We start from the raw sequence: 62,578 nt of genomic DNA on the forward strand, positions 1-62,578 counted from the left end.
GGACACCTGACTTGGCTGATCAAGGCCTACCTATAGCCTCAACCGGGGGTAAAGCCTCCGCTCCTGCCCCGGGGACAAGTGAGGCTATGACGGCTTCAGGGGTATCAGTGATGGCTGCCTCAGTCTTAAAGCCTGCTGTTTTAGATTTCTCTGCAGACCTGGGTCCAGCTGCCTCACCCTCCACCCCCTCTTCCACCTCCACAGAGGTTAAACTAGCAGCTGCCTCAGAACCACTGGTGCCTTCCTCCCTCTCCCAGGCTGTGAATGGAGTAGGGCTCACCAGGCTGACTTCAGGCCCAATTTTAGAGTTGTCCCCTGTTAGACATGATCAATCCACAGTCACTGCTGCTCCCAGTGCAGCACCAAGTGGTCCCCACCTTAGTAGATAACCAGGCAGCAGTAATGTTAGTTCCGCCCACATTTACATATGGTGCCTGTAGAGGCGACACCAGCGCCTACAATAGTGGCTCTTATGGTTACACAGAGATCAGCCCTAACCCCAGGCCCAGCCCTAACCCCAGACCCAGCCCTAACCCCAGCCCTAACCCCAGACCCAACCCTAACCCTAGACCCAGCCCTAACCCCAGACCCAACCCTAACCCCAGACCCAGCCCTAACCCCAGACCCTAACCCCAGGCCCAGCCCTTACCCCAGGCCCTTACCCCAGGCTCTAACCCCAGGCCCAGCCCTTACCCCAGGCTGTAACCTCAGGCCCAGCCCTTACCTCAGGCCCTAACCTCAGGCCCAGCCCTTACCCCAGCCCTAACCCCAGGCCCAGCCTTAACCCCGGCCCTAACCCCAGCCCTAACCCCAGCTAGCCCTTACCCCGGCCCTAACCCCAGCTTGCCCTTACCCCAGGCCCTAACCCCAGGTCCAGCCCTTACCCCGGCCCTAACCCCAGGCCCTAACCCCAGGCCCAGCCCTAACCCCAGACCCTGCCCTAACCCCAGTTCCATAACTAGCTCCAGTACAGCTTCAGTCACAGTCCCAGCTCCTACCAGTGATGTCCCTCTCTCCCCCAACCATCCACCCTGACCACACAGGACTCTCAGCTGCCATCTTGAGTGTATGTGATCTATAGAATTGAACCAAGGATCCTGGAGAACTACTGGAAGTGCAGGGTTTCAATACAACCCTGCCGAAACATTGTAATAATCAAGGTCTTCAGTCAGCTATTATTGTCTGAATCAAGGGTGTCACCTTACTGACCTACAGGGTAAGTGCTTGGTCATCAGCAATACAGAGTAGATATGTTGATGATGATTTTACCTTGGTGTTACAACACTGTATAGGCACCATGATGGAAAAATACCTTTCTGTCAAATATTAAACGATTCTGGAGAGGAAGTCGTCATTGTGATTCTTAGATTTCTTGTCAAACTTCTTTCCTATGATGTTTGTCTGTGTGATCTTGAGGAGGAGGGAAATTGTTCGTCCCCTGAAGGAGTTAAAAGCAGTGGAATGGACAAGATCATATTGTTTCTCCTGGTCTGAGTGTCTTTAGGTGCCTTTTGGCAAACTTCAAGCAGGCTGTCATGTGCCTTTAACTGAGGAGTGGCTTCCGTCTGACCACTCTAACATAAAGGCCTGATTGGTGGAGTTCTGCAGAGATGGTTGTCCTTCTGAAAGGTTCTCCCATCTCCACAGAGGAACTCTGGAGATCTGTCAGATTGACCATTGGGTTATTCTCCCCCGATTGCTCAGTTTGGTCAGGCGGTCAGCTCTAGGAAGAGTCTTGGTGTTTCCAAACTGCTTCCATTTAAGAATGATGGAGGCCACTGTCTTCTTGGGGACCTTCAATGCAGCAGACATTTTTTGGTACCCTTCCCCAGATCTGTACCTCGACACAATCCTGTTTCAGAGCTCTACAGACAATTCCTTCGACATGGCTTGGTTTTTGCTCTGACATGCACTGTCAACTGTGGGACCAAACCATGTCCAATTAATTGAGTTTACTACAGGTGGACTCCAATTAAGTTGTGGAAACATCTCCAGGATGATCAATGGAAACAGGAAGCACCTGAGATCAATTACGAGTCTCATAGCAAAGGGTCTGAATACTTCTGTAAATAAGGTATTTCAGTTTTTAAATTTATAATAATTTTTCAAACATTTCTAAAAACCTGTTTTCGCTTTGTCATTATGGGTTATTGTGTGTAGATTGTTGAGGAAAATGTTTAATCTATTTTAGAATAAGATTGTAACGTAACAAAAATGTGGAAAAATTAAATGTTTGAATACTTTCCAAATGCTCTATATGTACTGGCCCATACAATATTACAGTAAATTAGATATGGGTATATTAAGCTGTAGTATAGAGCTAGGAAGCACGCCTGATGAACCAAAACACTCATCTTTCTGATAATAGATTTCATCACTTTGCTACAGAAAAATGTAGTGATATTTCCTGGTATAAATCATCAATTAGAGCTCTGAGGAATCTAGTCGATGTGACTTGGTCCGTTTCATTCACACCAATTGAGATTCTGGCTCTCATTTTGGGGGGGTAATATTTCTTATTCTTACTAGTGAAAATAATAAAGTTGGATTTTTAACATTTTTAAAGATAGACATTATCTGGGACCATTCAGAACATTTTCCTGAGTTGGCTTCATTTATTACTGAGTCAAAATTCTTGTATGATAAAATCAAATTGGTATCATTAGCAAAGAGAATGGGAAGCGCGGTAGAAGACCCAGCAGTCAGGTTATTGATATAGATTAGTATGGTAGAAGACCCAGCAGTCAGGTTATTGATGTAGATTAGTATAGTAGAAGACCCAGCAGTCAGGTTATTGATATAGATTAGTATGGTAGAAGACCCAGCAGTCAGGTTATTGATATAGATTAGTATGGTAGAAGACCCAGCAGTAAGGTTATTGATATAAATTAGTATGGTAGAAGACCAAGCAGTAAGGTTATTGATATAGATTAGTATGGTAGAAGACCCAGCAGTCAGGTTATTAATGTAGATTAGTATAGTAGAAGACCCAGCAGTCAGGTTATTGATATAGATTAGTATGGTAGAAGACCCAGCAGTCAGGTTATTGATATAGATTAGTAGGGTAGAAGACCCAGCAGGTTATTGATATAGATTAGTATGGTAGAAGACCCAGCAGTCAGGTTATTGATATAGATTAGTATGGTAGAAGACCCAGCAGTAAGGTTATTGATATAAATTAGTATGGTAGAAGACCAAGCAGTAAGGTTATTGATATAGATTAGTATGGTAGAAGACCCAGCAGTCAGGTTATTGATATAGATGAGGAATAACAAAGGTCCAATTATCCAACCCTGTGGCTTACCCTGTATCACAGATGTTGTTGCAGGTGTAGCGAAATGCACACCAAAGGATAACTTTGCACTGGTAGTTGCACAGCCGCTTGTATCAACACACTGTTCTCTCACATAAACACCGATATGTGTATAATCATGAGAACCTTAGTAATGCAATTTAGAAAGTAGTATTTCATGATCAAACGCTTTGGATAAATCTGAAAATATATACTCTCTGTATTCTTTGTTAAGGGCTGTAAAGATTTTATCCACAAGTTGCAAAAGAGCCACATCTGTGGAGTAGTTTTTACCAAAACCATATTGGTGCTCATAGAATACAGTGTGGATTTCAAACGTTTCTCTAGGATTGTAGAAGAATTATGACCGTACAGATATTGGTCAATAATATGTAAAAGGTCTTGGATCCCCAGATTTATAGATGGAATAACTTTGGCAATTTTCAAGTCCTTAGGAACAATGCTGGTGTGCATATATTTGGTGAAGACATATGTTAGAGGCTCAGTCATCGAGGAAGACACTGATTTCACCAAAGAGGCACAAATCTCAACGTGACCTGCTGCTGATATCTTTAAGTTACCAATTACCTCCATTATATCATCACCTCCATTACATCAGCAGGATCAAACTGAACCAGAGAAGGGAAATGTCACTTAATTTAATCCAGGGGATTTACATCAGTGTTCTCTCTTTTCTTTGACAGAGAGGAACCTACAATCACAAAAAAATATGACATTCCCCGAATACAACAGGTGTAGGCAATGCAGTGAAATTCTTACTTACAAACCCCTTAACCAATAATACTTTAAGAAGTTAAGAAAAAAATAAGTGTTAGGTAAAAAAGTAACAAATTATTCAACGGCAGCAGTAAAATAACAAGCGAGGTTATATACAGGGTATTACGGTACAGAGTCAATATGGAGGCTATATACAGGGTGTTACGGTACAGAGTCAATGTGGAGGCTATATACAGGGTATTACGGTACAGAGTCAATATGGAGGCTATATACAGGGTGTTACGGTATTAGCTGTTAAGGATCTGTTTGGGCGCTATGCAAATTGTAGTGGGTCTAGGGTTTCTGGAATAAAGGTGTTGATGTGAGCCATTATCAGCCTTTCAAAGCACTTCATGGCTACAGGCGTGAGTGCTACAGGTCGGTAGTCATTTAGGCAGGTTGCCTTTGTGTTCTTGGGCACAGGGACTATGGTGGTCTGATTGAAACATGTTAGATTACAGACTCAGTCAGGGACAGATTGAAAATGTCAGTAAAGGCTATTTTTCAGATGTTGCCCTACCGGAGTTACACAGTAATAGCGTCACTGCTATTAGTTTCACGACTGACATTTGGACAAGCGATATCAGCCCCATGCGCCTGCTGAGTCTGACAGCACAGTGGGTCGTCGAGGAAGTCGTACTGAGGAAAGCCGTATTGCTCCAGAATATGCTGGTTGTCGTACCGCTGCTGCCATTTCAATGGCATTTGAGAACATGTTTGAAACTAGGAAACATGAACACTCACTCCTAGCTCTATTCAAACAACTGACTGGAGAAATCAGCTCGTCAACAGCGCCTGCAGCAGACGCCCTCGGTCATGGCGTTGAAATATGGAACGCCGTTTGGGTCTTTGAAAAAAAAAAGATGCACGTAAAATAACACTATTTGACGTATCAAATAAGCTTGTCGACCAATCAGGACCTGCATATGACTGCACGTCACATAATAATTTAATGCATTCATACATTTCTTTTAACATAGTTATTACACATTGGTTACACTATCACTCGTATTTCGTATGTCACAGGGATTAATCGATACGTATGCTATGATGCTGGTAAAGTTGTCTCACTCAGCTACAGTGCTGCTCATTAAAAAAGCAGGCTAGCTCATTGGATGCAAACAATATTCTTCCCCAAAAAACAAGGACATCTGTTTCAGTAGCTATAGCTAGCTAACTATATACAGTGGGGCAAAAAAGTATATCTGTACTGTATCTGCTCTGTATCTGCTCTGTACTGTATCTGCACTGTACTGTATCTGCACTGTATCTCCTCTGTACTGTATCTGCACTGTATCTTCTCTGTATCTGCTCTGTATCTGTACTGTATCTGCTCTGTACTGTATCTGTACTGTATCTGCTCTGTATCTGCTCTGTACTGTATCTCCTCTGTATCTGCTCTGTATCTGCATCTCCTCTGTACTGTATCTGCTCTGTACTGTATCTCCTCTACTGTATCTGCTCTGTACTGTATCTGTACTGTATCTGCTCTGTATCTGCTCTGTACTGTATCTCCTCTGTACTGTATCTGCTCTGTACTGTATCTGCTCTGTATCTGTACTGTATCTGCTCTGTATCTGCTCTGTATCTGTATCTGCTCTGTACTGTGTCTGCTCTGTATCTGCTCTGTACTGTATCTGCTCTGTATCTGCACTGTATCTGTACTGTATCTGCTCTGTATCTGTATCTGCTCTGTACTGTATCTGCATTGTATCTGTATCTGCTCTGTATCTGTACTGTATCTGCTCTGTATCTGTATCTGCTCTGTACTGTATCTTCTCTGTATCTGCTCTGTACTGTATCTGCTCTATCTGCATTGTATCTGCTCTGTACTGTATCTGCTCTGTGTTGTATCTGTACTGTACCTGCTCTGTACTGTATCTGCTCTGTACTGTATCTGTACTGTACCTGCTCTGTACTGTATCTGCTCTGTATCTGCTCTGTACTGTGTCTGCACTGAATCTGCTCTGTACTGTATCTACACTGTATCTGCACTGTATCTGTACTGTATCTGCACTGTACTGTATCTGCTCTGTATCTGCACTGTACTGTATCTGCACTGTACTGTACTGTATCTGCACTGTACTGTACTGTATCTGCACTGTATCTGTACTGTATCTGCTCTGTATCTGCACTGTACTGTATCTGTACTGTATCTGCTCTGTGCTGTATCTGCTCTGTATCTGCACTGTACTGTATCTGCACTGTACTGTATCTTCACTGTATCTGTACTGTATCTGCACTGTATTGTATCTTCACTGTATCTGTACTGTATCTGTATCTGCACTGTACTGTATCTGCACTGTACTGTATCTGTACTGTATCTGTACTGTATATGTGCTGTATCTGCTCTGTATCTGCTCTGTATCTGCACTGTACTGTATCTGCACTGTACTGTATCTTCACTGTATCTGTACTGTATCTGCACTGTATTGTATCTTCACTGTATCTGTACTGTATCTGTATCTGCACTGTACTGTATCTGCACTGTACTGTATCTGTACTGTATCTGTACTGTATATGTGCTGTATATGTTCTGTATCTGCACTGTACTGTATCTGCACTGTATCTGTACTGTATCTGCATTGTACTGTATCTGCACTGTATTTGCTCTGTATCTGTACTGTATCTGCTTTGTATCTGTACTGTATCTGTACTGTATCTTCTCTGTACTGTATCTGCACTGTATCTGTACTGTATCTGTGTCTGCACTGTATCTGCTCTGTATCTGTACTGTATCAGCACTGTATATGCACTGTATCTGCACTGTATCTGTACTGTATCTGTACTGTATCTGCTCTGTACTGTATCTGCAGAAACAGAATAGAGCTAAGCATGTTTGGGGCAAATCAGTGAGTACCACTCTTCATATTTTCAAGCATGGTGGTGGCTACATCATGTTATGAACATGCTTGTCATCGGCAAAGGAGGGTTTTTTTGTATAAAAAGAAATGGAATAGAGTTAAGCTCAGGCAAAATTTTAAGAGGATTCAATCTGCTGTCCAACAGAAACTGGGAGACAAATTCACCTTTCAGCAGGAAAATAACCTAAAACACAAGGCCAAATAAACACTGATGTAGCTTACCAATATGACATTGAATGTTCCAGAGTGACCCCGTTTAGACTGAAATTGGCTTGGAAAACTATGGCAAGACTTTAAAATAGCTGTCTAACAATGATCAACAACCAATTTGACAGAGCTTGAAGAATTTTCCAAACAAATAATGTGAAAATATTGTACAATACTGGTGTGCAAAGTCTTTAGAGAATTACCCTGACAGCTGTAATCGCTGCCAAAGGTGTTGGTGACATCATACGGTGTAGTTTTATCCGTTAGCACATCCTTAGCTTTTAACTTATACATAAATGCTTCCTAAATGTTAGATGTTAGTCGATGAAGATTATCTCATAGAACAAAACGTGTCAGATCTCCTAAGCCTGTGTTTACCACAGAACTTATTTTTCGTCATTTATCCAAAAACCCTTTTCATTTCCACACGAGTCATTTCACACACTGGGTTGCCTGCTCCGATCAGCCTTGTGACTGTTAAAGACAGTTCAAAGGAGCTTACCCACTGGGCAAAAACTGGTTAAATCAACATTGTTTCCATGTCAATTTAAACAAAAATAATCTATGGGATGACGTTGAATCAAAGTGGAAATTTAATTGGATTTGCAAAAAGTAATCAATGTAAAGGCATTTCGTCTTTTTTTTCACCCAACTTTGACAACTCAACCAAGTGTAAATCGAAACTAGACGTTGATCTGTGCCCAGTCGGTGGGTCTAGTCACTGTTGGAGAAGTTATTGGTTTTCAGTCTGCTCCTCTCCGCCCTGTTCCTCTGGTTGGTCTCACCTAGTAGTCCCCCTGCACTGCGCTTCACCTCAAATGGGCTCCATTTCACATGGAATGTTGTTAAATTAGAAACGCAGACTCCCTTTAATACAGTGAATATGCCAATAAAAATGTGATGTATCTTTTCACGTAACAAAAACACTATTTTTTTCCTCAGTTGCAGCTGGTAAGGATTCTGAGAAAACATCTGGTATCAATAACTGGAATGACTGGTTCTGTTGATGGAAAAAAACACAGAAAACTCCCTGATACGAAAACTAAAGGAACACTTCCATTTCAAATGTAGGATGATGCCTCATGTTGTTCCCAGGACCAGACAGAGTGGTAGGATGATGCATCATGTGTTTCCCAGGACCAGACAGAGTGGTAGTATGATGCGTCATGTGTTTCCAGGACCAGACTGAGTGGTAGGATGATGCATCATGTTGTTCCCAGGACCAGACAGAGTGGTAGGATGATGCCTCATGTGTTTCCAGGACCAGACAGAGTGGTAGGATGATGCCTCATGTGTTTCCAGGACCAGACTGAGTGGTAGGATGATGCATCATGTGTTTCCAGGACCAGACAGAATGGTAGGATGATGCCTCATGTGTTTCCAGGACCAGACAGAGTGGTAGGATGATTCATCATGTGTTTCCAGGACCAGACAGAGTGGTAGGATGATGCCTCATGTGTTTCCAGGACCAGACAGAGTGGTAGGATGATGCCTCATGTGTTTCCAGGACCAGACAGAGTGGTAGGATGATGCCTCATGTGTTTCCAGGACCAGACTGAGTGGTAGGATGATGCCTCATGTGTTTCCAGGACCAGACTGAGTGGTAGGATGATGCCTCATGTGTTTCCAGGACCAGACTGAGTGGTCGGATGATGCCTCATGTGTTTCCAGGACCAGACAGAGTGGTCGGATGATGCCTCATGTGTTTCCAGGACCAGACAGAGTGGTAGGATGATGCCTCATGTGTTTCCAGGACCAGACAGAGTGGTAGGATGATGCCTCATGTGTTTCCAGGACCAGACAGAGTGGTAGGATGATGCCTCATGTGTTTCCAGGACCAGACAGAGGAGAGTGGTAGGATGATGCATCATGTGTTTCCAGGACCAGACAGAGTGGTAGGATGATGCCTCATGTGTTTCCAGGACCAGACAGAGTGGTAGGATGATGCCTCATGTGTTTCCAGGACCAGACAGAGGGGTAGGATGATGCCTCATGTGTTTCCAGGACCAGACAGAGTGGTAGGATGATGCCTCATGTGTTTCTAGGACCAGACAGAGGAGAGTGGTAGGATGATGCCTCATGTGTTTCCAGGACCAGACAGAGTGGTAGGATGATGCCTCATGTGTTTCTAGGACCAGACAGAGGAGAGTGGTAGGATGATGCCTCATGTGTTTCCAGGACCAGACTGAGTGGTAGGATGATGCCTCATGTGTTTCCAGGACCAGACTGAGTGGTAGGATGATGCATCATGTGTTTCCAGGACCAGACAGAGTGGTAGGATGATGCCTCATGTGTTTCCAGGACCAGACAGAGTGGTAGGATGATTCATCATGTGTTTCCAGGACCAGACAGAGTGGTAGGATGATGCCTCATGTGTTTCCAGGACCAGACTGAGTGGTATGATGATGCCTCATGTGTTTCCAGGACCAGACTGAGTGGTAGGATGATGCCTCATGTGTTTCCAGGACCAGACTGAGTGGTCGGATGATGCCTCATGTGTTTCCAGGACCAGACAGAGTGGTAGGATGATGCCTCATGTGTTTCCAGGACCAGACAGAGTGGTAGGATGATGCCTCATGTGTTTCCAGGACCAGACAGAGTGGTAGGATGATGCCTCATGTGTTTCCAGGACCAGACAGAGGAGAGTGGTAGGATGATGCATCATGTGTTTCCAGGACCAGACAGAGTGGTAGGATGATGCCTCATGTGTTTCCAGGACCAGACAGAGTGGTAGGATGATGCCTCATGTGTTTCCAGGACCAGACAGAGTGGTAGGATGATGCCTCATGTGTTTCCAGGACCAGACTGAGTGGTAGGATGATGCCTCATGTGTTTCCAGGACCAGACTGAGTGGTAGGATGATGCCTCATGTGTTTCCAGGACCAGACAGAGTGGTAGGATGATGCCTCATGTGTTTCCAGGACCAGACAGAGGGGTAGGATGATGCCTCATGTGTTTCCAGGACCAGACAGAGTGGTAGGATGATGCCTCATGTGTTTCCAGGACCAGACAGAGTGGTAGGATGATGCCTCATGTGTTTCTAGGACCAGACAGAGGAGAGTGGTAGGATGATGCCTCATGTGTTTCCAGGACCAGACAGAGTGGTAGGATGATGCCTCATGTGTTTCCAGGACTAGACAGTGTGGTAGGATGATGCCTCATGTGTTTCCAGGACCAGACTGAGTGGTAGGATGATGCATCATGTGTTTCCAGGACCAGACAGAGTGGTAGGATGATTCATCATGTGTTTCCAGGACCAGACAGAGTGGTAGGATGATGCCTCATGTGTTTCCAGGACCAGACAGAGTGGTAGGATGATGCCTCATGTGTTTCCAGGACCAGACAGAGTGGTAGGATGATGCCTCATGTGTTTCTAGGACCAGACTGAGTGGTAGGATGATGCCTCATGTGTTTCCAGGACCAGACTGAGTGGTAGGATGATGCCTCATGTGTTTCCAGGACCAGACAGAGTGGTAGGATGATGCCTCGTGTGTTTCCAGGACCAGACAGAGAGGTAGGATGATGCCTCATGTGTTTCCAGGACCAGACAGAGTGGTAGGATGATGCCTCATGTGTTTCTAGGACCAGACAGAGTGGTAGGATGATGCATCATGTGTTTCCAGGACCAGACAGAGTGGTAGGATGATGCATCATGTGTTTCCAGGACCAGACAGAGTGGTAGGATGATGCCTCATGTGTTTCCAGGACCAGACAGAGTGGTAGGATGATGCCTCATGTGTTTCTAGGACCAGACAGAGGAGAGTGGTAGGATGATGCCTCATGTGTTTCTAGGACCAGACAGAGTGGTAGGATGATGCCTCATGTGTTTCCAGGACCAGACAGAGTGGTAGGATGATGCCTCGTGTGTTTCCAGGACCAGACAGAGTGGTAGGATGATGCCTCATGTGTTTCCAGGACCAGACAGAGTGGTAGGATGATGCCTCATGTGTTTCCAGGACCAGACAGAGTGGTAGGATGATGCATCATGTGTTTCCAGGACCAGACAGAGTGGTAGGATGATGCATCATGTTGTTTCCAGGACCAGACAGAGTGGAAGGATGATGCCTCATGTGTTTCCAGGACCAGACAGAGTGGTAGGATGATGCCTCATGTGTTTCTAGGACCAGACAGAGGAGAGTGGTAGGATGATGCCTCATGTGTTTCCAGGACCAGACAGAGTGGTAGGATGATGCCTCATGTGTTTCCAGGACCAGACAGAGTGGTAGGATGATGCCTCATGTGTTTCCAGGACCAGACAGAGTGATAGGATGATGCCTCATGTGTTTCCAGGACTAGACAGAGTGGTAGGATGATGCATCATGTGTTTCCAGGACCAGACAGAGTGGTAGGATGATGCATCATGTGTTTCCAGGACCAGACAGAGTGGTAGGATGATGCATCATGTGTTTCCAGGACCAGACAGAGTGGTAGGATGATGCATCATGTGTTTCCAGGAACAGACAGAGTGGTAGGATGATGCCTCATGTGTTTCCAGGACCAGACAGAGTGGTAGGATGATGCATCATGTGTTTCCAGGACCAGACAGAGGAGAGTGGTAGGATGATGCCTCATGTGTTTCCAGGACCAGACAGAGTGGTAGGATGATGCCTCATGTGTTTCCAGGACCAGACAGAGTGGTAGGATGATGCATCATGTGTTTCCAGGACCAGACTGAGTGGTAGGATGATGCCTCATGTGTTTCCAGGACCAGACAGAGTGGTAGGATGATGCCTCATGTGTTTCCAGGACCAGACAGAGTGGTAGGATGATGCCTCATGTGTTTCCAGGACCAGACAGAGTGGTAGGATGATGCCTCATGTGTTTCCAGGACCAGACTGAGTGGTAGGATGATGCCTCATGTGTTTCCAGGACCAGACTGAGTGGTAGGATGATGCCTCATGTGTTTCCAGGACCAGACAGAGTGGTAGGATGATGCCTCATGTGTTTCCAGGACCAGACAGAGGGGTAGGATGATGCCTCATGTGTTTCCAGGACCAGACAGAGTGGTAGGATGATGCCTCATGTGTTTCCAGGACCAGACAGAGTGGTAGGATGATGCCTCATGTGTTTCTAGGACCAGACAGAGGAGAGTGGTAGGATGATGCCTCATGTGTTTCCAGGACCAGACAGAGTGGTAGGATGATGCCTCATGTGTTTCCAGGACTAGACAGAGTGGTAGGATGATGCCTCATGTGTTTCCAGGACCAGACTGAGTGGTAGGATGATGCATCATGTGTTTCCAGGACCAGACAGAGTGGTAGGATGATTCATCATGTGTTTCCAGGACCAGACAGAGTGGTAGGATGATGCCTCATGTGTTTCCAGGACCAGACTGAGTGGTAGGATGATGCCTCATGTGTTTCCAGGACCAGACTGAGTGGTAGGATGATGCCTCATGTGTTTCCAGGACCAGACAGAGTGGTAGGATGATGCCTCGTGTGTTTCCAGGACCAGACAGAGAGGTAGGATGATGCCTCATGTGTTTCCAGGACCAGACAGAGTGGTAGGATGATGCCTCATGTGTTTCCAGGACCAGACAGAGTGGTAGGATGATGCATCATGTGTTTCCAGGACCAGACAGAGTGGTAGGATGATGCATCATGTGTTTCCAGGACCAGACAGAGTGGTAGGATGATGCCTCATGTGTTTCCAGGACCAGACAGAGTGGTAGGATGATGCCTCATGTGTTTCTAGGACCAGACAGAGGAGAGTGGTAGGATGATGCCTCATGTGTTTCTAGGACCAGACAGAGTGGTAGGATGATGCCTCATGTGTTTCCAGGACCAGACAGAGTGATAGGATGATGCCTCATGTGTTTCCAGGACTAGACAGAGTGGTAGGATGATGCATCATGTGTTTCCAGGACCAGACAGAGTGGTAGGATGATGCATCATGTGTTTCCAGGACCAGACAGAGTGGTAGGATGATGCATCATGTGTTTCCAGGACCAGACAGAGTGGTAGGATGATGCATCATGTGTTTCCAGGAACAGACAGAGTGGTAGGATGATGCCTCATGTGTTTCCAGGACCAGACAGAGTGGTAGGATGATGCATCATGTGTTTCCAGGACCAGACAGAGGAGAGTGGTAGGATGATGCCTCATGTGTTTCCAGGACCAGACAGAGTGGTAGGATGATGCCTCATGTGTTTCCAGGACCAGACAGAGTGGTAGGATGATGCATCATGTGTTTCCAGGACCAGACTGAGTGGTAGGATGATGCCTCATGTGTTTCCAGGACCAGACAGAGTGGTAGGATGATGCCTCATGTGTTTCCAGGACCAGACAGAGTGGTAGGATGATGCCTCATGTGTTTCCAGGACCAGACAGAGTGGTAGGATGATGCCTCATGTGTTTCCAGGACCAGACTGAGTGGTAGGATGATGCCTCATGTGTTTCCAGGACCAGACTGAGTGGTAGGATGATGCCTCATGTGTTTCCAGGACCAGACAGAGTGGTAGGATGATGCCTCATGTGTTTCCAGGACCAGACAGAGGGGTAGGATGATGCCTCATGTGTTTCCAGGACCAGACAGAGTGGTAGGATGATGCCTCATGTGTTTCCAGGACCAGACAGAGTGGTAGGATGATGCCTCATGTGTTTCTAGGACCAGACAGAGGAGAGTGGTAGGATGATGCCTCATGTGTTTCCAGGACCAGACAGAGTGGTAGGATGATGCCTCATGTGTTTCCAGGACTAGACAGAGTGGTAGGATGATGCCTCATGTGTTTCCAGGACCAGACTGAGTGGTAGGATGATGCATCATGTGTTTCCAGGACCAGACAGAGTGGTAGGATGATTCATCATGTGTTTCCAGGACCAGACAGAGTGGTAGGATGATGCCTCATGTGTTTCCAGGACCAGACTGAGTGGTAGGATGATGCCTCATGTGTTTCCAGGACCAGACTGAGTGGTAGGATGATGCCTCATGTGTTTCCAGGACCAGACAGAGTGGTAGGATGATGCCTCGTGTGTTTCCAGGACCAGACAGAGAGGTAGGATGATGCCTCATGTGTTTCCAGGACCAGACAGAGTGGTAGGATGATGCCTCATGTGTTTCCAGGACCAGACAGAGTGGTAGGATGATGCATCATGTGTTTCCAGGACCAGACAGAGTGGTAGGATGATGCATCATGTGTTTCCAGGACCAGACAGAGTGGTAGGATGATGCCTCATGTGTTTCCAGGACCAGACAGAGTGGTAGGATGATGCCTCATGTGTTTCTAGGACCAGACAGAGGAGAGTGGTAGGATGATGCCTCATGTGTTTCTAGGACCAGACAGAGTGGTAGGATGATGCCTCATGTGTTTCCAGGACCAGACAGAGTGGTAGGATGATGCATCATGTGTTTCCAGGACCAGACAGAGTGGTAGGATGATGCATCATGTGTTTCCAGGACCAGACAGAGTGGTAGGATGATGCCTCATGTGTTTTCAGGACCAGACAGAGTGGTAGGATGATGCCTCATGTGTTTCTAGGACCAGACAGAGGAGAGTGGTAGGATGATGCCTCATGTGTTTCCAGGACCGGACAGAGTGGTAGGATGATGCCTCATGTGTTTCCAGGACCAGACAGAGTGGTAGGATGATGCCTCATGTGTTTCCAGGACCAGACAGAGTGGTAGGATGATGCCTCATGTGTTTCCAGGACTAGACAGAGTGGTAGGATGATGCATCATGTGTTTCCAGGACCAGACAGAGTGGTAGGATGATGCATCATGTGTTTCCAGGACCAGACAGAGTGGTAGGATGATGCATCATGTGTTTCCAGGACCAGACAGAGTGGTAGGATGATGCATCATGTGTTTCCAGGAACAGACAGAGTGGTAGGATGATGCCTCATGTGTTTCCAGGACCAGACAGAGTGGTAGGATGATGCATCATGTGTTTCCAGGACCAGACAGAGGAGAGTGGTAGGATGATGCCTCATGTGTTTCCAGGACCAGACAGAGTGGTAGGATGATGCCTCATGTGTTTCCAGGACCAGACAGAGTGGTAGGATGATGCATCATGTGTTTCCAGGACCAGACTGAGTGGTAGGATGATGCCTCATGTGTTTCCAGGACCAGACAGAGTGGTAGGATGATGCCTCATGTGTTTCCAGGACCAGACTGAGTGGTAGGATGATGCCTCATGTGTTTCCAGGACCAGACTGTGTGGTAGGATGATGCCTCATGTGTTTCCAGGACCAGACAGAGTGGTAGGATGATGCCTCGTGTGTTTCCAGGACCAGACAGAGTGGTAGGATGATGCCTCATGTGTTTCCAGGACCAGACAGAGTGGTAGGATGATGCCTCATGTGTTTCCAGGACCAGACAGAGGAGAGTGGTAGGGTGATGCCTCATGTGTTTCCAGGACCAGACAGAGTGGTAGGATGATGCCTCATGTGTTTCTAGGACCAGACAGAGGAGAGTGGTAGGATGATGCCTCATGTGTTTCCAGGACCAGACTGAGTGGTAGGATGATGCATCATGTGTTTCCAGGACCAGACAGAGTGGTAGGATGATGCCTCATGTGTTTCCAGGACCAGACAGAGTGGTAGGATGATTCATCATGTGTTTCCAGGACCAGACAGAGTGGTAGGATGATGCCTCATGTGTTTCCAGGACCAGACTGAGTGGTAGGATGATGCCTCATGTGTTTCCAGGACCAGACTGAGTGGTAGGATGATGCCTCATGTGTTTCCAGGACCAGACTGAGTGGTCGGATGATGCCTCATGTGTTTCCAGGACCAGACAGAGTGGTAGGATGATGCCTCATGTGTTTCCAGGACCAGACAGAGTGGTAGGATGATGCCTCATGCGTTTCCAGGACCAGACAGAGTGGTAGGATGATGCCTCATGTGTTTCCAGGACCAGACAGAGGAGAGTGGTAGGATGATGCATCATGTGTTTCCAGGACCAGACAGTGGTAGGATGATGCCTCATGTGTTTCCAGGACCAGACAGAGGGGTAGGATGATGCCTCATGCGTTTCCAGGACCAGACAGAGTGTTGGATGATGCCTCATGTGTTTCCAGGACCAGACAGAGTGGTAGGATGATGCCTCATGTGTTTCTAGGACCAGACAGAGGAGAGTGGTAGGATGATGCCTCATGTGTTTCCAGGACCAGACAGAGTGGTAGGATGATGCCTCATGTGTTTCCAGGACCAGACAGAGTTGTAGGATGATGCCTCATGTGTTTCCAGGACCAGACAGAGGAGAGTGGTACGATGATGCCTCATGTGTTTCCAGGACCACACAGAGTGGTAGGATGATGCCTCATGTGTTTCCAGGACCAGACAGAGTGGTAGGATGATGCCTCATGTGTTTCCAGGACCAGACAGAGTGGTAGGATGATGCATCATGTGTTTCCAGGACCAGACAGAGTGGTAGGATGATGCATCATGTGTTTCCAGGACCAGACAGAGTGGTAGGATGATGCCTCATGTGTTTCCAGGACCAGACAGAGTGGTAGGATGATGCCTCATGTGTTTCCAGGACCAGACAGAGGAGAGTGGTAGGATGATGCATCATGTTGTTTCCAGGACCAGACTGAGGAGAGTGGTAGGATGATGCCTCATGTGTTTCCATGACCAGACAGAGTGGTAGGATGATGCCTCATGTGTTTCCAGGACCAGACAGAGGAGAGTGGTAGGATGATTCATCGTGTTGTTTCCAGGACCAGACTGAGTTGTAGGATGATGCCTCATGTGTTTCCAGGACCAGACTGAGGAGAGTGGTAGGATGATGCCTCATGTGTTTCCAGGACCAGACAGAGTGGTAGGATGATGCCTCATGTGTTTCCAGGACCAGACAGAGTGGTAGGATGATGCCTCATGTGTTTCCAGGACCAGACAGAGTGGTAGGATGATGCCTCATGTGTTTCCAGGACCAGACAGAGTGGTAGGATGATGCCTCATGTGTTTCCAGGACCAGACAGAGTGGTAGGAGGATGCATCATGTCTTTCCAGGACCAGACAGAGTGGTAGGATGATGCCTCATGTGTTTCCAGGACCATACAGAGTGGTATGATGATGCCTCATGTGTTTCCAGGACCAGACAGAGTGGTAGGATGATGCCTCATGTGTTTCCAGGACCAGACAGAGTGGTAGGATGATGCCTCATGTGTTTCCAGGACCAGACAGAGTGGTAGGATGATGTCTCATGTGTTTCCAGGACCAGACAGAGTGGTAGGATGATGCCTCATGTGTTTCCAGGACCAGACAGAGTGGTAGGATGATGCCTCATGTGTTTCCAGGACCAGACAGAGTTGTAGGATGATGCATCATGTGTTTCCAGGACCAGACTGAGGAGAGTGGTAGGATGATGCCTCATGTGTTTCCAGGACCAGACAGAAGAGAGTGGTAGGATGATGCATCATGTTGTTTCCAGGACCAGACTGAGTTGTAGGATGATGCCTCATGTGTTTCCAGGACCAGACTGAGGAGAGTGGTAGGATGATGCCTCATGTGTTTCCAGGACCAGACAGAGTGGTAGGATGATGCCTCATGTGTTTCCAGGACCAGACAGAGGAGAGTGGTAGGATAAGGCATCATGTTGTTTCCAGGACCAGACTGAGGAGAGTGGTAGGATGATGCCTCATGTGTTTCCAGGACCAGACAGAGTGGTAGGATGATGCCTCATGTGTTTCCAGGACCAGACAGAGTGGTAGGATGATGCCTCATGTGTTTCCAGGACCAGACAGAGGAGAGTGGTAGGATGATGCATCATGTTGTTTCCAGGACCAGACAGAGGAGAGTGGTAGGATGATGCATCATGTTGTTTCCAGGACCAGACTGAGGAGAGTGGTAGGATGATGCCTCATGTGTTTCCAGGACCAGACAGAGGACAGTGGTAGGATGATTCATCATGTTGTTTCCAGGACCAGACTGAGTTGTAGGATGATGCCTCATGTGTTTCCAGGACCAGACTGAGGAGAGTGGTAGGATGATGCCTCATGTGTTTCCAGGACCAGACAGAGTGGTAGGATGATGCCTCATGTGTTTCCAGGACCAGACAGAGTGGTAGGATGATGCCTCATGTGTTTCCAGGACCAGACAGAGTGGTAGGATGATGCCTCATGTGTTTCCAGGACCAGACAGAGTGGTAGGAGGATGCATCATGTCTTTCCAGGACCAGACAGAGTGGTAGGATGATGCCTCATGTGTTTCCAGGAGCAGACAGAGTGGTAGGATGATGCATCATGTTGTTTCCAGGACCAGACTGAGGAGAGTGGTAGGATGATGCCTCATGTTTTTCCAGGACCAGACAGAGGAGAGTGGTAGGATGATGCATCATGTTGTTTCCCAGGACCAGACTGAGTGGTAGGATGATGCATCATGTTTTTCCAGGACCAGACAGAGGAGAGTGGTAGGATGATGCATCATGTTGTTTCCAGGACCAGACTGAGGAGAGTGGTAGGATGATGCATAATGTTGTTTCCAGGACCAGACTGAGTTGTAGGATGATGCATCATGTGTTTCCAGGACCAGACTGAGGAGAGTGGTAGGATGATGCCTCATGTTATCCCAGGACCAGACAGAGTGGTAGGATGATGCATCATGTTTTTCCAGGACCAGACTGAGTGGTAGGATGATGCATCATGTTGTTTCCCAGGACCAGACAGAGTGGTAGGATGATGCATCATGTTGTTTCCAGGACCAAACAGAGTGGTAGGATGATGCATCATGTCTTGCCAGGACCAGACTGAGGAGAGTGGTAGGATGATAGATCATGTGTTTCCCAGGACCAGACAGAGTGGTAGGATGATGCATCATGTTGTTTCCAGGACCAAACAGAGTGGTAGGATGATGCATCAAGTCTTTCCAGGACCAGACTGAGGAGATTGGTAGGATGATAGATCATGTGTTTCCCAGGACTAGACTGAGGAGAGTGGTAGGATGATGCATCATGTTGTTTCCAGGACCAGACTGAGGAGAGTGGTAGGATGATGCCTCATGTGTTTCCAGGACCAGACAGAGTGGTAGGATGATGCCTCATGTGTTTCCAGGACCAGACAGAGGAGAGTGGTAGGATGATGCATCATGTGTTTCCAGGACCAGACAGAGGACAGTGGTAGGATGATTCATCATGTTGTTTCCAGGACCAGACTGAGTTGTAGGATGATGCCTCATGTGTTTCCAGGACCAGACTGAGGAGAGTGGTAGGATGATGCCTCATGTGTTTCCAGGACCAGACAGAGTGGTAGGATGATGCCTCATGTGTTTCCAGGACCAGACAGAGTGGTAGGATGATGCCTCATGTGTTTCCAGGACCAGACAGAGTGGTAGGATGATGCCTCATGTGTTTCCAGGACCAGACAGAGTGGTAGGATGATGCCTCATGTGTTTCCAGGACCAGACAGAGTGGTAGGAGGATGCATCATGTCTTTCCAGGACCAGACAGAGTGGTAGGATGATGCCTCATGTGTTTCCAGGAGCAGACAGAGTGGTAGGATGATGCATCATGTTGTTTCCAGGACCAGACTGAGGAGAGTGGTAGGATGATGCCTCATGTTTTTCCAGGACCAGACAGAGGAGAGTGGTAGGATGATGCATCATGTTGTTTCCCAGGACCAGACTGAGTGGTAGGATGATGCATCATGTTTTTCCAGGACCAGACAGAGGAGAGTGGTAGGATGATGCATCATGTTGTTTCCAGGACCAGACTGAGGAGAGTGGTAGGATGATGCATCATGTTGTTTCCAGGACCAGACTGAGTTGTAGGATGATGCATCATGTGTTTCCAGGACCAGACTGAGGAGAGTGGTAGGATGATGCCTCATGTTATCCCAGGACCAGACAGAGTGGTAGGATGATGCATCATGTTTTTCCAGGACCAGACTGAGTGGTAGGATGATGCATCATGTTGTTTCCCAGGACCACACAGAGTGGTAGGATGATGCATCATGTTGTTTCCAGGACCAAACAGAGTGGTAGGATGATGCATCATGTCTTGCCAGGACCAGACTGAGGAGAGTGGTAGGATGATAGATCATGTGTTTCCCAGGACCAGACAGAGTGGTAGGATGATGCATCATGTTGTTTCCAGGACCAAACAGAGTGGTAGGATGATGCATCAAGTCTTTCCAGGACCAGACTGAGGAGATTGGTAGGATGATAGATCATGTGTTTCCCAGGACTAGACTGAGGAGAGTGGTAGGATGATGCATCATGTTGTTTCCAGGACCAGACTGAGGAGAGTGGTAGGATGATGCCTCATGTGTTTCCAGGACCAGACAGAGTGGTAGGATGATGCCTCATGTGTTTCCAGGACCAGACAGAGGAGAGTGGTAGGATGATGCATCATGTTGTTTCCAGGACCAGACAGAGGAGAGTGGTAGGATGATGCATCATGTTGTTTCCAGGACCAGACTGAGGAGAGTGGTAGGATGATGCCTCATGTGTTTCCAGGACCAGACAGAGGAGAGTGGTAGGATGATTCATCATGTTGTTTCCAGGACCAGACTGAGTTGTAGGATGATGCCTCATGTGTTTCCAGGACCAGACTGAGGAGAGTGGTAGGATGATGCCTCATGTGTTTCCAGGACCAGACAGAGTGGTAGGATGATGCCTCATGTGTTTCCAGGACCAGACAGAGTGGTAGGATGATGCCTCATGTGTTTCCAGGACCAGACAGAGTGGTAGGAGGATGCATCATGTCTTTCCAGGACCAGACAGAGTGGTAGGATGATGCCTCATGTGTTTCCAGGACCAGACTGAGGAGAGTGGTAGGATGATGCCTCATGTTTTTCCAGGACCAGACAGAGGAGAGTGGTAGGATGATGCATCATGTTGTTTCCAAGGACCAGACTGAGGAGAGTGGTAGGATGATGCATCATGTTGTTTCCAGGACCAGACTGAGTTGTAGGATGATGCATCATGTGTTTCCAGGACCAGACTGAGGAGAGTGGTAGGATGATGCCTCATGTTTTCCCAGGACCAGACAGAGTGGTAGGATGATGCATCATGTTTTTCCAGGACCAGACTGAGTGGTAGGATGATGCATCATGTTGTTTTCCAGGACCAGACAGAGTGGTAGGATGATGCATCATGTTGTTTCCAGGACCAGACAGAGGAGAGTGGTAGGATGATGCATCATGTTGTTTCCAGGACCAGACTGAGGAGAGTGGTAGGATGATACATCATGTTGTTTCCAGGACCAGACAGAGGAGAGTGGTAGGATGATGCATCATGTTGTTTCCAGGACCAGACTGAGGAGAGTGGTAGGATGATGCATCATGTTGTTTCCAGGACCAGACTGAGTTGTAGGATGATGCATCATGTGTTTCCAGGACCAGACTGAGGAGAGTGGTAGGATGATGCCTCATGTTTTCCCAGGACCATACAGAGTGGTAGGATGATGCATCATGTTTTTCCAGGACCAGACTGAGTGGTAGGATGATGCATCTTGTTGTTTCCCAGGACCAGACAGAGTGGTAGGATGATGCATCATGTTGTTTCCAGGACCAGACTGAGGAGAGTGGTAGGATGATACATCATGTTGTTTCCAGGACCGGACAGAGGAGAGTGGTAGGATGATGCATCATGTTGTTTCCAGGACCAGACTGAGGAGAGTGGTAGGATGATGCCTCATGTGTTTCCATGACCAGACAGAGTGGTAGGATGATGCCTCATGTGTTTCCAGGACCAGACAGAGGAGAGTGGTAGGATGATTCATCATGTTGTTTCCAGGACCAGACTGAGTTGTAGGATGATGCCTCATGTGTTTCCAGGACCAGACTGAGGCGAGTGGTAGGATGATGCCTCATGTGTTTCCAGGACCAGACAGAGTGGTAGGATGATGCCTCATGTGTTTCCAGGACCAGACAGAGTGGTAGGATGATGCCTCATGTGTTTCCAGGACCAGACAGAGTGGTAGGATGATGCCTCATGTGTTTCCAGGACCAGACAGAGTGGTAGGATGATGCCTCATGTGTTTCCAGGACCAGACAGAGTGGTAGGAGGATGCATCATGTCTTTCCAGGACCAGACAGAGTGGTAGGATGATGCCTCATGTGTTTCCAGGACCAGACAGAGTGGTAGGATGATGCATCATGTTGTTTCCAGGACCAGACTGAGGAGAGTGGTAGGATGATGCCTCATGTTTTTCCAGGACCAGACAGAGGAGAGTGGTAGGATGATGCATCATGTTGTTTCCCAGGACCAGACTGAGTGGTAGGATGATGAATCATGTTTTTCCAGGACCAGACAGAGGAGAGTGGTAGGATGATGCATCATGTTGTTTCCAGGACCAGACTGAGGAGAGTGGTAGGATGATGCATCATGTTGTTTCCAGGACCAGACTGAGTTGTAGGATGATGCATCATGTGTTTCCAGGACCAGACTGAGGAGAGTGGTAGGATGATGCCTCATGTTTTCCCAGGACCAGACAGAGTTGTAGGATGATGCATCATGTTTTTCCAGGACCAGACTGAGTGGTAGGATGATGCATCATGTTGTTTCCCAGGACCAGACAGAGTGGTAGGATGATGCATCATGTTGTAACCAGGACCTGACAGAGGAGCGTGTTAGGATGATGCATCATGTTGTTTCCAGGACCAGACAGAGGAGAGTGGTAGGATGACGCATCATGTTGTTTTCAGGACCAGACTGAGTGGTAGGATGACGCATCATGTTGTTTCCCAGGACCAGACTGAGGAGAGTGGTAGGATGATGCATCATGTTGTTTCCAGGACCAGACTGAGGAGAGTGGTAGGATGATACATCATGTTGTTTCCAGGACCAGTCAGAGGAGAGTGGTAGGATGACGCATCATGTTGTTTCCCAGGACTAGACTGAGGAGAGTGGTAGGATGATGCATCATGTTGTTTCCAGGACCAGACAGAGGAGAGTGGTAGGATGATGCATCATGTGTTTCCAGGACCAGACAGAGTGGTAGGATGATGCCTCATGTGTTTCCAGGACCAGACTGAGGAGAGTGGTATGTGAAAAATGTTGTTTCATGCACCTGAGTGTCCCAAATGGAACTCTATTCCCTACTTAGTGCACTCCGTTTGATCAAAGCGCTATGGGCCCTGGTCAAACGTACTACACCACATAAAAAACTGGGACAATCCTCAAATCTTCCCCACAGAGGAGGGACCGTAGCCTCGACACAGGTGGTCGGTGGGGTCACTGATCTGAGATCAGCGTATCCACACCAACTCCCTACCTTGACCACCAGTGGGAAAAGGCAAACTGATCTTCCATCAGATTTCTTGTGTAACTCTTCTCTTTCTCTTAACATGAACCATGCGGAACCAAGCAGACCGCGTCTGGGCTGATAAATCACCGATATAACGGGCACGGTATCTGAACACACTGCACGTAGACGACAGACCTTCTTTAACTCACCAACGGAAGAAACGCTGAAGAAGTTAAGGTAGGCTCTAGATATCCATGTTTCTGTTTTTATAAACTTTATGTTAAATGAGAAATATTCAACTATTTCATGTATTCCATTCTATGTAATGTAGCCTAATATCAGTGTTACTTTTTAGCCTAGATACAGAGCATTCGGAAAGTATACAGACCCCTTGGCTTTTTCCACAGTTTGTTACCTCACAGCCTTATTTAAAATTATTTTAAAATTGATTAAATTGTTTTTTTTCAATCTACACACCCCATAATGATAAAGCAAAAACTGAAATATCCCATTTACGTAAATATTCAGACCCTTTACTCAGTACTTTGTTGAAGCACCTTTGGCAGTGATTACAGCATCGATTCTTCTTGGGTCTGACACTACAAGCTTGGCTTCCTGTATTTGGGGAGTTTCTCCCATTCTTCTGTCAGGCTGGAAGGGGAGCGTCGTTGCACAGCTGTTTTCAGGTCTCCCCAGAGATGCTCCATCGGGTTCAAGTCCGGGCTCTGGCTGGGCCACTCAAGAACATTCAGAGACTTGTCCCGAAGCCAGTCCTGCGTTGTCTTGGCTGTGTGCTTATTGCCATTGTCCTGTTGGAAGGTGAACCTTCGCCCCAGTCTGAGGTCCTGAGCACTCTGGGGCAGGTTTTCATCAAAGATCTCTCTGTACTTTGCTCCGTTCGTCTTTCCCTCAATTCTGACTAGTCTCCCAGATCCTGCCGCTGAAAAACATCCCCACAGCATGACGCTGAACCACCATGCTTCACCTTAGGGATGGTGCCAGGTTTCCTCCACACTTAGAATTCAGGCCAAAGAGTTCAGTAATGGTTTCGTCAGACCAGAGAATCTTGTATCTCTTGGTATTAGAGTCTTCAGGTTCCTTTTGGCAAACTCCAAGCGGGCTGCCATGTGCCTTTTTACTAAGGAGTGGCTTTCGTCTGGGCACTTTACCATAAAGGCCTGATTGGTGTAGTACTGCAGAGATGTTTTTCCTTCTGGAAATTTCTCGCATCTCCACAGAGGAACTCTAGAGCTCTGTTAGAGTGACCACCGGGTTCTTGGTCACCTCCCTGACCAAGACCCTTCTCCCTGAATGCTCAGTTTGGCCAGGCAGCCAGCTCTAGGAAGTCTTGGTGGTTCCAAACTTCTTCCATTTAAGCATGATGGAGGCCACTGTGTTCTTGAGGACCTTCAATGCTGCAGAAATGTTTTGGTACCCTTCCCCAGATCTGTGCCTCGACACAATCCTGTCTCGGAGCTCTACGGACAATTAGTTCGACCTCATGGCTTGGTTTTTGCTCTGATTTACACTGTCAACTGTGGGACCTTATATTGACAGGTGTGTGCCTTTCCAAATCATGTCCAATCAATTGAATTTACCACAGGTGGACTCCAAGTTGTAAAAACATCTCTATGATGATCAATGGAAACAGGATGCACCTGAGCTCAATGTAGAGTCTAATAGCAAAGGATCTGAATACTGATGTAAGAAAGGTATTTCAGTTGTTTACTTTTTATACATTTGTATAAATGTCTAAAAACCTGTTTTCGCTTATTCATTATGTGGTATTGTGTGTAGAGTGATGAGGAAAAACATTTATTTAATACATTTTAGATTAAGGCTGTAACGTAACACAATGTGGAGAAAGTCGAGGGGTCTGAATACTTCCTGAATGCCCTGTACCTGCTACGTAGCCCTGTTGATAGATGAAATACACTTGGATTAGTTATTGGACGTGTCAATGTCCTTTTGCCTGCATATATTGAGTGAGTTTAGCCTTTCATATTCGTTATTATTTTATCTTGTTATAGACTTCTAACTGAAGATCATGTCTCTGATGCTACTGCTGGTGTTGGTGTGCCAAACCATGGCGTCGCCTCGACTCTCAGTATGTACCAATCACTGTGGGGAGCATTCTACGCATACCATTCGCTGACTCTGTAGTCGTCCTTAGGCCCTGCTTCCTTTCAACGAGAAAGGGTGCTTTTGGAAAGCTTCTGTTTACTGCATACAAAGCCAATTTCTCTTTGGGGACACCATGAAATTATTTATTGATTGATTGAGTGAGCGAGTGATTGATTTAAATGTCCTGTATCTCCCACGAGGCATCAGACCCCTGTGTTCTAGAACTAGAGGAGTTGAGACGTGATGTCCGTATTCTGGAGAACAAACTGTTGATCGGAGTGTGGCAGCTCAACCATGTCAAGACACACAGCTACATCATCACCCCCCCATTACCCAGGTGTAGCATGACACACTACTTCTCTGTAGCTTGTATTCTGTTGAATCTCCCTGAACATAACATTATGGAGTCTCCCCTTCTAATCAACCCTGCCTCTGACCCTGACCCCAACCCTGACCCCAACCCTGACCCCAACCCTGACCCCAACCCTGACCCCAACCCTGACCCCAACCCTGACCACAACCCTTCCTCTGACCCTGACCCCAACCCTGCCTCTGACCCCAACCCTGACCCCAACCCTTCCTCTGACCCTGACCCCAACCCTGTCTCTGACCCTGACCCCAACCCTGACCCCAACCCTGACCCCAACCCTGACCCCAACCCTGCCTCTGACTCTGACCCCAACCCTGACCCCAACCCTGACCCCAACCCTGACCCCAACCCTGACCCCAACCCTGACCCCAACCCTTCCTCTGACCCTGACCCCGACCCTGACCCCAACCCTGACCCCGACCCTGACCCCAACCCTGACCCCAACCCTGACCCCAACCCTGACCCCAACCCTGACCCCAACCCTGACCCCAACCCTTCCTCTGACCCTGACCCCGACCCTGACCCCAACCCTGTCTCTGACCCCAACCCTGCCTCTGACCCCAACCCTGCCTCTGACCCCAACCCTGACCCTAACCCTGCCTCTGACCTCAACCCTGCCTCTGACCCTGACCCCAACCCTGACCGCAACCCTGCCTCTGACCTCAACCCTGCCTCAGACCCTGACCTCAACCCTGCTTCTGACCCTGACCCCAACCCTGCCTCCGACCCTGACCCCAACCCTGCCTCCGACCCTGACCCCAACCCTGCCTCCGACCCTGACCTCAACCCTGCCTCTGACCCTGACCCCAACCCTGCCTCCGACCCTGACCCCAACCCTGCCTCTGACTCTGACCCCAACCCTGACCCCAACCCTTCCTCCGACCCTGACCCCAACCCTGTCTCTGACCCTGACCCCAACCCTGACCCCAACCCTGACCCCAACCCTGACCCCAACCCTGACCCCAATCCTGACCCCAACCCTGACCCCAACCCTGCCTCTGACCCTGACCCCGACCCTGACCCCAACCCTGACCCCAACCCTGACCCCGACCCTGACCCCAACCCTGACCCCAACCCTGACCCCAACCCTGACCCCAACCCTTCCTCTGACCCTGACCCCGACCCTGACCCTTACCCTGTCTCTGACCCCAACCCTGCCTCTGACCCCAACCCTGCCTCTGACCCCAACCCTGACCCTAACCCTGCCTCTGACCTCAACCCTGCCTCTGACCCTGACCCCAACCCTGACCGCAACCCTGCCTCTGACCTCAACCCTGCCTCAGACCCTGACCTCAACCCTGCTTCTGACCCTGACCCCAACCCTGCCTCCGACCCTGACCCCAACCCTGCCTCCGACCCTGACCCCAACCCTGCCTCCGACCCTGACCTCAACCCTGCCTCTGACCCTGACCCCAACCCTGCCTCCGACCCTGACCCCAACCCTGCCTCCGACCCTGACCCCAACCCTGCCTCCGACCCTGACCCCAACCCTGCCTCCGACCCTGACCCCAACCCTACCTCCGACCCTGACCCCAACCCTGCCTCCGACCCTGACCCCAACCCTACCTCTGACCCTGACCCCAACCCTGCCTCTGACTCTGACCCCAACCCTGACCCCAACCCTTCCTCTGACCCTGACCCCAACCCTGTCTCTGACCCTGACCCCAGCCCTGACCCCAACCCTGACCCCAACCCTGCCTCTGACTCTGACCCCAACCCTGACCCCAACCCTGACCCCAACCCTGACCCCAACCCTTCCTCTGACCCTGACCCCGACCCTGACCCCAACCCTGACCCCAACCCTGACCCCAACCCTGACCCCGACCCTGACCCCAACCCCGACCCTGACCCCGACCCTGACCCCAACCCTGACCCCAACCCTTCCTCTGACCCTGACCCCGACCCTGACCCCAACCCTGTCTCTGACCCCAACCCTGCCTCTGACCCCAACCCTGCCTCTGACCCCAACCCTGACCCTAACCCTGCCTCTGACCTCAACCCTGCCTCTGACCCTGACCCCAACCCTGACCGCAACCCTGCCTCTGACCTCAACCCTGCCTCAGACCCTGACCTCAACCCTGCTTCTGACCCTGATCCCAACCCTGCCTCCGACCCTGACCCCAACCCTGCCTCCGACCCTGACCCCAACCCTGCCTCCGACCCTGACCTCAACCCTGCCTCTGACCCTGACCCCAACCCTGCCTCCGACCCTGACCCCAACCCTGCCTCCGACCCTGACCCCAACCCTGCCTCCGACCCTGACCCCAACCCTACCTCCGACCCTGACCCCAACCCTGCCTCCGACCCTGACCCCAACCCTGCCTCCGACCCTGACCCCAACCCTGCCTCCGACCCTGACCCCAACCCTGCCTCCGACCCTGACCTCAACCCTGCTTCTGACCCTGATCCCAACCCTGCCTCCGACCCTGACCCCAACCCTGCCTCCGACCCTGACCCCAACCCTGCCTCCGACCCTGACCTCAACCCTGCCTCTGACCCTGACCCCAACCCTGCCTCCGACCCTGACCCCAACCCTGCCTCCGACCCTGACCCCAACCCTGCCTCCGACCCTGACCCCAACCCTACCTCCGACCCTGACCCCAACCCTGCCTCCGACCCTGACCCCAACCCTGCCTCCGACCCTGACCCCAACCCTGCCTCCGACCCTGACCCCAACCCTGCCTCCGACCCTGACCTCAACCCTGCCTCCGACCCTGACCCCAACCCTACCTCCGACCCTGACCCCAACCCTGCCTCCGACCCTGACCCCAACCCTACCTCCGACCCTGACCCCAACCCTGCCTCCGACCCTGACCCCAACCCTACCTCCGACCCTGACCCCAACCCTACCTCCGACCCTGACCCCAAACCTGCCTCCGACCCTGACCCCAACTCTGACCCTAACTCTAACCAGTATTTCAATCTTTCGGGGAGAATTGGATATGGGGAAAAAAGCTAATTTCCTTTGCTTTATGCACGGACAATAAAGTAAAATTCTTCTTCTTCCCTGACCAGTAACTCAACCTTCAACCTAACAGAGGAATACAGGACAGGAGCCTCTCTGCCTCCAGCAGGAAGCCTCATCGTACATGACAAAGGTGAGAGATTCATAGCCTTGTTTTGCCAACTCCTACAGTATAGTCATCATTGTCAATGACCAAGACAACACTTAAACTGATTTGGGATCAGGCTAAGAGGCTACATCATCCGTTTGCCAACAGATCTGACCCGCTGGCTTACAGTTGCGCTAGGGTCTGACAATGAGAAATGTGTTGTTCTCCGAATTGTCTAGCAGCCATTCAATATTCTCGGTGTAACGTTTGGGATAATGGGACAATTCGGAGTACAACGCATTTCCCATCCCTGTATTGAGGACCGTTTTCCCGAGCCATATGTTTTGCTAGCTCCCTGGTGTCCTAATCTACACAGGAAGCCTGTCTGACCCTAGTGCAGCTGTAAGCAAGTGGATCTGCTAGCTACATCCTCCGGGAACCTTTCAACATTGTCTACTGTATGGCTGTGTCACCAGTATCTTCTGAGAACACAATATGGACACAAGGAGACGCCACCAGGTGTAGAAAGAGTTTAAATCTACATCAGCTCTGTTCTGTTCTATAACACCTCATGTAGAATCAACAAATCTATTCTTGTGTTTCTCAGTCAAGAAATGTCAGGCTATTTGTGTCTATTTCAACTATTTCAGTTGACTTTATACTAGAAGACCAGCGCTCTGATGCAGTCTGTCAAACAGGGAACTACTATATGAACATAAACAAATACTGTTGTCACAGAGGAACACACTAGTAGAGATGCTCTCCAGGTGCATGAAAAAAAACATTTTACGAAGCAGATACAATCATGACATTTTGTACAAACATTCCTCATCCCATTCCTCATCCCATTCCTCATCCCATTCCTCATCCCATTCCTCATCCCATTCCTCATCCCATTCCTCATCCCATTCCTCATCCCATTCCTCATCCCAGAAGGGATGTTTATTAAATGACATTTTTAGATTTTTTATAATACATCAAATATATTCAATAAGGCACTACAGGCTGGAATACATTTTTTTATCCTCTTATTTATTTTGGTATTTTGGTGCCTTAATATTATTTAGTTATTTCAAAAAGTAAACATAAACATTTTCTAAAACTTCATGTAAATGTTTATTTTATTATTATATTATCATATTACCGTCATCAAAATTTCATGAATTTAACCTCATTCAAATAGACAAAAATCTTTTCATTTCTAAGCTCACAAACTTTAATCATACATAATTTAAAAGCTAATTTCCTAGAGAATGTCCTAGAGAATGTCACAAACTGAAATATGTTGTAACTTACTTTGAAGAGATCATGATTGGGTCTAAATGTTTTGGTGATTGGTACACTAAATGTCTAAATGTTTTGGTGATTGGTATGCTAAATGTCTAAATGTTTTGGTGATTGGTACGCTAAATGTCTAAATGTTTTGGTGATTGGTACGCTAAATGTCTAAATGTTTTGGTGATTGGTACGCTAAATGTCTAAATGTTTTGGTGATTGGTACGCTAAATGTCTAAATGTTTTGGTGATTGGTACGCTAAATGTCTAAATGTTTTGGTGATTGGTACGCTAAATGTCTAAATGTTTTGGTGATTGGTACGCTAAATGTCTAAATGTTTTGGTGATTGGTACGCTAAATGTCTAAATGTTTTGGTGATTGGTACGCTAAATGTCTAAATGTTTTGGTGATTGGTACGCTAAATGTCTAAATGTTTTGGTGATTGGTACGCTAAATGTCTAAATGTTTTGGTGATTGGTACGCTAAATGTCTAAATGTTTTGGTGATTGGTACGCTAAATGTCTAAATGTTTTGGTGATTGGTACGCTAAATGCTTATCTTAACTACCATTTCTTGAAAGTCCCACCCTTCCCACATGCCGAAAACAATGTTTCAGCTTAAAATGAATTACAGTATCTGCAGTTATCCTTCGATAACTCCAGACTTGGGAATTGTTGAAATGTTGTCAAATACAGTGCCTTGCGAAAGTATTCGGCCCCCTTGAACTTTGCGACCTTTTGCCACATTTCAGGCTTCAAACATAAAGATATAAAACTGTATTTTTTTGTGAAGAATCAACAACAAGTGGGACACAATCATGAAGTGGAACGACATTTATTGGATATTTCAAACTTTTTTAACAAATCAAAAACTGAAATATTGGGCGTGCAAAATTATTCAGCCCCTTTACTTTCAGTGCTCAGTGACATTCAATGACCTCCCTTATCTCACCTCATTTGCTCACATCGTATATAGACTTGTTTATACTGTATTATTGACTGTATGTTTGTTTTACTCCATATGTAACTCTGTGTTGTCTGTTCACACTGCTATGCTTTATCTTGGCCAGGTCGCAATTGTAAATGTGAACTTGTTCTCAACTGGCCTACCTGGTTAAATAAAGGTGTTCTCAACTGGCCTACCCGGTTAAATAAAGGTGTTCTCAACTAGCCTACCCGGTTAAATAAAGGTGTTCTCAACTGGCCTACCCGGTTAAATAAAGGTGTTCTCAACTGGCCTACCCGGTTAAATAAAGGTGTTCTCAACTAGCCTACCTGGTTAAATAAAGGTGTTCTCAACTAGCCTACCCGGTTAAATAAAGGTGAAATAAAAAATAAATACAAAAGTTCCTGATGAACTCAACTGGTGAGCCTCTTTAGCAGCTGGTTCCATGGGCACACTGATTTCAATGTCCTTTGCCAAGGTCAGATTACTTTCAGTTAACAGTCTCTTTTGTGTAGCTTCGCTCCGTAGCCCACATTCTAGTCTTCAATAGTTTCCTCAGTCACGTGATCTTCATTCACTCATTGACGTTTCCCCCTCAAGTTCGCTCATTTAGCAGTTTTTAATTCCAAAGTTCGTCCTCACAGTTGAATAAATGCCTTTCCGTTAATCGCTGTTTTTATTGGTTCCTTTTTAATCACGTTATTTTCCCGCTCCGACGTTTGTCTCGAGTCTTTTTCTGCCGTCCATGACGATGTTAACTCTCTCTGTCTTAGCTAGCTCGGCTATGTACTTGCCTCTGCTAGCAATACACTGTGCTAACATTAGCCTAGACTGTACCACAGAAAATAACCGTTTTCAACAGTTGAAAAAAACGACTTCTTCCAGACAGAACAGTTCCTGTAGATTCAGACCTACTCATCTTCCAGACAGAATAGTTCCTGTAGATTCAGACCTACTCATCACCAATCTTTTGTCTCGTGGGTTTCATAACCACGTCTGTATAACAATTCAATAACAATGAGACGGGAGACAGGAATCAGTGCAACCATTTATCTGGAATGTGATCACCTCAACACATATACAAACCCCCATGATGCTCTGCGGCACAAGCCCAATAAACAACAAATACTTAAATAAATATGTAAATGGACACTAAACAAAACTCATAGAGGAATTTAAATGTTCAGTTCTAAAAAGTAGGGTCAGAAAGGTCAGTATGTTTGATAGCTGGTTACAGAGGTGACATAACAAGCATCAGGTCCATTATAACACAGTGAAGTAGAGGTGGGAGCTAAAAGCAGACATGGACAGTGAGACGGTGTGAGGAGGTCAGGGGTCAAACACTAGATCAGGACAGGTAGAAATGGCAGGGCTGGAAATAGACAGAGACACATTCTGATCATGGCTCAGACCTGACCTGAAACACCCAAACAGAAGATATTATAGAAAAGTCATGTCCAATAGGCTATATACTATTGTAGCGACCCGCACAGACGTGTGTTATGTGTTAGGCTATTAGTTGGTTGTGTTGTTCTTACCAGTACCCAGTGTTCACGGGGTCTGACATGCCAATCAACCTGCTATCTGCCAATCACGGGAATGCCTGGAATGTTCTGATGCCGGGCATCCTGGCGGTTGGCGGAGTGGCGTGGAGGGGGGTTGGGCAGGGGGATGGAGCATTGGAAGTTAAGACCAGGTTTAGCCTTTGTTCTCTCTCTTACGTCTGGGCTTCACAAGAGAAGGTCACGGTTGGCTTGTGGGGTATCTTTCATTTATTTGGCGTGGGCTAAGGCCAAACAGTAGCCTGTGTATAGCTGAGTTAATAAACTGTCAATTCGTAAACTCAATCCTCTGTCTGGACAATTGTTCCTTTATGATCTAGTCAGGTCATTACACTATATTCTATTCTACTGTATTTTAGTCAATACCACTCTGACATTGCTCATTCTAATATTTATGTATTTCTTAATTCCATTCTTTCATTTTTAGATTCATGTTTATTGTGGTATGTTGTTAGATACTACTGCAATGTTGGTGCTAGGAAAACAAGCATTTTGCTACACCTGCAATAACATCTGCTAAATATGTGTATGTGACCAATAAAATGTGATTTTATTTGTTTAAATAATATATATATTTTTTTTATGGTAATTGAGTGTTACCCTTTTCAGTAAAATGTGCCTTCATAGTAAGTTGTGATAATATCTCTGCGTGTGTCACCTCTCACCTCCAGACTGCTCTGAGCTGTATGACAGACAGAGGCCAGACTCCGGGTTTTACCGGATCAGGCCTAGAGTGGATCAGGAGCCGGTCCTAGTCTTCTGTGACATGGAAGATGGAGGGGGATGGACTGTTATACAGCGACGAAGACATGGCAGGGTTGACTTCAACAGGTGTGTGTGTGTGTGTGTGTGTGTGTGTGTGTGTGTGTGTGTGTGTGTGTGTGATCTTTGGAAAGCTGGCCTGTTTAACCTCTGCAATCAGCTAGTAGTTTATCACATCAGCACTGTGGCATCCAGCTGCTGTGTTTCAAATCAAATTGTATTAGTCCTCCTCCTTTCCCTGTAGTCCACAATCATCTCCTTTGTCTTGATCACGTCAGCATAGTGATACAAGGGGAAGCAGCAAGTGTGAGACTTTAACCAGTGCATGTTCTCTCCTCAATAGAGACTGAACCAGTGAATGTTCTCTCCTCCATAGAGACTGAACCAGTGAATGTTCTAGACTGACCCAGTGGATGTTCTCTCCTCCATAGAGACAGACCCAGTGAATGTTCTCTCCTCAATAGAGACTGAACCAGTGAATGTTCTCTCCTCCATAGAGACTGAACCAGTGAATGTTCTAGACTGACCCAGTGAATGTTCTCTCCTCCATAGAGACAGACCCAGTGAATGTTCTCTCCTCAATAGAGACTGAACCAGTGAATGTTCTCTCCTCCATAGAGACTGAACCAGTGAATGTTCTAGACTGACCCAGTGAATGTTCTCTCCTCCATAGAGACTGAACCAGTGAATGTTCTAGACTGACCAAGTGAATGCTCTCTCCTCCATAGAGACTGAACCAGTGAATGTTCTCTCCTCCATAGAGACTGACCCAGTGAATGTTCTCTCCTCCATAGAGACTGAACCAGTGAATGTTCTAGACTGACCCAGTGAATGTTCTCTCCTCCATAGAGACTGAACCAGTGAATGTTCTAGACTGACCAAGTGAATGCTCTCTCCTCCATAGAGACTGAACCAGTGAATGTTCTAGACTGACTCAGTGCATGTTCTCTCCTCCATAGAGACTGAACCAGTGAATGTTCTCTCCTCCATAGAGACTGAACCAGTGAATGTTATAGACTGACCCAGTGAATGTTCTCTCCTCCATAGAGACTGACCCAGTGAATGCTCTCTCCTCCATAGAGACTGAACCAGTGAATGTTATAGACTGACCCAGTGAATGCTCTCTCCTCCATAGAGACTGAACCAGTGAATGTTATAGACTGACCCAGTGAATGTTCTCTCCTCCATAGAGACTGAACCAGTGAATGTTCTAGACTGACCCAGTGAATGTTATCTCCTCCATAGAGACTGAACCAGTGAATGTTCTAGACTGACCCAGTGAATGTTCTCTCCTCCATAGAGACTGAACCAGTGAATGTTCTAGACTGACCCAGTGAATGTTCTCTCCTCCATAGAGACTGAACCAGTGAATGTTCTCTCCTCCATAGAGACTGAACCAGTGAATGTTCTCTCCTCCATAGAGACTGACCCAGTGAATGTTCTCTCCTCTATAGAGAGTCAACCAGTGAATGTTCTAGACTGACCCAGTGAATGTTCTCTCCTCTGTAGAGACTGAACCAGTGAATGTTCTCTCCTCCATAGAGACTGACCCAGTGCATGTTCTAGACTGAACCTGTGAATGTTCTCTCCTCCATAGAGACTGAACCAGTGAATGTTCTAGACTGACCCAGTGAATGTTCTCTCCTCCATAGAGACTGACCCAGTGAATGTTTTCTCCTCCATAGAGACCATAGAGACCAGTGAATGTTCTCTCCTCCATAGACACTGAACCAGTGAATGTTCTCTCCTCCATAGAGACTGAACCAGTGAATGTTTTAGATTGATCCAGTGAATGTTCTCTCCTCCATAGAGACTAACCCAGTGAATATTCTAGACTGACCCAGTGAATGCTCTCTCCTCCATAGAGACTGAACCAGTGAATGTTCTAGACTGACCCAGTGAATGTTCTCTCCTCTATAGAGAGTGAACCAGTGAATGTTCTAGACTGACCCAGTGAATGTTCTCTCCTCTGTAGAGACTGAACCAGTGCATGTTCTAGACTGAACCTGTGAATGTTCTCTCCTCCATAGAGACTGAACCAGTGAATGTTTTCTCCTCCATAGAGACCATAGAGACCAGTGAATGTTCTCTCCTCCATAGACACTGAACCAGTGAATGTTCTCTCCTCCATAGAGACTGAACCAGTGAATGTTTTAGATTGACCCAGTGAATGTTCTCTCCTCCATAGAGACTAACCCAGTGAATATTCTAGATTGACCCAGTGAATGCTCTCTCCTCCATAGAGACTGAACCAGTGAATGTTCTAGACTGACCCAGTGAATGCTCTCTCCTCTGTAGAGACTGACCCAGTGAATGTTATAGACTGACCCAGTGAATGTTCTCTCCTCCATAGAGACTGACCCAGTGAATGTTATAGACTGACCCAGTGAATGCTCTCTCCTCCATAGAGACTGAACCAGTGAATGTTCTAGACTGACCCAGTGAATGCTCTCTCCTCCATAGAGACTAAACCAGTGAATGTTATAGACTGTCCCAGTGAATGCTCTCTCCTCCATAGAGACTGAACCAGTGAATGTTCTAGACTGACCCAGTGAATGTTCTCTCCTCTGTAGAGACTGAACCAGTGAATGTTCTCTCCTCCATAGAGACTGACCCAGTGCATGTTCTAGACTGACCCAGTGAATGTTCTCTCCTCTGTAGAGACTGAACCTGTGAATGTTCTCTCCTCCATAGAGACTGACCCAGTGAATGTTCTCTCCTCTGTAGAGACTGAACCTGTGAATGTTCTCTCCTCCATAGAGACTGAACCAGTGAATGTTATAGACTGACCCAGTGAATGCTCTCTCCTCCATAGAGACTGAACCAGTGAATGTTCTCTCCTACATAGAGACTGAACCAGTGAATGTTCTCTCCTCCATAGAGACTGACCCAGTGAATGTTATAGACTGTCCCAGTGAATGCTCTCTCATCCATAGAGACTGAACCAGTGAATGTTATAGACTGACCCGGTGAATGCTCTCTCCTCCATAGAGACTGAACCAGTGAATGTTATAGACTGACCCAGTGAATTCTCTCTCCTCCATAGAGACTGGGTGGACTACAGAGACGGGTTTGGAGACTTTAAGCTGTGGAACGATGAATTCTGGCTGGGCAACGAACACATCCATTCTCTGGTGAAGGAAGGTAAGATCTGGGGCCATATGTAGGCTGTCAACCCTAACACAATGAGAGGCTTGATACATACGGCCCCAGAACACATTCACTCTCTGGTTTTAGGGCGGCAGATAGCCTAACGGTTAAGGGCCAGTAAGAGCCGGTAAGGGCCATTAAAAGCCAGTAAGGACCAGTAAGAGCCGGTAAGGGACGGTAAGGGATGGTAAGAGCTGGTAAGGGCCATTAAAAGCCAGTAAGGACCAGTAAGAGCCAGTAAGGGACAGTAAGTGCCAGTAAGAGCCAGTAAGGGACAGTAAGGGACAGTAAGAGCCAGTAAGGGACAGTAAGGGACAGTAAGAGCCAGTAAGGGCCAGTAAAAGACAGTAAGGACCAGTAAGAGCCGGTAAGGGACGATAAGGGATGGTAAGAGCTGGTAAGGGCCATTAAAAGCCAGTAAGGACCAGTAGGAGCCAGTAGGGGACAGTAAGTGCCAGTAAGAGCCAGTAAGGGACAGTAAGAGCCAGTAAGGGCCAGTAAGAGACAGTAAGAGACAGTAAGGGTCAGTAAGAGACAGTAAGGGACAGTAAGAGACAGTAAGGGACAGTAAGGGACAGTAAGAGACAGTAAGGGACAGTAAGAGACAGTAAGCGAAGGTTCACTGGTTTGAACCCCTGAGCCATCAAGGTAGAAAAATCTGCCGTTTTGCCCTTAAGCAAGGCAATTAACTCCCAAGCTGATGGCAATGATTAAGGCAGCCACCCCATACTGCTCTGATTCAGAGGGGTTAAATGCAGACACATTTCGATTGAATGCATTCAGATGTGCAACTGAATTAGGTGTCCCCCTTCCCTTTCCCTCTAGAAGGGGAGACACGTTCACTCAACAAGAGATTACATACAGTAACAGCCATGACTCAGACCTCCATTAACAGCAAAGTCCCCAGACAGTGATCACATGTGAGAGTGCTGATCTGGATCACATCTCTCTAGCCCTAATAAACACTGGATCACAAGATAATTGAACAGGCTACTGTTGATTGTTGTGTGTTTTTTTGTGTGTGAGTAATAATGTGCGTATGTATGTTTTAATAGTGTGTGTCTGTGTGTAATAATGTGTGTATGTGTGTACAGTGGTTCCTACTTTAAAAGTTGCGAGGTTATATCGCGGGACTTGGAGGTAACAACAAACCTCAGATGTCCCACTTCCTGGTTGGATTTTTTCTCCGGTTTTTGCCTGAGTTCTGTTATACTCACAGACATCATTCAAACAGTTTTAGAAACTACAGAGTGTTTTCCATCCAATACTAATAATAATATGCATATATTAGCATCTGGGACTGAGTAGGAGACAGTTTACTCTGGGCACCTTATTCATCCAAGCTACTCAATACTGCCCCCAGCCATAAGAAGTTAGAGGTACCCAGCACCAGACCACCACAAGAGGGAGGTAGAGCACTCATTATGCATTTGGGCCCCAAGGTTTTTATATGACTAATCATATAGAGTGTGTCGCGATACGAAACCTTCAGCCCCGCCCCTTGGCCGGCAGCGGGGTGCTATTGGTGGTTAGCGTCCCGTTCCCTGGATTGGACAGGGCACTATAGATACTTCAGGTTATCTCGGTATAACCAGGACCGCTCGCGTAGCCCTGCCTCTCTCTCTGTATCGAAGCGTTGTCCGCGTAGAGAGGTCTTTTGCCTTGTCACTCTCAACGGTCTAGCTCTAGCTGGGATGTGTGAACCCCACCTTTATCCTCTAGACTCTTTGTTTCACCACTAATTGATCCCTGAGTTGTTATTAAGCACTAGTCCTACCAGTCTCTATATGATTTCCCTGTGGTTGAGTGTTTCCCCTCTGTGATGTATCTAGTTTAAAGTGTGAAGACCTTTAGTCAACTTAGTCTCACTACTCTGCCCGTCGGCTATGTATCGCTTGGATAATAAAACTTGGATAGATCGATAAGACAATTAATGAATCACTACTGGACACACCTTCCTCTTTGTATTTTAATGGTAACTCGCTCAATCACAGAGTATTGGTCTCCGTTTCCAGTGTCCCGGGTAGAGGGGAGTGTCAAAGTTGTTATCTCCCTTGCCGTTAACTGTCTTGGGAGGGCGTTTTACTCGCGACAAAGCAAGACTACCGTTTATTTTTGGAAACACTCTGTTTTTTGTCTTTTACAATCAATCAAACTTCAAAATACACAATTTGTTACTTGGTCACACACAGCGTTAATCAAAAACATGCAAATGCCTTAATGCTCTATAAATGCTATAAGGTACAATGACACTTATCTCTAATAAATTGTAATAGTTTAAATTAATTACCTTTTAATAGTTATATAATAGTTAGTAATACCTTTAACAGGAAGACCCACAAGATCAGGAGCAGAGTTTCAATCGGTCAGAGTTCTGAGAATTCAGTTTCGGTATCGATTCCTCCTATGAGAGATCGGTGGTTCACTTAAATTTCGAGATTCAAGTTAGTCTGGAGAGACCCTTCTCGCCCCAGAGGATATATCCGAGGCTGGCTGCGGCACTCGATCGGGCTGCAGTATTGTGCTCGGTGGCAACAAGACAAAACAGGCTCCGGGTCAACTGGCGGCAGGATCAGTCTATGATAATCTCCTGGTTCCTAGGCGAGTGGTTCACCGTTGGTCTACCGCAGTGTCTGTGGCAATAAGCCTTGGCCGGAGTGTTGAGCTCAATCAGTTAAGATATTGTTGCATCAAGATAAGCCGGGCGCAAGTCAAATGATGACAAGAGCTGTTCAATAGGCAAGCGGCACGAACCTGAGTTCCAGCAAGTTAGAATCTATAGATAATTTGAGTGGTTCAACTAAATTTCGAGATTCAAGTTAGTCTGGAGGGACGAAAGATTCTCCGCTGAGCTACCGCAGTGTCAGTGGCTATAAGTCCCGGCCGGAATGTTGAGCTCAATCGGTTAAGATATTATTGCATCAAGATAAACCAAGCAACGGGTCAGATGGCGACTAGAACAACTGTTCAATAGCTAAACGGCCCAAGTTCCAGCAAGTTAGAACATTTTATTCATTTGAGTCAGGTGTCAATTACCCAAAGGCAAATGGTTGTCTAAATGAATTCAGAATTCAAGAAGTCAGCGCCAAAGAAATGGCAATTTCTCTTTATATACCTTTTGTTTCTCTGCACCGGATCTGCTGCTCGTCCCATTTCCTCAGACTAAACAATGATCTCGAGTCGCTCTTTCCTGAAGCATATCGAGTCACCCTTTCCGGTAGCAGAGAGGGTGATGGCACATCTTACAACAGGAAATACTTTTCTTACAGTGCATATATGTGCCTCTGTTTATGACAGAGCCTATTACTCTAGCAACAATGATTCTAACAGTTTTTCCCATTCCTCAGAGGTGTCGTTGAGGGGTGGAGCAGGAGTTTCTTGGTACCAGGAGGTTGAGTTAGGAGGTGAGCTGGTGGCATACTCAGGTGATTGTGTCCAGTCAGGTAGTTCAGATGTTTCTGGAGGCTCAAAAACGGGTGGGGAGAGAGGGGGAAAAGGGACACAGAGGAGATCCCTTTGGTGTTTCACCACAAGTGACTCCAATGACAAATTTGACGTCGTCGCTGGTGATTTTCGTCAGCAAAGATGTCTGACAGAAACATTACGGTGGAAGCAAATGTAAGTAATTCTAACGTTGTATATTTTTTATTTAACTAGACAAGTCAGTTAAGAACAAATTATTATTTTCAATGACTGCCTGGGAACAGTGGGTTAACTGCCTGTTCAGGGGCAGAACGACAGATTTGTACCTTGTCAGCTCGGGGATTTGAGCTTGCAACCTTTTGGTTACTAGTCCAACGCTCTAACCACTAGGCTACCCTGCCGTCCCTACACTCTAACCACTAGGCTACCCTGCCACCCCGTCATAATGAATCATTCAAAAAATGTACAATTGAGAGGAATATGTTAGTTAATGTAGAGACAAACGGTTGTGCATATATTTTTGTTACAAAAATCGCTATTTACCAAGTCGTTTTCCAGTCATATCCAATACCAGGTGTATCAAACTCCAGTCTCTGAATGATTCTGTGTCTGCATGTATGTATTACAATTATACACTTCAACAGTGTTTACCACTCCTGCTCCTGGGACATCAATGAGTACACATTGTAACCATGCAATAGACTAGAAACATGATTTAAGTAAAAGCTGATTAATCATATATACAGAATAAAAAACAGTAAGCTACACTTCCTATGCATGTCTAACTCCCTTCATCTGCATTAATCTGAGGAGGTTCTCCCAGCCATGTAGACGATTGAATACAGGGTAGCTTTGTCACCAGAGCGGTTTAGAGCATATTACTATTTGCCTGTGAAAAACTAGACCTTCATACAAACTTGCTATACTGAATTCTTGACTCACAACCGAAGGTGCTGCCATATCCTGCCAGCACTCCCACAAGCGAGCCACTCAGGTGGAGAATGACATGTGGAAGAGGGCGAGGAATGAGATAGGAGTAACAATCCAGGCTATTTGCTCACAGACCGGCATAATAATGTAATGAAACAAGCAGGGAGCAGGTTTAGAACCCTCAACATTCTAGCCCATCCAGCATGCTGTGCCAAAATGTATTAATTGGGGTTGGGAATGAATGTGGCAAAAAACACTTTATCTATTGGAATCTTTAACATGTGGACAGGGGAGAAAGAATTACTATTAGTTTTTCACCAGCGTAGCAGGATGGGCTATTAGCTAAACAATAGACTATTCAACCTTTACTAAAGAATTGTCTAATAGCTGAGCTAGGTGTGACCCCCCCCCCCCCCCCAACTTGAGCTAGGTGTGAACCCCCCCTCCCCAACTTGAGCTAGGTGTGAACCCCCCCACCTCCCCAACATGCAACAAATCATTTGTATCCATCTTTCCACATCTACCTACACATGGTTAATGTTCTGGAAAAAATATATATATATACTGTAGCAGGTGGGTGTGTGTGTATATACAGTGCCTTGCGAAAGTATTCGGCCCCCTTGAACTTTGCGACCTTTTGCCACATTTCAGGCTTCAAACATAAAGATATAAAACTGTATTTTTTTGTGAAGAATCAACAACAAGTGGGACACAATCATGAAGTGGAACAACATTTATTGGATATTTCAAACTTTTTTAACAAATCAAAAACTGAAAAATTGGGCGTGCAAAATTATTCAGCCCCCTTAAGTTAATACTTTGTAGCGCCACCTTTTGCTGCGATTACAGCTGTAAGACGCTTGGGGTATGTCTCTATCAGTTTTGCACATCGAGAGACTGACATTTTTTCCCATTCCTCCTTGCAAAACAGCTCGAGCTCAGTGAGGTTGGATGGAGAGCATTTGTGAACAGCAGTTTTCAGTTCTTTCCACAGATTCTCGATTGGATTCAGGTCTGGACTTTGACTTGGCCATTCTAACACCTGGATATGTTTATTTTTGAACCATTCCACAGTTGAAGTGTACCTATGATAAAATTACAGACCTCTACATGCTTTGTAAGTAGGAAAACCTGCAAAATAAGCAGTGTGTCAAATACTTGTTCTCCCCACTGTAAGTATTTAATCACCTACCAACCAGTAAGAATTCCGGCTCTCACAGACCTGTTAGTTTTTTTTAAGAATCCCTCCTGTTCTCCACTCATTACCTGTATTAACTGCACCTGTTTGAACTCGCCATCATGGCTATTAGCAGGGCTATAATTTGTCCTTTATAAATATTATTTTGGCCTTTATTTATGTTACAATCGCTCACTGTCGTTTCTTTAAAAATGAAATATTCTCCAAAACATCGTTATATATGGCCTTCCCGCCCTCTATTTCAGCACTGTTTCACGCTGCTCTGAGACGAGCATGGAGAAACGAAAATGTTCAGTTATATTCCATGATATTCTTAAGATATATGTGTTGACTGAATATAAATATGTGATTTATGCTAAATAATCAAGTTAGGTTTCTCCAGGAATAAATCATTCTAAATAACAAACTGGCCTTTATTTTTAAATTTGTGAGAATGTCTCACCCCATGTTCAACAATTGCTTTTTCCCTCATTCTAGATTAAATGAAAACGAAATCTCAAAAATATTGTTCGTTTAAAAAAAAGTGATTATTGTTATTCTCAGATATTGTCACAGATCCTAACAGAAAATGTCCCTTAGATATTCATTATAGGCATATATTATAAACATTCAGAGATATTAGTTTAGAATCATCCAACCCTCTAAATAGATATTCATTTAGAATCATCCAACCCTCTAAATAGATATTAATTTAGAATCCTCCAACCCTCTAAATAGATATTCATTTAGAATCCTCCAACCCTCTAAATAGATATTCATTTAGAATCCTCCAACCCTCTAAATAGATATTCATTTAGAATCCTCCAACCCTCTAAATAGATATTCATTTAGAATCCTCCAACCCTCTAAATAGATATTCATTTAGAATCCTCCAACCCTCTAAATAGATATTCATTTAGAATCCTCCAACCCTCTAAATAGATATTCATTTAGAATCCTCCAACCCTCTAAATGTAGTTATTGGCGGCTTTATTTACTACACATTTGTGAGAATGTCTCACCCCATGTTCAAGAATTGCCTTTTTCTCAATCACTTCAGGTTAAATGAAAAGGAAAACTCCAAAATATTGTTACTTTTTTAAACAAAGCGATAATTATTATGAATTAATTTAGAATTATATAAAATGCCCCTTAGATATTCATTTAGATAGAATCCTCCAATCCTCTAAATGAAATTATTGGCGGAGAGTCACGTCATTGAATTTATTTTTTTAGATATACTGTAGGCCTACCGTAGGCGACATGAGACTCACCAGTGGTGAGTAATGTGCTGTTAAAAGTGGGGTAGGTCTTATTTATTTAAAGAGCATATTGAAGTTAGAAGCAAAAGGATTTGAAGCAATAGACTACAACTATTTTAACACCGTTTCACACTGTTCTGAGACAAGCATGTGGACTGGTAGTGATAAATCAATGGGGACTGGTATTAATAAGTCAATGAGGACTGGTAGAGATAAATCAATGGGGACTGGTAGTGATAAATCAATGGGGACTGGTAGTGATAAATCAATGGGGACTGGTAGTGATATATCAATGGGGACTGGTAGAGATAAATCAATGGGGACTGGTAGAGATAAATCAATGGGGACTGGTAGTGATAAATCAATGGGGACTGGTAGTGATAAATCAATGGGGACTGGTAGTGATAAATCAATGGGGACTGGTAGTGATAAATCAATGGGGACTGGTAGTGATATATCAATGGGGACTGGTAGTGATAAATCAATGGGGACTGGTATCGATAAATCAATGGAGACTGGTAGTGATAAATCAATGGGGACTGATAGTGATAATTCAATGGGGACTGGTAGTGATAAATCAATGGGGACTGGTAATGATAAATCAATGGGGACTGGTAGTGATAAATCAATGGGGACTGGTAGTGATAAATCGATGAGATATTTATTTTGACTGAATCTCCGTTTGGGTATTGGTTAGACTAGAATTAGAAAAGTAGGGTGTAAAATGTTATGTTCTTAGTGTAACCTTTATTTAACTAGGCAAGTCAGTTAAGAACAAACTCTTATTTACAAGGACAGCCTACTCCCCCCCCCCCCCCCCATCTGGAAGCCCGGTCTCCTGTGTCCCCGCATGCTCTCCCTTATGTAAGGAATTATGCATTTTCCCATGTTTACTACAATATGTATTGTAGGCTATGTTTACTTGTCAGATTGCGCAGTAGTCTAATAAACAAATGTAGGTGGCTTATATCTTTAAAATACTTTATCCAAATGTAAAAGCATGTACTGTACAGTACTGTATTTCTTCATCTGTATCTTTATGCTTCGTTAATAAAATAATGATAAAAATACTCTTTCAAAATGTAGATGTTGATTTAGTTATGGATCCATAATGAATTACTATGGGAATAAATATCACTGATTTACAAAAATATTGGAACAAAGTTGTCTAATGAAGGCAAACCATTTAGAATCCTCCAATCCTCTTCTGCTGTAGCCTACCCCCGACCATCACGTTGTACAGCTCCATATTTTCCATTCCACCCTGACGGAAACCCTGAGGATTTCGTTTTTCTCAGGAATAAAAACACCATAATATTAATAAAATTAATTAAGCCAAGTTTCTTAAAATCAGTCCCATATACTATGTTATTTCAAAACAGGTTTTATATTCTCTGGTAATGCCAATATGGGAGACTATCAAATGCTTCTCAAAGATGCCCTCTGGTGGTTAAACTAGCACTAACCAGCATTAATGGTAAAAATGGCCGACAATTAAAAAAGGTGTCACAGAATGCTGCAGCAGCACTAAAGGTGCAGTATGGCACAACTTTTAAAGGAGGAACCACTGTGTGTGTGTAACAGTGTGTCTGTGTGTTTGTGTAATAACGTGTATGTGTGTGTGCAATCATGTGTGTGTGTGTAATAATTGTGTGTGTGTGTGTGTGTAATAGTGTGTGTGTGTAATAGTGTGTGTGTGTAATAACGTGTGTGTGTGTAATAACTTGTGTGTGTGTAATAGTGTGTGTGTATATGTGTAATAACGTGTGTGTGTGTGTCTCTGTGTGTGTGTGTGTGTGTGTGTGTGTGTGTGTGTGTGTGTGTGTGTGTCTGTGTAAAAATGTGTGTGTGTGTGTAATAATGTGTGTGTGTGTGTGTGTGTGTAATATGTGTGTGTAATAATGTGTGTGTGTAATATGTGTGTGTGTGTAATAATATGTGTGTGTGTGTGTGTGTGTGTGTGTGTAATAATGTTTGTGTGTGTAATATGTGTGTGTAATAATGTGTGTGTGTAATATGTATGTATGTGTATGTGTGTGTAATATGTGTGTCTGTGTGTAATAATGTGTGTGTGTGTAATATGTATGTATGTGTATGTGTGTGTAATGTATGTGTATGTATGTGTAATAATGTGTGTGTGTAATAATGTTTGTGTGTGTGTGTAATAATGTGTGTGTGTGTAATATGTATGCATGTGTATGTGTGTGTAATGTGTATGTATGTGTGTGTAATGTGTATGTATGTGCATGTGTGTGTAATATGTATGTATGTGTGTGTAATATGTGTGTGTGTGTGTGTGTAATATGTATGTATGTGTGGGTTTGAGGTGAGAACCTGGTGAAGATAGATCTGATGGACTGGAGCGGAGCCAAGACTCATACCTACTACCAGAACTTCAGGATCACAGATGAGAAGGTAAGACACTCTGAACACTGTGTATAGTCTGGGGGAGGAGAAGGTAAGACACTCAGAACACTGTGTATAGTCTGGGGGAGGAGAAGGTAAGACACTCAGAACACTGTGTATTGTCTGGGGGAGGAGAAGGTAAGACACTCAGAACACTGTGTATAGTCTGGGGGATGAGAAGGTAAGACACTCAGAACACTGTGTATAGTCTGGGGGAGGAGAAGGTAAGACACTCAGAACACTGTGTATAGTCTGGGGGAGGAGAAGGTAAGACACTCAGAACACTGTGTATAGACTGGGGGATGAGAAGGTAAGACACTCAGAACACTGTGTATAGTCTGGGGGAGGAGAAGGTAAGACACTCAGAACACTGTGTATAGTCTGGGGGAGGAGAAGGTAAGACACTCAGAACACTGTGTATAGTCTGGGGGAGGAGAAGGTAAGACACTCAGAACACTGTGTATAGTCTGGGGGATGAGAAGGTAAGACACTCAGAACACTGTGTATAGTCTGGGGGAGGAGAAGGTAAGACACTCAGAACACTGTGTATAGTCTGGGGGAGGAGAAGGTAAGACACTCAGAACACTGTGTATAGTCTGGGGGAGGAGAAGGTAAGACACTCAGAACACTGTGTATAGTCTGGGGGAGGAGAAGGTAAGACACTCAGAACACTGTGTATAGTCTGGGGGAGGAGAAGGTAAGACACTCAGAACACTGTGTATAGTCTGGGGGAGGAGAAGGTAAGACACTCAGAACACTGTGTATAGTCTGGGGGATGAGAAGGTAAGACACTCAGAACACTGTGTATAGTCTAGGGGAGGAGAAGGTAAGACACTCAGAACACTGTGTATAGTCTGGGTGAGGAGAAGGTAAGACACTCAGAACACTGTGTATAGTCTGGGGGATGAGAAGGTAAGACACTCAGAACACTGTGTATAGTCTAGGGGAGGAGAAGGTAAGACACTCAGAACACTGTGTATAGTCTGGGGGAGGAGAAGGTAAGACACTGGCTAGTAACAGTCTGTGGGATCTCTGGTAACAGACTTTGGGATGGCTGGTAACAGGCTGTGGGATGGTTTGTAACAGACTTTGGGATGACTGGTAAACAGGCTGTGGGGTGGTTTGTAACAGACTTTGGGATGGCTGGTAAACATGCTGTGGGATGGTTTGTAACAGACTTTGGGATGGCTGGTAACAGACTTTGGGATGGCTGGTAACAGTCTGTGGGATGGCTGGTAAACAGGCTGTGTGATGGCTGGTAAACAGGCTGTGTGATGGCTGGTAAACAGTCTGTGTGATGGCTGGTAACAGACTTTGGGATGGCTGGTAACAGTCTGTGTGATGGCTGGTAACAGACTGTGGGATGGCTGGTAACAGTCTGTGGGATGGCTGGTAACAGACTGTGGGATGGCTGGTAACAGTCTGTGTACTTCTGATTGAATTAATTTCATTATCTTTAGTAGTCACAGGGGCTACTCTGTCAGGTGGACAGAACGTATTTAAAAGACAGATCTGTCTGACACTTTTACTTTTAATTAATTTGTACAAATTTCCACTTTGACATTATGGGGTACAGTGTGTCGGCCAGTGACGAAAGAACATCTAAATTCAAGCTATTTTAATATCAGGCTGTAACACAACAAAATGTGGGAAAAGTCAAGGTGTGTGAATATTTTCTGAAAAGCCTCTACTTCCTGTAGATTATACTAATGTTCTGATCTCTTTGAAGTTCAAATCGCTGGAGACGTGAAACCAGTCATACAGTATGGCAGCATATTGAAACACGTTAGCACGTTAGCACGTTAGCTTTCACACAGTAAAGTACAGGAAATGCATGGGCCATTATGCATCATTTAAATTATACTGCCTTTTCACTTGCAGAAATGTCTTAATTTATAGGCTACCGCGACATTCTCTATTTCCTTTAACTATCGTGTTCAATATCAGTCACTATCAGTATCGACCGTCAGTAGGTCTAATAACAAATATTCAACTGCCAATCGACTGTTAGTTCCCTTCATTTGGCATAGCCTACATGGTACTACTGTACTCTAACCTTAACTATCTACCCCCTGTACCTCCCTTCCCTTTCCTCCCCTCTCTCTCCCTCTCCTCCCCTCCTCCCCAGGATAGCTATCGTCTATGGTACGGTGTGCATAGCGGTCGTGGAGGAGATGCTTTATCAGGAGGAAGGGGGATGGTGGATCAGTGGTCTTCCTCTCTCAGTGGGATGCAGTTCAGCACCAGAGACCAGGTTAGACACATCTACCCAATCAATCAACCAAACATTCCCTGGTTAGTCACAGCCATCTAATCAATCATTCCCAGGTTAGTCACATCTACCCAATCAATCAACCAGTCATTCCCAGGTTAGTCACAGCTATCTAATCAATCATTCCCAGATTAGTCACATCTACCCAATCAATCAACCAATCATTCCCAGGTTAGTCACAGCTATCTAATCAATCATTCCCAGATTAGTCACATCTACCCAATCAATCAACCAATCATTCCCAGGTTAGTCACAGCTATCTAATCAATCATTCCCAGATTAGTCACATCTACCCAATCAACCAATCATTCCCAGGAAAGTCACAGCTATCTAATAAATCATTCCCAGATTAGTCACATCTACCCAATCAATCAACCAATCATTCCCAGGTTAGTCACAGCTATCTAATCAATCATTCCCAGATTAGTCACATCTACCCAATCAATCAACCAATCATTCCCAGGAAAGTCACAGCTATCTAATAAATCATTCCCAGGTTAGTCACATCTACCTAATCAATCATTCCCAGGTTAGTCACAGCTATCTAATCAATTAATCATTACCAGGTTAGTCACAGCTACATAATCAATAAATCATTACCAGGTTAGTCACAGCTATCTAATCAATAAATCATTACCAGGTTAGTCACAGCTATCTAATCAATATATCATTACCAGGTTAGTCACAGCTACATAATCAATATATCATTACCAGGTTAGTCACAACTACATAATCAATAAATCATTACCAGGTTAGTCACAGCTATCTAATCAATATATCTTTACCAGGTTAGTCACAGCTACATAATCAATAAATCATTACCAGGTTAGTCACAGCTATCTAATCAATAAATCATTACCAGGTTAGTCACAGCTATCTAATCAATATATCATTACCAGGTTAGTCACAGCTACATAATCAATATATCATTACCAGGTTAGTCACAGCTACATAATCAATCATTCCCAGGTTAGTCACAGCTACCTAATCAATCATTCCCAGGTTAGTCACATCTACCTAATCAATCATTCCCAGGTTAGTCACAGCTACATAATCAATCATTCCCAGGTTAGTCACAGCTACCTAATCAATCATTCCCAGGTTAGTCACATCTACCTAATCAATCATTCCCAGGTTAGTCACAGCTACATAATCAATCATTACCAGGTTAGTCACAGCTATCTAATCAATACATCATTACCAGGTTAGTCACAGCTACATAATCAATAAATCATTACCAGGTTAGTCACAACTACATAATCAATAAATCATTACCAGGTTAGTCACAGCTACATAATCAATAAATCATTACCAGGTTAGTCACAACTACATAATCAATATATCATTACCAGGTTAGTCACAACTATCTAATCAATAAATCATTACCAGGTTAGTCACAGCTACATAATCAATATATCATTACCAGGTTAGTCACAACTACATAATCAATATATCATTACCAGGTTAGTCACAGCTACCTAATCAATCATTCCCAGGTTAGTCACAGCTACATAATCAATCATTACCAGGTTAGTCACAGCTATCTAATCAATACATCATTACCAGGTTAGTCACAACTACATAATCAATATATCATTTCCAGGTTAGTCACAACTACATAATCAATATATCATTACCAGGTTAGTCACAGCTATCTAATCAATAAATCATTAAAACACTCAGTGTAATGAGCAGGGTGAAAACACTCACAGTGTATTGAGTACAGTGACGACACTCATAGTGTATTGAGTACAGTGACGACACTCATAGTGTATTGAGCACAGTGAAGACACTCATAGTGTATTGAGCACAGTGAAGACACTCAGTGTATTGAGCACAGTGAAGACACTCAGTGAATTGAGCACAGTGAAGACACTCATAGTGTATTGAGCACAGTGAAGACACAGTGTATTGAGCACAGTGAAGACACTCAGTGTATTGAGCACAGTGAAGACACTCAGTGTATTGAGCAGGGTGTTCACTCATAGTGCATTGAGCACAGTGAAGACACTCAGTGTATTGAGCACAGTGAAGACACTCAGTGTATTGAGCACAGTGAAAACACTCAGTGTATTGAGCACAGTGCAGACACTCATAGTGTATTGAGCACAGTGAAGACACTCATAGTGTATTGAGCACAGTGAAGACACAGTGTATTGAGCACAGTGAAGACACTCAGTGTATTGAGCAGGGTGAAGACACTCATAGTGCATTGAGCACAGTGAAGACACTCATAGTGCATTGAGCACAGTGAAGACACTCATAGTGTATTGAGCACAGTGAAGACACTCATAGTGTATTGAGCACAGTGACGACACTCATAGTGTATTGAGCACAGTGAAGACACTCAGTGTATTGAGCACAGTGAAGACACTCAGTGTATTGAGCACAGTGAAGACACTCAAGTGTATTGAGCACAGTGAAAACATTCATAGTGTATTGAGCACAGTGAAGACACTCAGTGTATTGAGCACAGTGAAAACACTCAGTGTATTGAGCACAGTGCAGACACTCATAGTGTATTGAGCACAGTGAAGACACTCATAGTGTATTGAGCACAGTGAAAACACTCATAGTGTATTGAGCACAGTGAAGACACTCATAGTGTATTGAGCACAGTGAAGACACTCAGTGTATTGAGCACAGTGAAGACACTCAGTGAATTGAGCACAGTGAAGACACTCATAGTGTATTGAGCACAGTGAAGACACTCATAGTGTATTGAGCACAGTGAAGACACAGTGTATTGAGCACAGTGAAGACACTCAGTGTATTGAGCAGGGTGAAGACACTCATAGTGCATTGAGCACAGTGAAGACACTCATAGTGCATTGAGCACAGTGAAGACACTCATAGTGTATTGAGCACAGTGAAGACACTCATAGTGTATTGAGCACAGTGACGACACTCATAGTGTATTGAGCACAGTGAAGACACTCAGTGTATTGAGCAGAGTGAAGACACTCAGTGTATTGAGCACAGTGAAGACACTCATAGTGTATTGAGCACAGTGAAAAAACACTTATAGTGTATTGAGCACAGTGAAGACACTCAGTGTATTGAGCACAGTGAAGACACTCATAGTGTATTGAGCACAGTGAAGACACAGTGTATTGAGCAGGGTGAAGACACTCATAGTGCATTGAGCACAGTGAAGACACTCATAGTGTATTGAGCACAGTGAAGACAAAGTGTATTGAGCAGGGTGAAGACACTCATAGTGTATTGAGCACAGTGAAGACACAGTGTATTGAGCAGGGTGAAGACACTCATAGTGCATTGAGCACAGTGAAGACACTCATAGTGTATTGAGCACAGTGAAGACACTCATAGTGTATTGAGCACAGTGAAGACACTCATAGTGTATTGAGCACAGTGAAGACACTCATAGTGTATTGATCACAGTGAAGACACAGTGTATTGAGCACAGTGAAGATACTCATAGTGTATTGAGCACAATGAAGACACTCAGTGTATTGAGCACAGTGAAGACACTCATAGTGTATTGAGCACAGTGAAGACACTCATAGTGTATTGAGCACAGTGAAGACACTCATTGTGTATTGAGCACAGTGACGACGCTCATAGTGTATTGAGCACAGTGAAGACACTCAGTGTATTGAGCACAGTGAAGACACTCATAGTGTATTGAGCACAGTGAAGACACTCATAGTGTATTGAGCACAGTGAAAACACTCAGTGTATTGAGCACAGTGAAGACACTCAGTGTATTGAGCACAGTGAAGACACTCAGTGTATTGAGCACAGTGAAGACACTCATAGTGTATTGAGCACAGTGAAGACACTCAGTGTATTGAGCACGGTGAAGACACTCATAGTGTATTGAGCACGGTGAAGACACTCAGTGTATTGAGCACAGTGAAGACACTCATTGTGTATTGAGCACAGTGAAGACGCTCATAGTGTATTGAGCACAGTGAAGACACTCAGTGTATTGAGCACAGTGAAGACACTCATAGTGTATTGAGCACAGTGAAGACACTCAGTGTATTGAGCACAGTGAAGACACTCAGTGTATTGAGCACAGTGAAGACACTCAGTGTATTGAGCACAGTGAAGACACTCATTGTGTATTGAGCACAGTGACGACGCTCATAGTGTATTGAGCACAGTGAAGACACTCATAGTGTATTGAGTACAGTGAAGACACTCAGTGTATTGAGCACAGTGAAGACACTCAGTGTATTGAGCACAGTGAAGACACTCAGTGTATTGAGCACAGTGAAGACACTCAGTGTATTGAGCACAGTGAAATGCACTACAATTTGTTAGTGAAAAGCAGAATGTAAACATGTGTCATCCTGATGATTCCTATAGGACCATGACCGCTACCTACAGGGTAGCTGTGCCCAGGAGAACAGAGGAGGCTGGTGGTACAACAGGTGGGTGAGGAGACTAATGTACTCTCTCGCTTCTCACATTTCAGCTTTTTCATTTGTAAATATTTAGTAAACGTTTCTAAAAACACACATTAATTCCACTTTGACATTGGGGTGTTGTGAGACGGTCAGTGACACAACATCTCTATTTAATTCATTTGAAAAGTTGTAACACAACAATGTTGGAAAAAGTCAAGGGGTCTGAATACTTTCTGAAGTCACTGAACATCATCTAATTATACTATATTGGGTTTGCAGTCATCATCAGCTATTGTTTCAATTCAACCCAGATTTCAACTAAAAATTGACAATATATATATACGTCTAGGGTTTGAAGCTCTGGTAGATTTAAAATGGAATCTTCAAGTTAATGGTCAATATGTTCTATGTAAACTCAATCTCAAAAATTTCAAAAATAATTTTTGTCAAATATATCATAAATGTGACTGGTGGAGTTATGTCACACATACAGCTAACTTAAACATATGGAAATGTCTGCTCTACCCAAAATTACAACAAACTAATTGCAGCATTACCACAGAAACGGAAGAGGCAAGTGGAAGGAGGAAAAAGTAAGGAACTTGTCTGTCGGCATTAAAGACTGTAATTGGTTAAAATTAAAGAAAATTGTGATAAATAAAAAAGTATACCGGTTTCATTTAAGGACCAATAAATTCACAGCTGTGTCGTATAGATTGCATATAGTTGGGAAGAGATTTTCGATGTGCCGATTCCATGGCACATGATTTACGAACTGGTACGCAAAACAACACCGGATTCAAAACGTAGTTTTCTAATTTAAATTATTATACAAACTTCTCTATTTGGGGGATACAACCTTTCCATCTCTGCCTATTTTGTCGTGAAGAGACAGAATCATTAGATCATTTGTTTTGGTACCGTCCTTATGTAGCTAGCTTTTGGATCGATGTTCAGGAATGGCTGAAGATTTGTAACATTTACCTGGAGCTAACACTGCAGACAACACTACTGGGTGATCTGCAAAGTCATAGTCAATCGATCAATTATATAATAATACTCTTAGAAGAAATATGAATCTTTAATGTATAATCTGTAGAACGTATGAGAATGGAAAGGTTCAAGACTTTTGTCAAACATTACATCACAGTTATATACAGTGTGGCAATTACATTGATAGAACCAACAATCTATCTGCAATATTAACAAGTGCATTTAAAGTTTCATTTGATTCAGTACTTTTGATTTTAGTTGAGATAGAGACGTGAAATTATTAATGTGTATAGACAAACTGATTCTATAATTGTGTTTGGTTGTCAACGCAACCAAATATCACCATTGGAAGGAGATGTATCTTCTGATTGGATAGTTCCATCTGTACCACTGAGTTAGTTCTGATTGGATAATTCCATCTGTACTACTGACTTAGTTCTGATTGGATAGTTCCATCTGTACCACTGAGTTAGTTCTGATTGGATAGTTCCATCTGTACCACTGACTTAGTTCTGATTGGATAGTTCCATCTGTACCACTGACTGGTTTTAATTCCAGTTTGTCTACAAATTAATAACTGATATGTTGTATTCACGTCTCCATTTCAACCAAACATCGAAGATAAAGAATAGAACTAAATCAAATCCAACTTTAAATGCAGTTTCATTTGATTTATTCCTATTCTTTAACTATGATCTTAAGACTTTTGTTTTGCTTTTAGATGGTTGAAAGCATAGTGATAACACATTCAACAACCTTCTGGCTGTCTATGTGGGTGAATAAAGGCTGGAATCTCATTGATCAACGCCTCAACCAAATATTACCCACATTTCCACGTTGAAATGACGTGGTATGCCCAGTGGGAAATATTTGCTCCATATAAATAGTCATAAATCCATCAGATCGTTGGCGATCCGACTTAGTAAATCATAATTTGTCAAAAGTCAGTTTTAGCTCTACCTCAGCTCAGTGTTGCTCAGCCTCTGAGCGCCGTAGGGAAATCATACTTATATCTCTGTGATCGGCATGGTCTCTCCATTCCTGTGCAGGTAGTTTGTTTGTAATAGTTATAAGTCAAAGGTCAAAGTCAAATTGCAGGTCAAAATTGACTTCAGAACGGTTTAGCTCAGCCTCTGAGCATCATAGGGAAATCATACTTATACAGTATAGATGTGATCAGCACGGTTGCACCATTCCTGTGCAAATGGACGTGGAACCTACGGAAAGGGAGGAGCCTAGCACTATGGAACATAAGGAAAGGGAGGAGCCTAGCACTATAGAACATAAGGAAAGGGAGGAGCCTAGCACTATGGAACATAAGGAAAGGCAGGAGCCTAGCACTATAGAACATAAGGAAAGGGAGGAGCCTAGAACTATGGAACATAAGGAAAGGGAGGAGCCTAGCACTATGGAACATAAGGAAAGGGAGGAGCCTAGCACTATAGAACATACGGAAAGGGAGGAGCCTAGCACTATTGAACATAAGGAAAGGGAGGAGCCTAGCACTATGGAACATACAGAAAGGGAGGAGCCTAGCACTATGGAACATAAGGAAAGGGAGGAGCCTAGCACTATAGAACATAAGGAAAGGGAGGAGCCTAGCACTATTGAACATAAGGAAAGGGAGGAGCCTAGCACTATGGAACATACAGAAAGGGAGGAGCCTAGCACTATAGAACATAATGAAAGGGAGGAGTCTAGCACTATAGAACATAAGGAAAGGGAGGAGCCTAGCACTATGGAACATAAGGAAAGGCAGGAGCCTAGCACTATAGAACATAAGGAAAGGGAGGAGCCTAGAACTATGGAACATAAGGAAAGGGAGGAGCCTAGCACTATGGAACATAAGGAAAGGGAGGAGCCTAGCACTATAGAACATACGGAAAGGGAGGAGCCTAGCACTATTGAACATAAGGAAAGGGAGGAGCCTAGCACTATGGAACATACAGAAAGGGAGGAGCCTAGCACTATGGAACATAAGGAAAGGGAGGAGCCTAGCACTATGGAACATAAGAAAGGGAGGAGCACTATGGAACATAAGGAAAGGGAGGAGCACTATGGAACATAAGGAAAGGGAGGAGCATAGCACTATGGAACATAAGAAAGGGAGGAGCACTATGGAACATAAGAAAGGGAGGAGCACTATGGAACATAAGGAAAGGGAGGAGCCTAGCACTATGGGACATAAGGAAAGGGAGGAGCCTAGCACTATGGAACATAAGAAAGGGAGGAGCACTATGGAACATAAGAAAGGGAGGCGCACTATGGAACATAAGGAAAGGGAGGAGCACTATGGAACATAAGAAAGGGAGGAGCACTATGGAACATACGGAAAGGGAGGAGCCTAGCACTATGGGACATAAGGAAAGGGAGGAGCCTAGCACTATGGAACATACGGAAAGGGAGGAGCCTAGCACTATGGAACATACAGAAAGGGAGGGGCCTAACACTATGGAACATACAGAAAGGCAGGAGCCTAGCACTATGGAACATACGGAAAGGGAGGAGCCTAGCACTATGGAACATACAGAAAGGGAGAAGACTAGCACTATGGAACATACGGAAAGGGAGGAGCATATGGCTCTGTGTCCATCTCTTTCTCTTGGCTGGGCTTAACAGAGTGTAACATTATAAATGTCTATGTCCCCCTCTGTGTATCCAATCAGATCTCCCTCCTGGCAGCGCTGGGCAAACCTAGTGCTCCAACTCTGTACATGTTGTGTCCCTTTCCTCCTCCCTATCCAGCTGTCATATCTTCCTGCCTGTCACTCTCTCTTTATCCGTATTGCTTACTATCTCTTGGCTGCACTTGATAAGCTCTAACACTGTAATGTATTTCTCTCGCCCTGTACTCAGAACTCAGTACATGTGTTGTGTGTTCACCTGTCTCTCCAGGTGTCATGCAGCCAACCTGAATGGGAAGTTCTACCGCGGCGGAGTCTACAAGGGTCTCTATGACAACGGTGTGGTGTGGGGCACCTGGAGAGGCCTGTGGTACTCCCTCCGACACACCACCATCAAAATACGGCCCCTGCTCTCCCTGGACAGCCTGGCAGGCAGCGGAGCAGGGCCAGATGGGTAGAGGGTCCAGGAAATACTGAGGCTTCAGCCAGCACTAGGCCTCAACACATGGAGCCAGTTAACCACCAAATCACCTGCAGTAGAAAGTATTAGAGGCTTTAAAAAAACATAATTTTAAAAATACATTTTCATTTATTATTTGTTATTTTCCAATCTTTTGGCAAATTCTTTGTAAATATATAAAACGTTAATGAGGCTTTGTCTTCCCAGTTTCATAGTATCGTTGACACATTAAGGTCACAGCAGGGGAATGATGTAGTTCGGACATATATGTTTTGAACTAAATGCAATTATGCAATAATAATAAATGAGCAGTAAAAACTAGCACGTCTCCCTGATGTTTACATGAGCAGTATAAACTAGCACGTCTCCCTGATGTTTACATGAGCAGTGTAAACTAGCACGTCTCCCTGATGTTTACATGAGCAGTGTAAACTAGCACGTCTCCCTGATGTTTACATGAGCAGTGTAAACTAGCACGTCTCCCTGATGTTTACATGAGCAGTGTAAACTAGCACGTCTCCCTGATGTTTACATGAGCAGTGTAAACTAGCACGTCTCCCTGATGTTTACATGAGCAGTATAAACTAACACGTCTCCCTGATGTTTACATGAGCAGTATAAACTAGCACGTCTCCCTGATGTTTACATGAGCAGTGTAAACTAGCACGTCTCCCTGATGTTTACATGAGCAGTATAAACTAGCACGTCTCCCTGATGTTTACATGAGCAGTGTAAACTAGCACGTCTCCCTGATGTTTACATGAGCAGTGTAAACTAGCACGTCTCCCTGATGTTTACATGAGCAGTGTAAACTAGCACGTCTCCCTGATGTTTACATGAGCAGTGTAAACTAGCACGTCTCCCAGATGTTTACATGAGCAGTATAAACTAACACGTCTCCCTGATGTTTACATGAGCAGTATAAACTAACACGTCTCTCTGATGTTTACATGAGCAGTATAATCCACAGAATCCCTGTGGGATGCAGAAACTGGCAGATAACTTTTCTGTGCAACAATGTCTCTGGAAAACTTCCTAATTAGTTCCAGGATTATCCGCTTCGATAACCGAGACACCGGACCAACTCAGTGCAGAGAGACAAGCTAACGTAGCTGCTATCAGGTCAGTGCAGAGAGACAAGCTAGCTGCAATCAGATCAGTGCAGAGAGACAAGCTAGCTGTAATCTGATCAGTGCAGAGAGACAAGCTAGCTGCAATCAGATCAGTGCAGAGAGACAACCTAGCTGTAATCAGGTCAGTGCAGAGAGACAAGCTAGCTGCAATCAGATCAGTGCAGAGAGACAAGCTAGCTACAATCAGGTCAGTGCAGAAAGACAAGCCAGCTGCAATCAGGTCAGTGCAGAGAGACCAGCTAGCGGCTATCAGGTCAGTGCAGAGACGAGCTAGCTGCAATCAGGTCAGTGCAGAGAGACCAGCTAGCTCTAATCAGGTCAGTGCAGAGAGACAAGCTAGCTGTAATCAGATCAGTGCAGAGAGACAAGCCAGCTGCAATCAGGTCAGTGCAGAGAGACAAGCTAGCTACAATCAGGTCAGTGGAGAGAGACAAGCTACCTGCAATCAGGTCAGTGTGGGACTAGTGGGTGGAACTCCTTCCCCTGTTTTACAACCCTGTGCCCAAAGTTACTGTTGATGAGCAGCTTATGCCATTTAGGGGTCGCTGCCCCATCAGGCAGTACATACCGTCTAAACCCCCAAAATATGGAATGAAGAACTGGGCTGTGATTCTGCTTCATCATGTGCGTGGAACAAGTGTATATGGGGAAGCCAGATGAAGGAGCCCCTGAGAAGAACCAAGGGATGTCCTGGACGTGACTCAGAGACTCCGTGGCCACAACATCACGCGATAACTTTTTTACTTCACACAAGCTGGGACAGGAGCTCCTCAAGAGGAAACTGATGATGGTAGGAACAGTACGAAAAAACAAACCAAAGATCCCACCTCAGCTGTTGAATACACGGAACAGACCTGTCAATTCCTCTAAGTTTGTGTTCACTGCTGACACGTCCCCAGTGTCCTACGTGCCAAAGATGTGACTGACTGCTCAAATTGTAGCAAGATTTGAAATGTTTTTTTTTACATTGGATAAGTAGAGACTCAGAGCTAGAAAATGGTACATCGTACACTAGAGTTGTGTGAAAGTAATTTTGCTTTGAAAGTTGATAAACTTGTAACTTCACTTTTGAGAAAATGGCCTTGAATGTTTTGGTACCTACTGGAGAGCTCTTCTTTGTCTACACCCATTCAGCATCGCCTCAGCCCCACCCATCTCATTAAGGATTCACATGTGAGGTCATGTGCTAACCAGTGAGTAGTGTAGTAAAGATTAAGACTAAAAGTGGTAGTAGCCTACAATAAGGAACAATTACAGGTTAACAGTGTCCAGATAATTGTTTTAATAAATATTGGACACTTACCCAGACACACTCGTCTAAATTGATGGGTCATGTGTTAGAAACGCTGTGACCACACCCAATGGTGGAGAAAGTACTACATTGTCATACTTGAGTAAAAGTATAAATCATTTAAAATTCCTTATTAAACCAGACGGCACAATTTTTTTCTTATTTTTGACGATAGCCAGGGACACACAACATAATTTACAAATGAAGCATTTGTGTTTAGTGAGTCCTCCAGATCAGAGGCAGTATGGATGACCAGGGATGTTCTGTTTAGTGAGTCCTCCAGATCAGAGGCAGTAGAGATGACCAGGGATGTTCTCTGTTTAGTGAGTCCTCCAGATCAGAGGCAGTAGGGATGACCAGGGATGTTCTCTGTTTAGTGAGTCCTCCAGATCAGAGGCAGTAGGGATGACCAGGGATGTTCTCTGTTTAGTGAGTCCTCCAGATCAGAGGCAGTAGGGATGACCAGGGATGTTCTCTGTTTAGTGAGTCTTCCAGATCAGAGGCAGTAGGGATGACCAGGGATGTTCTCTGTTTAGTGAGTCCTCCAGATCAGAGGCAGTAGAGATGACCAGGGATGTTCTCTGTTTAGTGAGTCCTCCAGATCAGAGGCAGTAGGGATGACCAGGGATGTTCTCTGTTTAGTGAGTCCTCCAGATCAGAGGCAGTAGGGATGACCAGGGATGTTCTCTGTTTAGTGAGTCCTCCAGATCAGAGGCAGTAGAGATGACCAGGGCTGTTCTCTGTTTAGTTAGTCCTCCAGATCAGAGGCAGTAGGGACGACCAGGGATGTTCTCTGTTTAGTGAGTCCACCAGATCAGAGGCAGTAGGGATGACCAGGGATGTTCTCTGTTTAGTGAGTCCTCCAGATCAGAGGCAGTAGAGATGACCAGGGCTGTTCTCTGTTTAGTTAGTCCTCCAGATCAGAGGCAGTAGGGACGACCAGGGATGTTCTCTGTTTAGTGAGTCCACCAGATCAGAGGCAGTAGGGATGACCAGGGATGTTCTCTGTTTAGTGAGTCCTCCAGATCAGAGGCAGTAGAGATGACCAGAGATGATCTCTTGATAAGTGTGTGAATTGGACCATTTTCCTGTATTTTTGCGTGTCAAGGAAAATGTATTTCTTTACAAATGTAGTGAAGTAAATATAGCTAAACATATAAAATAGTAAAGTGCTGTACAGATACCACAAAAACTACTTTAGTACTTTCAAGTATTTTTTACTTAAGTAAAAATCTTTGCCAAAATGTCTTCACACCAGTACATATTGTATATACTGTAACACACCCACTTATCACACCAGTACATATTGTATATACTGTAACACACCCACTTATCACATAGTACATTACTTTATATACTGTTATACACCCACTTATCACATAGTACATTACTTTATATACTGTTACACACCCACTTATCACATAGTACATTACTATATATACTGTAACACACCCACTTATCACATAGTACATTACTTTATATACTGTTATACACCCACTTATCACATAGTACATTACTATATATACTGTAACACACCCACTTATCACATAGTACATTACTATATATACTGTAACACACCCACTTATCACATAGTACATTACTATATATACTGTAACACACCCACTTATCACGTAGTATTTAATTCATAAGTTAAGGCCTGAGGTGAAACCTGAGCGAGGTGCACATGTCCAGTACATAAACAGATGCATGCGCCATATATTTAAGTGGTGGACACTTGATACGGTCACATGATATTGTTGTGGTATGTCACCAAATCATGTCACAACAACACATATCAATATTAATTTTATCTATCAATATTTTGCTAGGTGGATGGGTCTCCACAGAAGGTGTAAACAGTGTTCCACTGATTTCAAAACGTGTTATTTCAGAGTGAGAGTCAGCATTGAATGGCACGTTCGTCATCCAGAAAGCAGTCCATCGCAACTTTTTCCCCACCGATCTTTGTCGATAGCGCCTGATAAATTCAGGGCAGCAATGTTTAGTCAATCCATCAAATGTATTTATATAGCCCTTCGTACATCAGCTGATATCTCACAGTGCTGTACAGAAACCCAGCCTAAAACCCCAAACAGCATGCAATGCAGGTGTTGAAGCACGGTGGCTAGGAAAAACTCCCTAGAAAGGCCAGAACCTAGGAAGAAACCTAGAGCGGAACCAGGCTGTGTGGGGTGGCCAGTTCTCTTCTGGCTGTGCCGGGTGGAGATTATAACAGAACGTGGCCAAGATTTTCAAATGTTCATAGATGACCAGCAGGGTCACATCCCAATCCATAGAGCAGCAGGGTTAAATTATTGAGAGCAGTAGCAACATATTTGCAGTTCTCCATGGCTAAAGTTTTATCTTTTGGAGAAAAAAACTGCAGTAATCATTACAAGCAGCTCATTTTATAGACACAAGATGTAACACAGCAGACCAATCCAAACTCATCTCTCAGCATGTCCAGCCCACTCATTATCTCAGCCAATCATGGTTTAGCGGGAAGGTTGCTTACTTTTTCTGTGACTAAACCAACTAGGCTCATAATTTTACAATTGCATTATCAATTCAAATCAAATGTATTTATAAAGCCCTTCATACATCAGCTGATATCTCAAAGTGCCGTACAGAAACCCATCCTAAAACCCCAAACAGCAAGCAACGCAGGTGTAGAAGCGAGTCTTCAGTAAAGACTTAAAGGTTGAGACCGAGTCTGCGTCTCTCACATGGGTAGGCAGACCATTCCATACAAATGGAGCTCTATAGGAGTATTTACAGATGGCATACAAGTTTGTTATTAAGGCTTATGAAAGTTCACATGTTCGAGAAGGCATTTCTGCCAAAAAAAGGCATTTTGATTAAAAAAAAAGTCAGTTCAAAATGCTCTCCTGTGAAGTTGTGACTTCCGACATACGCCTAGTTATGAGTAGGGCTGCATAGGGACAGGAGAATTAGGGGAATCCAATAAAGGACAAGCAACTAATACAGTGGCATGATTTATTCATTCAATGATTACCAAAAATGGTCAGCTTAGTTTGTAAATATATGTAAACATGTCAACGTGCAATGTTGAAATGTTACTCCACATTTTGACAGACAGATGACACAATCTTCAATCAAGAACATTACATTACATATGCGTATATTACATTACAATTACACTTTAGTCAAATGAACTTACATTTAGTGCATCCACCAACGTGTCGCAGTCATATTAAATACATGTTCCCTCAATAAAGTAGCTAAGAAAAGTGTAAGTGCAAAAAAGGCAAGGGAGTTCATTAATCTACACTATAGGGGATTATAATGAGAGATTAAGACTATTCTACACTATAGGGGATTATAATGAGAGATTAAGACTATTCTACACTATAGGGGATTATAATGAGAGATTAAGACTATTCTACACTATAGGGGATATATAATGAGAGATTAAGACTATTCTACACTATAGGGGATTATAATGAGAGATTAAGACTATTCTACACTATAGGGGATTATAATGAGAGATTAAGACTATTCTACACCATAGGGGATTATAATGAGAGATTAAGACTATTCTACACTATAGGGGATTATAATGAGAGATTAAGACTATTCTACACTATAGGGGATTATAATGAGAGATTAAGACTATTCTACACTATAGGGGAATATAATGAGAGATTAAGACTATTCTACACTATAGGGGATTATAATGAGAGATTAAGACTATTCTACA

At 44.8% G+C, this 62,578-nt stretch overlaps 2 protein-coding genes across 3 annotated transcripts in view; both read left to right on the forward strand.

The window, feature by feature from the left end:
* LOC139419369 (translocase of inner mitochondrial membrane 10 homolog B (yeast)) overlaps window positions 1–1,343 on the forward strand; it is a 4,550-nt gene extending 3,207 nt beyond the window's left edge. The window contains exons 3-4 of one of the 2 annotated variants that reach the window (XR_011635396.1): window positions 1–871; window positions 915–1,343. The exon at window positions 1–871 is cut by the window's left edge and continues 169 nt beyond it. Coding sequence is in view for 1 of the 2 variants with exons in the window: in XM_071169310.1 (XP_071025411.1) it covers window positions 1–389 (389 nt within the window). In the remaining variant the exon portion in view is untranslated. The other variant, XM_071169310.1, reaches the window with a different exon arrangement.
* A 3,027-nt stretch (window positions 1,344–4,370) lies between these two features.
* Window positions 4,371–56,754, forward strand: LOC139419370 (fibrinogen like 1B). The gene is made up of 11 exons (XM_071169312.1): window positions 4,371–4,447; window positions 23,389–23,502; window positions 25,296–25,372; window positions 25,590–25,726; window positions 28,775–28,857; window positions 33,267–33,426; window positions 36,404–36,501; window positions 45,626–45,714; window positions 47,834–47,959; window positions 52,316–52,380; window positions 56,245–56,754. The coding sequence occupies exons 3-11, from the start codon at window positions 25,313–25,315 to the stop codon at window positions 56,429–56,431; spliced, it is 1,005 nt and encodes a 334-aa protein (XP_071025413.1). The 5' UTR covers window positions 4,371–4,447; window positions 23,389–23,502; window positions 25,296–25,312; the 3' UTR covers window positions 56,432–56,754.
* The last annotated feature ends 5,824 nt before the right edge of the window (window positions 56,755–62,578 follow it).

The sequence above is a fragment of the Oncorhynchus clarkii genome, chromosome 10 (assembly GCF_045791955.1).
Source record: "Oncorhynchus clarkii lewisi isolate Uvic-CL-2024 chromosome 10, UVic_Ocla_1.0, whole genome shotgun sequence".
Lineage (NCBI taxonomy): Eukaryota > Metazoa > Chordata > Actinopteri > Salmoniformes > Salmonidae > Oncorhynchus > Oncorhynchus clarkii.

Bases quoted from the DNA above. Each gene is read 5' to 3' on its own strand.
- LOC139419370 (XM_071169312.1), top strand. From the start codon at position 25,313: ATGTCTCTGATGCTACTGCTGGTGTTGGTGTGCCAAACCATGGCGTCG. The intron at 33,427-36,403 runs GTGTGTGTGTGT...TCTCCTCCATAG, and splicing joins GGCAGGGTTGACTTCAACAG to AGACTGGGTGGACTACAGAG. The intron at 47,960-52,315 runs GTTAGACACATC...TGATTCCTATAG, and splicing joins AGTTCAGCACCAGAGACCAG to GACCATGACCGCTACCTACA.